General features: G+C 41.9%; 13 protein-coding genes and 1 pseudogene across 13 annotated transcripts; 2 read left to right on the forward strand and 12 right to left on the reverse strand.

Annotated features, from left to right (window-relative positions):
- Window positions 1-475: 475 nt before the first annotated feature.
- On the forward strand, window positions 476-1,507 carry LOC140536781 (trace amine-associated receptor 13c-like). The gene is made up of 2 exons (XM_072658787.1): window positions 476-562; window positions 674-1,507. The coding sequence occupies exons 1-2, from the start codon at window positions 485-487 to the stop codon at window positions 1,505-1,507; spliced, it is 912 nt and encodes a 303-aa protein (XP_072514888.1). The 5' UTR covers window positions 476-484.
- A 3,005-nt stretch (window positions 1,508-4,512) lies between these two features.
- Window positions 4,513-5,538, reverse strand: LOC140536879 (trace amine-associated receptor 13c-like). Its single transcript, XM_072658944.1, has one exon. It carries the CDS (start codon window positions 5,536-5,538, stop codon window positions 4,513-4,515), a length of 1,026 nt encoding a protein of 341 aa, XP_072515045.1.
- A 1,551-nt stretch (window positions 5,539-7,089) lies between these two features.
- Window positions 7,090-8,121, reverse strand: LOC140536871 (trace amine-associated receptor 13c-like). Its single transcript, XM_072658934.1, has one exon. The coding sequence runs from the start codon at window positions 8,110-8,112 to the stop codon at window positions 7,090-7,092; it is 1,023 nt and encodes a 340-aa protein (XP_072515035.1). The 5' UTR covers window positions 8,113-8,121.
- A 1,929-nt stretch (window positions 8,122-10,050) lies between these two features.
- LOC140536893 (trace amine-associated receptor 13c-like) lies at window positions 10,051-11,076 on the reverse strand. Its single transcript, XM_072658959.1, has 2 exons — window positions 10,996-11,076; window positions 10,051-10,884 (listed from the first exon to the last, which is right to left on the reverse strand). The coding sequence occupies exons 1-2, from the start codon at window positions 11,065-11,067 to the stop codon at window positions 10,051-10,053; spliced, it is 906 nt and encodes a 301-aa protein (XP_072515060.1). The 5' UTR covers window positions 11,068-11,076.
- Window positions 11,077-11,598: 522 nt separating this feature from the next.
- LOC140537229 (trace amine-associated receptor 13c-like) lies at window positions 11,599-12,621 on the reverse strand. Its single transcript, XM_072659557.1, has 2 exons — window positions 12,544-12,621; window positions 11,599-12,432 (listed from the first exon to the last, which is right to left on the reverse strand). The coding sequence occupies exons 1-2, from the start codon at window positions 12,619-12,621 to the stop codon at window positions 11,599-11,601; spliced, it is 912 nt and encodes a 303-aa protein (XP_072515658.1).
- A 4,794-nt stretch (window positions 12,622-17,415) lies between these two features.
- Window positions 17,416-21,089, reverse strand: LOC140537231 (trace amine-associated receptor 13c-like). Its single transcript, XM_072659558.1, has 3 exons — window positions 20,887-21,089; window positions 20,475-20,691; window positions 17,416-18,404 (listed from the first exon to the last, which is right to left on the reverse strand). Exons 2-3 carry the CDS (start codon window positions 20,644-20,646, stop codon window positions 17,416-17,418), a joined length of 1,161 nt encoding a protein of 386 aa, XP_072515659.1. The 5' UTR covers window positions 20,647-20,691; window positions 20,887-21,089.
- Window positions 21,090-23,821: 2,732 nt separating this feature from the next.
- On the reverse strand, window positions 23,822-24,844 carry LOC140537232 (trace amine-associated receptor 13c-like). Its single transcript, XM_072659559.1, has 2 exons — window positions 24,767-24,844; window positions 23,822-24,655 (listed from the first exon to the last, which is right to left on the reverse strand). The coding sequence occupies exons 1-2, from the start codon at window positions 24,842-24,844 to the stop codon at window positions 23,822-23,824; spliced, it is 912 nt and encodes a 303-aa protein (XP_072515660.1).
- A 3,794-nt stretch (window positions 24,845-28,638) lies between these two features.
- On the reverse strand, window positions 28,639-29,676 carry LOC140536891 (trace amine-associated receptor 13c-like; annotated as a pseudogene).
- Window positions 29,677-35,705: 6,029 nt separating this feature from the next.
- Window positions 35,706-36,731, reverse strand: LOC140536854 (trace amine-associated receptor 6-like). The gene has a single exon (XM_072658909.1). It carries the CDS (start codon window positions 36,720-36,722, stop codon window positions 35,706-35,708), a length of 1,017 nt encoding a protein of 338 aa, XP_072515010.1. The 5' UTR covers window positions 36,723-36,731.
- Window positions 36,732-43,888: 7,157 nt separating this feature from the next.
- Window positions 43,889-44,914, forward strand: LOC140536853 (trace amine-associated receptor 6-like). Its single transcript, XM_072658908.1, has one exon. The coding sequence runs from the start codon at window positions 43,898-43,900 to the stop codon at window positions 44,912-44,914; it is 1,017 nt and encodes a 338-aa protein (XP_072515009.1). The 5' UTR covers window positions 43,889-43,897.
- Window positions 44,915-50,441: 5,527 nt separating this feature from the next.
- LOC140537233 (trace amine-associated receptor 6-like) lies at window positions 50,442-51,467 on the reverse strand. The gene has a single exon (XM_072659560.1). It carries the CDS (start codon window positions 51,456-51,458, stop codon window positions 50,442-50,444), a length of 1,017 nt encoding a protein of 338 aa, XP_072515661.1. The 5' UTR covers window positions 51,459-51,467.
- Window positions 51,468-54,892: 3,425 nt separating this feature from the next.
- Window positions 54,893-55,918, reverse strand: LOC140536880 (trace amine-associated receptor 6-like). Its single transcript, XM_072658945.1, has one exon. The coding sequence runs from the start codon at window positions 55,907-55,909 to the stop codon at window positions 54,893-54,895; it is 1,017 nt and encodes a 338-aa protein (XP_072515046.1). The 5' UTR covers window positions 55,910-55,918.
- Window positions 55,919-61,207: 5,289 nt separating this feature from the next.
- LOC140537234 (trace amine-associated receptor 6-like) lies at window positions 61,208-62,251 on the reverse strand. The gene has a single exon (XM_072659562.1). The coding sequence runs from the start codon at window positions 62,240-62,242 to the stop codon at window positions 61,208-61,210; it is 1,035 nt and encodes a 344-aa protein (XP_072515663.1). The 5' UTR covers window positions 62,243-62,251.
- A 4,035-nt stretch (window positions 62,252-66,286) lies between these two features.
- On the reverse strand, window positions 66,287-67,312 carry LOC140536910 (trace amine-associated receptor 6-like). Its single transcript, XM_072658985.1, has one exon. The coding sequence runs from the start codon at window positions 67,301-67,303 to the stop codon at window positions 66,287-66,289; it is 1,017 nt and encodes a 338-aa protein (XP_072515086.1). The 5' UTR covers window positions 67,304-67,312.
- Window positions 67,313-69,670: the final 2,358 nt, after the last annotated feature.

Genomic DNA, 69,670 nt, shown 5'->3' on the forward strand with positions numbered 1-69,670 from the left:
ACTTCTGTAATCCTGATAGTTAAGACTTAAACTGATGCTCTTGAAAAATCTGAGGGCCTGCTAATATCATAACTGATTGCAAATTCTTCTGATGGAAACACTTTCTAGAAGACATTTTCAGACTAATAATAAAATCGAACCTAATGAGCACTGTATTTTAAATGAAAGATCACAAGCATAAGCAAAAAGCATATTTTTGTCAAATTGTTTTGCACATGTTTATAAGTAGTAGCAGACTTTGTGAAGGGCCCTTTTTTTAAGGGAAATCATTGCCAATGGCATTACATATACACTACAGTTTAAATGATTACAACTGTTTGCATTATGCAGTGTTTTCATTGGATCCAATGGAAAAATGATGTAAGGGTAAAACTAGCCACTCAAATATCAGTGGGAGGACCCATATTATGGTGTATATAAAGGAAAGCTTACCAATTCAGTATTACTGACCACCACCATTACGACAGATCTGTGTTTAATCTTAATGGATATCACAGAATTTCAGCAAAACCTCACAGCTCAATACTGTTTTCCTGACAACAACTCCTCTTGCAGAAAGGAGGTCAGAACAGGCCCTGGGAATGTATTGCTGTATATTTTACTTTCATGTGTATCTGTGTGCACTGTGTTTCTGAACCTGCTGGTGATCATCTCCATCTCTCACTTCAAGCAGCTCCACACTCCAACCAACCTGCTCATCCTCTCTCTGGCTGTGGCGGATCTTCTCATTGGACTGATTGCTATGCCTGTGAATATAATGCAGCTGAGAGACTCCTGTTGGTATCTTGGAGAAGTGGCATGCTGTGTTATTCCAGTGATCACTTTTCTTTCAATGGCAGCATCTCTCTATAGTCTGGTTTTCATTGCAGTTGATCGGTACATTGCTGTCAGTGACCCCCTGCTTTATTCCACTAGAATCACAGTTTCTAAAACTGCTTCACTGGTAATTCTAGGCTGGTCTTTCTGTCTGTTGTATTCCATTATATATTTGTATTGTAATAACCACTTTCTTCAATCTCAGATATCCACTAGGTGTAAAGGAGAGTGTGTAATGGTCATAAAAAAATCCTCACTAATTATTGACCTGATTATTTTTTTTCTAGCTCCTTGCTCTACTATACTGGTTTTTTATTCAATAATCTTTATTGTGGCAAGACGTCAAGCACGAGCTGTCAGAGCTATAAAGAATGGCATCTCAAAGAGACATGAAGCTAAAGCCTCAATCTCTTCTGAAACCAAAGCAGCCAAAACATTAGGTGTTGTGATTTTTGTTTATCTTGCTTGTTGGATACCAGTTTATTTAAGCTCTCTATTGGCTGAACGTGTGACAACTTTGTCAATATTGTGGATTTTGTTTGGTTGCCTATCATATCTGAACTCATCGTTGAACCCACTAATGTATGCCATTTTCTATCCATGGTTCAGAGCATCGGTTAAATACATTGTAACCTGTAGAATATTTGAATTCTCATCTTCAAGGTTTCTTTTGTTTTCCGAGCAACTTTAATTGCCAACTGTGTTTGTTTACCTAAGCTTAATAATGAATATAATTAGCACAAATGTCTAATCTGTTGTGCTGGTTGTCATGCATAGTTGTCTTAAAACCTTGTTTTCTGTGGTCCAAAGCCTGGAAAGGTAGGGTAATATACTTTAGAACTGACTGCACTGAACATCTAGAATGTGTCAGGCCTTCGTTAGCATGTTTGTGTTGTGTTTATGTTTGTACCCCTTAGTTGCTGCTCATTTGCCTCGTTTTGCCCGTTTTGGTACCCTTGGTTCTTGTTAATAAACATCTTGCTTTGACTCCATCTCTGCAAGTGTTCATCCCTCTGTGTCTGGCCTAGCACGCCACGACAGAAAGTAGGTTATTATAGCCATAATTTCCTTGTTGTTTGGGCAAACATTTGGTCACCACTGGTCAAATTACATAAAAGTCAACAAAAAAAAACAAACAAACAAACAATGGATTTACAATGTACCATAACCTTTGTCCATGCTATATTTCATTTGTTTCTTCAATTTGTTTTATTTAGTAAGGATAAGGATACAGGATACAGGATAAATACTTTGTCATTCACATTACATGTGGTACAAAATTGTGATCTCAAGGTCTCAGGTACACTCAAAGAGCAATTATTGAATAAATAAAATAACAGAATATACTACAGGTAGATGTAAATAGAAAATGTTGAGAAATTGAGAAAAAGGTAGCAACAATATGATCAGAAAAATAGTGAAAGAAGAAGTGAAAGAAGATTTGTGCAGAACATATAATTTGACAGTGTGTAATTCAGTATTTTCACACAAAATCTCTATATCTCTGTTGGAACTGGCAGTTGTTCTTTACATAACTCTGCTGAATAATCCAGCTCAAAATAAGCTGGTCTTTGATGGTCAAGGTGATTGAAAAGCTAGTTATCCAAATGATAACATACCCCATGCTGGTTAACCAGCTCTTAGCCAGCATAATGTATCTTGCATTCGGTTCTGGTGACACTTTTGGTCATGTGGTCATTATCATGCTCGGTCATACTGGTTGTTTAGCTTATTCAGGTGAGGTTAAGCATGCTTGTAGACCAGCTAAACCAACAAACTCAACAAAAACGTACCCTATGCTTGTCAAGATAGGCTTGACCAGCTTGACCATCTTGATCTGGCCACATTGTATTTTTCAGCAGGGAACATCATGATAAATGGACCAATAATTCTTTTAAATTTAAGAAGGTCATTCTCCTGTAAAGTTGACATTTTGGACATATGAGGATTTATGAGATGTTGACAACCCACAGTCCATGGAACAGACCAGACCCAGTTAACAGATCCCCATCATCTGCTGTACACCCAGCACACCAGGCTTGCTCTGGGGCCCTGTGGCATGTATTCTCTTCACAGGGCTCCTCAGCAACAGTAGCATGGTGTCATTCCCCATGACTTTAAGCAAGAGCAGAGGGAGGACAATTGCCTCAATTGCTTCCCTACATATGGCTCATCTGCTGCCCTCGTACTGTATGGTCAAACATTAATTACTATATCAGTTTACCCATGACCAGATCAACCATCCCCTAGGGCAGGGCCATCCAGTCTTATCCACAGTGGGCAAGAGTGGCTGCAGATTTCCGCTTGTTTAATCAATAAAAGTTTTTCAACAACTGATCACATGTGCTTCGGCTTGGTTGGAATGAAAACCTGCAGTCACACTGGTCTTTTGCAGGTAAGATTAGACACCCTTGCCCTAGGGAGCCATTTGCCGGCTCAAAGTACCCTAGAATATGGATGGATATCATAGACCACTGCCCAAGTTTAGCCAGTGAGTATATACGTGTCTTTGTGGATAGTATATCCTGCTTATACACTGCAGACCCACTAAACCTATGCCTGTATTTTCAGCCTACACGCACCCAGTTCTTGTCTTGTTCCAGTGTCTCATGGACAGAATACTCACTTAAATGCCAGGTTTTCAGAGACCTGGTGTCAACATCTCCTCCATCTAGAAAAGATACTGACAGCACAGCTGGGGCTGGACTCACAAAAAACCCTAAAATGTTACCTTGGTCTCACCAAAACACACAATCTGACCTCCTAGTCAACTTGTTCCTGCGACTACTCCAATCTTGGCGATGGCAACCACTGCAGTTCCCATGCCAGTGATGCCAGCCGCTTCTGTTCCAATCTCAGGGTTCATGGAAGGCTGGTGTGCAGTCTTGGTAATTTCCCTGAATATATACATACACACACAAACCTAGTCATTTTGAGATGACTTGAATTGTGTGTGCTTTAGCAGAAAACTAAATGGTTCTGGTTCTCCAGGGCAAGATTTGATATAACACAGTGTAAAGATATGTGGACAACCACATACCCCATCCATGCTGAATACAGAAAGCTTATAACCAGATTCTGAAACATGTGATTTATGTCCATTCAGTCAGAAAAGCAATAGTGGTGTTGGGCATTAGAGCTTGGTTCTCAGTCAGCATTCCTATTCATTCCTAGGCGGTTTATAAGCTCTTCCACACTGTCATGTGCAAAAATGCTTTCTCAAACCATTATAATCATGCTATTTATACAGTTCAAAAGTTTGGAAATCTGTAATTTATTATTTTTATTTATATTACTGTATATAGTGTACTGAATAAAGAAATGTCATGACATTTGTTAAAAGGTCTTAAGTTTCCTCATTGCATAAAACTGAGCTGACATCTCAGCCATCCATAACATCGATCATCAGTGGCTATTTGGTGATGGTGACCATTTATACACTGTTGTTATTATAGATATTATACTGTTGTCACAATTATAAGATATTTTAAATTTAGTACAACTTCAGTCTTTATGTATCTACAGGTTTTACAGTCATTTTACAGCCCCGTTCATCATTCTCTCTTCAGGTTTCCCATTGATTATTTCACCAAATGTGAACCTCACAACATATTATAATCATGTTATACATTTATCTGAAATAAAAATATCAAAAAAAAGTCTCCATCACAGTGGTCAGCCTAAAATTATAAACGTTCAGAACAATTTAAACCTAGAAGATGAGGATTCAAATACTCTACATGTTACAATACACTTACATGAGGCTCTAAACCATGAGTAGAAAACGGCATATATTAATGGGTTCACAGAGGAGTTCATGAGGACTAGCCACCCAAATACAGTCCATACCATTGACTCTGATGTCAAGTTTTCAACTGACAGAGAGCTTAAATAAAATGGGATCCAGCATGCAAGATAAACAAAAATTACAGTTCCTAGTTTTTTTGCAGCTTTAGTTTCAACATGACTTGAATCATTAGGTCCATAATTGTTTGAGATACCAATCTTCACAGCTCTGACAGCTTTAGCCTGACGTCTCGCCACTTTAAAAATGATTGAATACAAGACCAGTATAACAGAGCAAGGGGTTAGAAATGAGACTACTAGGTCAAGAACCACCCAGGAATACTTCATTGCCACTACACACTCCCCATTACAACTACTGGATATCTGAGATGGAAGGAGATTGTCATTAAAGTAACAAAACATGATAACATAAAACGCAGCAAAGGACCACCCAAGAATGATGAACAATATGGTTTTGCAAACTGTGACTCTGGTGGAATAAAGCAGAGGGTCGCAGACTGCAATGTACCGATCAACTGCAATGAAAACCAGGCTACAAAGTGATGCTGACATTGAGAGAAAATTGATCACAACAAGAATACAGCATGCCAAGTTTCCAAGATACCAACAGGAGTCTATTAATAGCATTATATCCATAGGCATAACAATCAGTCCCACGAGAAGATCCGCCACAGCCAAAGAGAGGATGAGCAGGTTGGTTGGAGTGTGGAGCTGCTTGAAGTGAGAGATGGAGATGATCACCAGCAGGTTCAGAAACACAGTGCACACAGATACACATGAGAGGACAATGAACAAAAGGATATTCCCGGGGCCTGATCGGACCTCCTTTCTGCAAGACGAGGTGTTGTCTGGAAAACAGTACAGAATTTCCATGTTTTGCTTAAACTCTGTGTTATTAATCTCCAGGAGATTCATTTTTGTCATATTAAACCGATACAGTCTGGTATTCAGCTTACATTCTTGTCTGCTTTTTTGTACTAAAGGATGGATCTTCCCACTGCTGGATGAGTGGCTAGTTTGTCCCTGACATCAGTAAATCATCTAATATTCAAATGAGTAACACACTCCCACTGTTGCATCATGAACTGTATTTTTCATTCTAATCTATTAACCAATATTAAGTAACCAATATCATTGCTGGTCTAATAGTTGCAGAGTAGTGACTTAATAGTAAGTTGCCACACTTTTAAGACATTGATGTGACTGATGTAACTGACTAGACATTCTCCTATATCCACCCTAAATACTCCCATAGATGTTCTTCTATTTAAAGGATTTCTTCATTAAGCTCTTGCTGAAAGAAATCTAATGATCATGTTCATGTATGAAGCCAACATCGGAAACCATTTAATCTGATAAGCATTGTGGGGGTCAGGCACTGTCCAGTTTTTTTTTTTTTTTTTATCAGACAAAAAGAGTACCATGTATCGTATGTCCAAATATTTTTGTGCTTTCCTGCTCAAGCACACCTGATTTAATTCACCTGTTAATTGCCAGGTTTTGTAGGTCTGTAAAAGCAGGAAAGTCAGCTAACTCTGCAAGACTCGAATGCCCAGCCCTACTCTTGCATCATCTTACACCGCAGTAATCTTCATTCTACTGTTGGTGAGGCCTGTAGAGGTGGGCCCCATTATTAAATCTGTCCATGGGACGCAATATTCCCTTGAATTTCCCCTGATTGACGGATTCAGGTACCCGTGTTGTTCCTCCAAGAGGATTGCTCTCTCATTATGGTGAAAGTTAAAATAACCTACAACAAAACAGAAATACTGTTGTGATGAACAGGGGAAGGTCTTTAATCCCTTGTCAGCAGCAGACATTTCTATACTGACCAATCGGGAACAGATCTGTCTCAGATTAGCTTAAACCACTTACAGGGATACATGGTTTCCCCAAAGCATGACATAATGCTTCTTCTACATTAACTCAGGGGGCAGCAAGCATGTCTAGTTAGCCCTAGTTTTATTTTAAATGTAATCTCACAGAACATTGTTTCACACCTGACAAACATTAAAGTTGGACAAAGGCCCTGCACTGACAATTGAAAGCTGAATTAGTCATGGCCTTTGACTCTTATTCAGGGGTAGGGTAACTAAGTGGATTTAAAAGAGCATTGACAGTCTTTAAACTATAGTATGAATAAAAATCGAAATTCGAAAATTACAACAGGACAGTGATGATTTATACATTGATTTGGCACTGGCTTGCCTGGTTTCTAGCCACTATGTAAGATACAGTATTATGTACTTCATAATACTGTCTACTGTCTACAATTTCCAGTCTAGAAAATGTGGTATTTACTGGTATCCTTTAAGACAACATTTCATTTACACCGAATTTATACAGTGATAGTTTAAATATCTGAAATAACATTTCGTACAACGTACAAAGTCTATTACATTCACTTTTCAGGACACTGTCCTAAACATGCTGATTAAGTTTGACATGGTTTTGGCTTCATTAAAATTAAAAATGCTCTGGGATCAAATTAAACCTTGAAGATGAGGATTCAAATATTCGACACGTTACAATAAACTTAGCTGATGCTCTGAACCATGAGTAGAAAATAGCATAGATCAATGGATTCACAGAGGAATTAGTAAGTTGTAGCCACCCAAATACAGTCCACACTGTTGAGGAAGATGTCAGACTTTCAACGGACAGAGAACTTATGTAATATGGTATCCAGAGAGCCATATAAACAAAAATTACTGTGCCTAGTTTTTTAGCAGCTTTTGTTTCAGAAGAACTTGAAGCTTTAGCTCTGTGTTTGTGTGAAGCTCCATTCCTCATGGCTTTAACAGCTTTAGCTTGACGTCTTGCCACTTTAAAAATGACTGAATACAAAATCAGTATAATACAGCAAGGAGTAATAAATGAAACCACCAGGTCGACAACCACCCAGAAATGCTTGAGGACCACTACACACTCTCCGTAACAACTACTGGATATCTGAGATGGAAACAGATGGTTATTTATGTACAAATATATGGTGACATAAAACAGACATAAAGACCAGCCTAGAATTATAACTAATGTTGTTTTGCAAACTGTGATTCTAGTGGAATAAACCAGAGGGTCACAGACTGCAATGTACCGTTCAACTGCAATCAAAATCAGGCTACAGAGGGATGATGCCATTGGGACAAAACTGATCAAAGGATAAACAGAACATGCCGTTTTTCCAAAATACCAACAGGAGTCCATCAATTGAATCATATTTACAGGCATAACAATCAGTCCCACGAGAAGATCCGCCACAGCCAGAGAGAGGATGAGCAGGTTGGTTGGAGTGTGGAGCTGCTTGAAGTGAGAGATGGAGATGATCACCAGCAGGTTCAGAAACACAGTGCATACAGATACACATGAGAGGAAAACAAACAGAAACTTATATGCTGGACCTGATCGGACCTCCTTTATGCAAGACGAGGTGTTGTCAGGGAAGCAGTATTGAACTGAGGTGTTCTGTCCATAGTTGGAGTCATCCATCTGAAATGGGTGCAGGTCTCCCAACTGGAAATAACCCATGAGAGCTGCCTGTTTGCCTCTCTTTATACCCATGCATGAATCCTCCCACTAACAAATGAGTGGCTAGTCACTCATTTGATATTCCAAATGTCATCATCAACAGTGTTGGCAAGCTAAGAATAGTTGAGGGTGCTTAGCATGTTTACTGTGAAAGGCTATGAGCCAGATTCAGAAGTTCAAGATCATCTCATGGTCATTTCAACCATATACAGGTACAGTGAAGAGAACATTTCTCCAGACCAGCTCCATAAGCTTTTATCATCACAGAGCAAGAACCAATAGGTAGGAAAGGGCAGCCAGCCACAAATGGACTTGCATCAGCAGCAAGCAGACAGCAGGGGGCAGCTCAGCACATAGGAAGATGTGCCCTTCTTAAGGCAGCTATTCTACTCTGCAATTATTGAGTGCATCCTCACATGATCCATAACTATCTAGTTTAGATCTTCTACCTCTCAAAAGTAAGCCAACTAACATATAATCAGCAGGGTCATGAAGTGTTCTGGCATGATTACATCTGACCTCTGTCACCCTGGACATCACATTTTCCAACCATTTCCCTCTGGTAGAAGATTCAGCACTGCCAAAGTCAGCATAACTGAGGCCCATCAGCTGCAGTAGACCCTTCACACCAAGTTGTCGGTGCAGTAACACACAGCGGCCGTTCTGGGTCCAATGGGAACACCAATGCACATGTTTTACCACTGTCAGACCCTGCTACAGTGGAGAAATCAACTACTAATCAAGCTCCTAGATGGAGTTCTGCAGACAATATGAGAGCTCAGACTGCTACGAGATCCAGAATTGCAGTCCACAGCGTTGCCTGATGGAACCGGAGGAAGTCTCATCACAAGTGGTGTGAGAGAAAGCGAATGCGCAGAAAGAGAGCCGGGATCCACGTGATGTATTCCATTGTTCATTTTCAGGCCCAACAATGGAAATTTGTCAGCTCTGACAAAATTGTGTCAAAGTCTGGTTGAATTCATGTAGTCTAAACCCGGCATTAAAAAGGTACTTATTATTCCAAGTATGTGTCTCAGGTGACGTCTATAGGGGCATTCAGTTACATGAAACCAATTGTTTACTGATGTCTTCCCCACAAATCTAAATTCAAACCCTAGCCAGTTGAACAGTGTTTGTGCAAATGACACCTCGCTCTGCTTATCCACTAATTCACAGGTTTTCCTTTAATTAGTCACTCTCTGAATGTAGCCTACCATATGAGTGACCTGTGAGGAATGGCAGAACTACTTCACAATGTCTCAAAAGCTAATAATAAATATCAGATTTAATAAGTAAGTAACATATGTATACAGTAATTGGATGACAGCATGTTTCACACAGAACTTAATGGCTTTACTTTGTTTAATTCATATATTTTATACATATTTTGAATTCCATTCAGAAAATATGGACAAAAGTGAAAAGTACAAAACACTAGAAGTGTATTTCTGTATGTATCTGAGTATTACAGCTACACTTTAAGTCTCAGGGCGTTTTAATAACAGTGAATACACATCACATTCACACTTAGCAAAATTGTCATTTTGAAAGAAGACACTCTTTTACTGCAGTAGTATTTGTTGTTTCCTTTAGCATGAATTATTAACAGCGTCAGTAGAGTGCCATTCATTTCAACAGTGTCAATTTTATGGATGAACAAAAGTGTTGTTTTTTGTTGTTGTTGTTGTTGTTAGTTTTCTAATGTGGGCAACATTGTAGAGAATTTACATCCTTTAACTACATATTTAAAAAAAGACTCCTAAATATCCATTCGTTTTCTTTCTGGAAGATCTAGCATTTTAAAAAATGTAGATGTCTACAAGGCTGTAAGGTACACCATAAAATGCAAATGAATGAATTGACTGTGTAGTGATCTCAGCTTTGTCATCCAGCCTTAGATTACAAATTTTCTCTGTACAAATTAAACCTTGAAGATGAGGTTTCTAAAATTGTGCAGGTTACAATGTACTTTGCTGATGCTCTGAACCACGAATAGAAAATGCCATATATTAAGGGGTTCACAGAGGAGTTTATGTAAACTAGCCAGGTAAACACAGTCCACACCACTGAAGAAGATGCCAAACTTTCAACTGACAGAGAACTTAAATAATATGGTATCCAGCAAGCGAGATAAACAAAAATTACAGTGCCCAATTTTTTGGCCGCTTTGGTTTCAGAAGAGCTTGAAACTTTGGATCTTTGTTTTTTTGAGGTGCTGTTCTTCACAGCTCTGACGGCTTTAGCTTGGTGTCTTGCCACATGGAAAATGACTGAATACAAAACCAGTATAACAGAGCAAGGAGCTATAAATGTAACCACTAAGTCAACAATCACCCAGTAAAACTTTATGACCAGTATGCACTCTCCATAACAGCTACTGGACATCTGAGATGGAAGGAAATGGTCGTTAAGGTATAAACATATGACTGTATAGAATACAGAAAAAGACCAGCCAATGATAATAAACACTGTGGTTTTAGAAACTGTGATTCTAGTGGAATAAAGCAGAGGGTCACAGACAGCAATGTACCGATCAACTGCAATCAACACCATGCTACAGAGAGATCCTAACATTGAGAGAGTAGCAGTCAGTGGAACAACAGTGCATGCTATTTCTCCAAGATACCAACAGGAGTCTATTAATTGCATGATATTGACAGGCATAACAATCAGTCCCATGAGAAGATCCGCCACAGCCAGAGAGAGGATGAGCAGGTTGGTTGGAGTGTGGAGCTGCTTGAAGTGAGAGATGGAGATGATCACCAGCAGGTTCAGAAACACAGTGCACACAGATACACATGAGAGGACAATGAACAAAAACAAATGTGCAGGGTCTGATCGGACCTCCTTTCTGCAGGATAAGTTGTTGTTAGGAAAGCAGTACTGAACTGTGAGGTCATGTCTGGATTCATCCATTTGATATAGATCCAGAGCAGATCCAATTATGATGTTCAGTAATCCTGAACTAGGAGATTTGACCTTTGGGCATGCCTTTTTATACCTACGTATAAATCCTCCCACTGACACAAGTGGCTGTTTTGTCTGTTTACCTCAGTAATTCATCTAATATTCAACACATCATCATTTCTTACAGTGATGTTTAACTAATGTATAGAGTCTAGAGCACATCATTAACCTGATGTGAATGTTTAAACACTGAAATAATGCTAAACAACTGCAGCAATATTGTTGCTGGCCAATATACATATATATATATATATATTGACTCAGTTTATTAGCACTGATGCACAAGTACTATTGGATCGCTTACATAGAATGTGACATTTGTGGTAAAGTTGTGGTAAATTTGATATACCTAAATGCAGCAAATATATATATTTCAATTATGGACAGAAATCTTAGTCACTTTACCCACCAGTAAAGAAATTAAATCATGCCTCTCACTGTTTATCGACTTCTCATTTCCATCAAAAATCTAGCCTTCAGTTAAGAATGTTCTCTACACAAATTAAACCTTGAAGATGAGCTTTCAAATATTCTACAAGTTACAATAAACTTAACTGATGTTCTGAACCATGGATAGAATATAGCGTAGATCAGTGGATTCACAGAGGAGTTGATGCACATTAGGAAGCCAAATACAGTCCATACCATTGAAGCAGTTGTCAGGTCCTTAACTGATAGAGAACTCAAATAAAAAGGAATCCAGAAAGCAAAATAAACAAAAATCACAATCCCTAATGTTTTTGCAGCTTTGGCTTCAGAAAAGCTTGACAATTTGCCGGTTTGTTTGTTTGAGGCACCATTTGCCATGGCTCTGACAGCTTTAGCTTGACGTCTTGCCACATGAAAAATTAGTGAATACAAAATCAGAATAATAGAACAAGGAAGTACCAAAAACATAACAGTGCCACTAATCACCCAGGGATATTTTACAAACACTGTACACTCTCCATAACATCTGGTGGATATCTGAGATGGAGTGAGATGGTCATTAGTGTACATAAAAATAATGATATAGAATATACATAAAGTCCAGCCTAGAATTATGCACACAGATGTTTTTAAAACAGTGACTCTACTACAATAATGCAGAGGGTCACTGATGGCCATGTACCGATCGACTGCAATGAAAACCAGATTACAAAGAGATGCTAACACTGAAAGGCCGATGATTATTTCAGAAACAGAACAGGCCATTTTTCCAAGATACCAACAGGAGTCGATCAGCTGCATTATTTTCACTGGCATAACAAACATTCCCACGAGAAGATCCGCCACAGCCAGAGAGAGGAGGAGCAGGTTGGTTGGAGTGTGGAGCTGCTTGAAGTGAGAGATGGAGATGATCACCAGCAGGTTCAGAAACACAGTGCACACAGATACACATGAGAGGACAATGAACAAAAATACATTCCCAGGACCAGTTCGGACCTCCTTTCTGCACGATGCATTATTGTCAGGAAAGCAGTACTGAACTGCGAAGTCTTGTGTAGAGTCTGTTTCATCCATCTGACATAGACATTGGTATGTAAGTTGGAACTGAAACTCTTGTGTCGCCCAGTAATGCTGGACTGGGGGATTTAGGATCATTCCATGTCTCTTTTATTCCTCAGCATGTATCCTCCCCCCTGACATTCACTGCCTAGTTTGTCCCCAGAGCTAAGCAGAATATTTTGAAACCATGATGGCTGATACACTTGCTGAACATTGCATATAAAGCTCAGTCAAACAGCTACCCAAAATGGCAACTTTGTGGAGGGGTAACTGGTGTAGTTACTTACAACTAAGTCAAGGTTGGTATTGCAGATAATAGAGGAAAAGCAATTCAACAACCTACGCAGAGAAACAAACATCTGCAAGAAAGAGTGAAGTGAAATGAGTAAAAGAAAAAAGGAAAACTGAATCAGATACATTTTTGAGATCCAAACTGTAAGAAGTGTGAGCTAAACCAAAGAAGCTTGTTCAACGAGCACAAGCATTTCTATAGGATGGTTTGTAATAACACTTTCGGCTCATCAAAGGGATTAATAGAGTGTTTTCCCCTTTAAGAATGAGGGTGGATATGTGTTTGTTTTTGTACTACCCTCCTTTGTTTGAGCTTAATGTTTTCAGCATATCCCTTGTTTGCCATCCCCACCTTCGGCCCCATTGTTTCTCCATTGTGTCACCTGTTTGCTCAATTTATCAGTGGTTCCTCAGTGTCTTTGATGGTTTCCCCACTAACTTCTTAGCCTGCTTTATGGGAACAGGACTCTCCAGATTGTGTCACCAGCCAGTCGTTCACTGAAGCTATGCATCAGACATTTAAAAGCCTGTTAGCGGCAGAGAGACTGCACCTTACCACCTTGAACTCTCTCAAGGCTCCCGTTTAGTAGCTAACTATGTCATCGACTTAGTCTGCAACACCTGTTGCAGAAATTGTCTGGAATAAGGAGGCCTTAATGGCCATCTTCAAGCAAGGGCTTAATGAGAGGCTTAAAGATGAACTGGCCATCCATGACCTTCTCTCCACTCTATCCATGTTCTATGACTAATGCATGCATCTTGACACACACAATCAACAAAAAGCCTGAGAAAGAGCAAGCAGTGGCTGCACCTCTGTTTCCAGCCATCCTGGCACTCTTTTCTACCTGTTCCGTATCATCAGGTGATATAGCCTGAACCTATGCAGTCGGGTTGTACCCACCTGCCACGGGCAGTGCATGCCGCTAGCTCCCATTCTATGGAAAACACAAGGGTCTCTTTAATGAAGCTCCCAATACTAGTTAATTTCATAGACACCTCACAAGGCATAGACTCGTGGTCGACAAGGGCTTGGGTAGTCTGGATGGCTATGAGCAAGGTGGCAAATCTACTATACTCTACGATAGTTAAAATCACTGTATATCCGTGTGCTAGGGTCTGTGGGATCTTCATGTCAATGTCCCACAATATAGCATGGACCTGAATGAAGGGAGGCAAAATAGGTGTGGGCATGATCTCTACGAAGTCCCCCTTCTGGTAGATGTGGGACAGAGCATCCGCTTTAGTGTTTCTGGAGCCAGGCCAATAGGTTGTCGAAAGTGGAAGCGACAAAAGAAAAGGGACCACTGGGCCAGGCAGGGTTCAGAAATTTGGCTTGATGGAGGTAACCAAGGTTCTTGTGGTCGCTAACCACTTGGAAAGGGAGGGCGGCACCCTCCAGCCAATGCCACCACTCACCCAGACTTAATGGCAAGGAGCTCTCTGTCCCCCATGCCGTAGTTACGTTCAGTGGGAGTTCATTTCTTGGAGTAAAAGGCCACTGGGTGAAGTCTGTCACCCTCCCCATGCCGCTGGGGGAGAACAGCCCCCACCCAAGCGCCTTTTAACAGGGAGGTGATGGGTCTGGTGAATGAGCTGAACAAGTCCCTGATAAAACATCTGTAAAAGTTTGCAAACCTCATAAAACTCTGAATGTCCTTTACAGAGGCTGGGGTGTGCCAGTCCAGAACCACCTGGATCTTGGCTTGGTCCATCCTCAATAATGATGCATCCCAGGAAACTGACTTGGCTCAGGTGGAAAGTGCTTTTCTTGGCGTATAACTGATGGACCCAGACCCAGTCTGGTCAGAACTTGATGGATGTGCTGTACATGAGTGGGCAGATTGGGAGAGTACACCAAGATGTCATACCAGAAGGCCACCACCGAGTGCCCTAAATAGTCTTGGAGGACATCATTGATGAATGCCTGGAAGACAGAGGGATCATCTGCCAAGTCATAAGGCATTACTTGGTACTGGTAATGCCCCCTTGGTGGTGAGAAAGTTCATCTTCCATTCATCTCCCTCTCTGATGCATATAAAATTGTATGCACTACGTAAGTCCAATTTGGTGAATACTCTGGCCCCTCTAAGCTGTTCTAGGGTGGAAGGGACAAGGGGTAGGGGATTGGGATATTTCTTGGTAATGGAGTTCAGGGTCCTATAATTTAAACACAGACATTACCCCCCTCCCTTCTTCTTTACAAAAAGGAACCCAGGGGCCACCAGGGACGTAAATCAAACTTCAGTGAAATCAAACTGTCCAGTTAGGAAGCAACACTCATTGACAATCAATTTCACATGCTGTTGTGCAAATGGAATAGACAACAGGTGAAAATTATTGGCAATTAGCAAGACACACTCAATAAAGGAGTGGTTCTGCAGGTGGGGACCACAGACCACTTCTCAGTACCTATGCTTTCTGGCTGATGTTTTGATCACTTTTGAATGAGTGTGCTTTCACACTCGTGGTAGCATGAGACGGACTCTACAACCCGCACAAGTGGCTCAGGTAGTGCAGCTCATCCAGAATGGCACATCAATGCAAGCTGTGGCAAGAAGGTTTGCAGTGTCTGTCAGCGTAGTGTCTAGAGGTTGGAGGCGCTACCAGGAGACAGGCCAGTACACCAGGAACCATGGAGGAGGCCGTAAGAGGGCAACAACCCAGCAGCAGGACTGCTACCTCCGCCTTTGTGCAAGGAGGAACAGGAGGAGCACTGACAGAGCCCTGCAAAATGACCTCCAGCAGGCCACAAATGTGCATGTGTCTGCACAAATGGTAAAAACCGACCCTATGAGGATGGTATGAGGGCCCGACGTCCACAGATGGGGGTTGTGCTCACAACCCAACACCATGCAGGATCCTTGGCATTTGCCAGAGAACACCAGGAAATTCGCCACTGGCGCCCTGTGCTCTTCACAAATGAAAGCAGGTTCACACTGAGCACATGTGACAGACGTGACAGTCTGGAGACGCCGTGGACAGCGATCTGCTGCCTGCAACATCCTTCAGCATGAATGGTTTGGCAGTGGGTCAGTAATGGTGTGGGGTGGCATTTCTTTGGAGGGCCGCACAGCCCTCCATGTGCTTGCCAGAGGTAGCCTGACCGCCATTAGGTAACGAGATGAGATCCTCAGACCCCTTGTGAGACCATATGCTGGTGTGGTTGGCCCTGGGTTCCTCCTAATGCAGGACAATGCTAGACCTCATGTGGCTGGAGTGTGTCAGCAGTTCCTGCAAGATGAAGGCACTGAAGCTATGAACTGTCCCACCTGTTCCCCAGACCTGAATCTGATTGAGCAGATCTGGGACATCATGTCTCGCTCCATCCACCAACGTCACGTTGCACCACAGACTGTCCAGGAGTTGGCGGATGCTTTAGTTCAGGTCTGGAAGGAGATCCCTCAGGAGACCATCCGCCACCTCATCAGGAGCATGCCCAGGCCTTGTAGGGAGGTCATACAGGCATGTGGAGGCCACACACAAGTTTTAATTTTTTTTTTTGTACTGGACACATGCTTGTTTTTTTTTTTATTATGCTAGTGGAAACTCATGAAATGCATGATATAGTTTTTATGTTGGTCCCTGGTGCATTTACCAAAAGCATTCCACTTTTACTTGACAGTGGGATGATTTGCCTTATTATGTATCTCTATTTCAAATTACTTCTTTTTTTCTTCAACCTTAAAATCTTCTTTTCAATTTTTCAGTTCAGTGACTATATCCCAAATGCTTCAAAAGACTTAGTGTGGTCATGGCCTGCAGAGCATGTAGTGTTTGTTACTGGTGATTAGCTAGCAATTTACAGAAGCCTAATTTCTTATAGTGTAAATAATGAAGGCCAGTTCTGTTTATTATACAATACACAAAATAAATTTTTACACATGTTAAACAATGTATTTAACTGCATAGTTACTCATGTAAACTGTGTATTTATGTATAGACTATTTATAGGAACTGCTAAACAAATGCTCATAATTAATCAATAATGAATAGTCAAATAATGGCATGACCAGTATAATACATGTCATGTTATAATGTGGAGCAGTAGGAAAAAAACATTTGATGATGCCAGTGTAAAATGATTTTATTAAATTTTAGATGATTTCTCTTGGTCAATTCATCATTAAATGTTATGAACAGCAATTTTCACATTACGTCACACATGTTTCTGCATCAAATACATGTTTGTTACATCAGAAATTCTTTGGTTAAAACTCTACAATACCACTAAGTGGCCACAGCAGTAGATTTTAAGCATTTTAACGTTAGGGCCCTTGATATATTAAAGGATCTGCTGTAGTTAAGGACAGTGTATATAAATGATATTCCAGGTAGCAGGTAGTTAAAATTATAGAGCCTGCTTCACAAAATGTGAACACTTCATTTACATCAAAATATGAAAGATTAGATTATAATATGATGAAAAGAATAGGTATACATCTAACATGACGAGCAATTACTAAGTGTAAGAAAGGGAAAGATAAAAGGCTTACTGATTCACAGACCTCTAGTCTTTAGTTATGAGTGTTCTTTATACAAATTAAACCTTGAAGATGAGGATTCAAATATTCTAAAAGTCACAATGTGCTTAACACATGTTCTGAACCATGGATAAAAGATGGCATATATCAGTGGATTCATAGAGGAGTTGATATATGTTAGCCAGCCAAATACTGTCCACACCATTGACATATTAGTCAAACTTCGAACTGTTAGAGAACTGATATAAAAAGGAATCCAGAAAACAAAATAAACAAAAATTACAATTCCCAGTGTTTTTGCAGCTTTGGTTTCAGAAGAGCTTGAAACTTTGCCTGCATTTTTGTTTAAAGCACCGTTCACCACTGCTCTGACAGCTTTAGCTTGACGTCTGGCCACATAAAAAATTAGTGAATACAAGATCAGAATAAGAGAACAAGGAAAAACTAAAAAAATGACTGTGCTACTCATCACCCAGGGAGGTTTTATAAAAACTATACACTCTCCATAACATCTGGTGGATATTTGAGATGGAATGAGGTGGTCATTAAAGTACATATACATAATAACATACAAGAAACAAAAAGACCAACCTAGAATTATGCACACAGCCGTTTTGAAAACAGTGATTCTACTAGAATAATGCAGAGGGTCACTGATGGCCATGTACCGATCAATTGCGATGAAATCCAGGCTACAAAGAGATGCTAACACTGAAAGGCCATTGATTATTGGAAAAACAATGCAGGCCATTTTGCCGAGATACCAACAGGAGTCTGTCAGCTGCATTATTTTCACTGGCATAACAAACATTCCCACAAGAAGATCCGCCACAGCCAGAGAGAGGATGAGCAGGTTGGTTGGAGTGTGGAGCTGCTTGAAGTGAGAGATGGAGATGATCACCAGCAGGTTCAGAAACACAGTGCACACAGATACACATGAGAGGACAATGAACAAAAATACATTCCCAGGTCCGGTTCGGACCTCCTTTCTGCAAGATGCACTGTTGCCAGGAAAGCAGAACTGAACTGTGAAGTTTTGCTTATAGTCTGTGTTGTCCATCTGAAATAGACACTAGTCTGTGGGTTGGACTGATTCTGTTGCTGCTCCAGTACTGCGGAACAGGGGGATTTTTTGCTCTCTTTATACCTAAACATGAGCCCTCCCTCCAACACATGAATGGCTAATTAGTTGGCAACTCATCAAATATTCAGGATTTGATTGATGAACTGATGAACAGTACAAAACAATACATAAAGTAATGCCTGCTGTATTCTGTAGGTTCTGTATGCTGCGAGTAAGTGTGGTTGGGGGGTGAGGGGGCTGTGAATGTGGGTTTATACCTAGCCCTGGTCTCTGTGTCAGGTCAGGTGTTGGTGTATTCTCTCCAGCCCATGTGGGTGTCCTCTGGCCACTCTAGTTTCCTTGTGACCCATATGATCTTTACAGCTCTCCTCATTATTCGCTGTAGTGACTTGTGGTCAGACAGTGATGCAGCTGTTCAGGATGCTCTCTACAGTCCCTCTGTAGAACATGGTGAAGATGGAAGTGAAAAGAACCAGTCCAGTCATGAGTCAGAGTGAACAGCAGTGGACCGAGTATGATGGTGCTGAACATATTGTTTTCTATCCTGATTGATTGAGGTCTCCAAGTCAGGAAATCCAGGACCCAGTTACAGGGGGGAGATGCCTGTTATGCCTGCCCCTGTTAGTCCTGTCTCTGTTGCTGTCTGTCCTTGTCACACCTGTCCCTTTGTCTCTTAAGCACATGGCTCTGTTTGTCAGTCCTAACCATGGTCAGTCCTGCCTGCCCATTTGTTAGTCTTTCCACCTGAGCCTCCTCTGTGGCCACGCCCCCCTTGTTAGTCTCAGGTGTTTTTTGTGTGTCCCTTGGTAGTCTGTGTATAAGTACCCCTTTGTTTTAGCCTTCCTTGGTCTGGTCTCGTACGTGATCGTGTTGGTTTGTGCATGTTAAAACGTATATGTTTTCATGTCAGTTTGTGGTTTGTTGGCTTGGCCTGTCTGTTTGGTTTGTTAGTTTTAGTGCTTGTGTTTGCTTTTCCTGTTTCTTCTGTTGCTGTTTGTTTCCATTGTTTGTCCCAGTGTCAGACCACAAAAATCGATGTAGCAGGTAATCCCTGGACCAGGTGTATGATTAGACGGACCCCCCTTCTGGGCCAGCCTGTTAGGTATGTGTGGGAGGTTATTGAGACCTCCTCTACCCGAGGCCATGATAGACGGTGAAGGTGAGGTCCCCAGGTTTCCCCCTCATTAGAAGAGTTGCCCTTAAGGAGTGAGTAAAGTTGTTTGGGTAGGAGAAGCAAGCCTAACAGGGGCGCTTAGCTACATTTACATTACATTTACATTACATTTACGGCATTTAGCAGACGCTCTTATCCAGAGCGACTTACAAAGTGCTTTGCTATTTACCCAAGAAAACCTCAGCTAGTTAGAATAGACTAATACAAAAGATACCTCCAAGCTTAGACATTACTAAACACAATACAATAAGGCGACCATAGAACTATTCGTCCAAGTACTCTCTGAAGAGGTGGGTCTTCAGTCTGCGTTTGAAGACAGCGAGCGACTCGGCCGTTCGGACATCCAGGGGCAGCTCGTTCCACCACTTTGGTGCCAGGACAGAAAAAAGCCTGGACGCTTGTCTTCCGCGGATTTTGAGGGATGGTGGGTCGAGCCGAGCCGTACTTGAAGCTCGAAGGGCTCTTGGTGCGGATCGGCTTTTGACCATTGCCATCAAGTACGGAGGGGCTGGTCCGTTCTTGGCTTTGTAGGCCAGCGTCAGGGTTTTAAATCTGATGCGGGCAGCTACAGGAAGCCAGTGGAGAGAACGCAGCAGTGGAGTGACATGGCTGAATTTAGGGACATTGAAGACGACCCGTGCCGCTGCATTCTGGATGAGTTGCAGGGGCCTGATGGCGCGCAGAGGGAGACCAGCCAGAAGAGAGTTGCAGTAGTCAAGTCTGGAAGTGACGAGAGACTGAACAAGCACCTGGGTGGCCTCTCTAGAGAGGAAGGGTCGAATTCTCCGGATGTTGTACAGAAGAAATCTGCAGGACCGAGTTACGTTTGCAACATGACTTGAGAACGATAACTGATCATCCATCACTACACCAAGGCTTCGGGCTTCAGTAGAGGGAGTGACCAGTGAGTTCTCGAAGGTGATGGCAAGATCGTTTCTTGGTCCAGCAGTTCCCGGGATGTACAGCAGCTCCGTCTTGCTGGGGTTGAGTTTGAGGTGGTGAGCCGCCATCCAAGACGAGACGTCGGCGAGGCATGCTGAGATACGGGTGGAGACCTGTGTGTCAGACGGTGGGAAAGAGAGCATGAGTTGAGTGTCGTCGGCGTAACAGTGGTAAGAGAATCCATGGGAGGATATCACTTTACCAAGAGAGTGAGTGTACAGTGAGAAAAGAAGAGGACCAAGAACTGAGCCTTGTGGAACGCCAGTGGAGAGACTACAAGGAGCGGACGTGTCGCCCTGCCACGTTACCTGGTATGAGCGTCCCTGCAGGTATGATGCGAACCATTGCCATGCAGAGCCGGTAATTCCAAGACCGGCAAGGATAGACAGGAGGATCTTGTGGTCCACTGTGTCAAAAGCTGCGGAGAGGTCAAGAAGGATCAGAACCGAGGACAGTCTGGCAGCTTTAGCTGCATGGAGCTTCTCTGTAACTGCAATGAGAGCAGTTTCAGTAGAGTGTGCAGCTTTGAAGCCAGACTGGTGGGGGTCCTGAAGATTGTTCAGAGTGAGAAAGAGAGACAGTTGGTTGTAGACAGAACGTTCGAGAATCTTTGAGAGGAAAGAGAGAAGAGAGATAGGTCTGTAGTTGCCGATGTCCAAGCTGTCTAGAGTTTAGCTGCCTCTGTTCCTGTCCCGGCTGTGGTATCTGTGCCTGTGACAAGGCAAGCAGTGCCAGCTGCCTCTGTTCCTGTCTCAACAGTGGCATCTGGGCTGCCTACAAGGCCAGAAGTGCCAACTGCCTCCGCTACTGCGATGGCGGTGCCCACCTCTATAGCTCCTGTCATGGCGGTGCCCATCGCTTCAGCTCCAGTGGCGTCTCCCAGGTCGTCCACTCCAGTGGCAGTGGCGCTCACCATCTCCACTCCAGTGCCAGCAGCACCCACCGTCTCTGCTCCGGTGCCAGTGGCGCCTGTCGTCTCCGCTCCATGTGCTGGCTCTCAGGTCTTTGGCAGATGGGTCGGTTGTGAGGGGGGAGTGGCAGCCGACAGGATCAGGGTCCCCACGGCTGACGTGGTGCAGATCCAAATACCAAGTCTCTGGTGACAGCAGCTGTCCAGAAGACCGGCTCAAGTCCATGGGTCCACAGCTCAGCGCTACAGCACCTGTGACCACACGGGAGGATGACCCTGTTCCCTTCAGTGCTGCAGCTCCTTTGGCCACTAGAGATAGTGGTCAAAGCTATAGTGGAGGCCTGGAGGACAACCTAGGGCCCTCCACTCCTGCATCCATCCACCAACCCTGCAACACCCCTAGCCAATATGATTTTTTTTTATCACCAGCTGCTCCGGCAGTATGGCTCTTTATCCTGGCGGACCCCTGGGTGGTGAGCAGGGTGGACCCATGCTGGTGGCTAGGAGAGGCACTGGACTGCGCAACTCTGCTTCCCTCACCTTGACTCCAGACACCAGGAAACTTTGCATCCAAAACCCTGGTGGCTAGAAGCTATGGGGGGGGTGGACTTTGATGGTGAGAAGGCATGACAGAGCCTTGAGCCTGCCCACGGTATTCTGAGTTTTCCTTTAATTTGTCACACTGCTCTACTTTTGCTGCAAAATGAACATTGTAGCTTACCCAGGTCAGATAATGAGATCATGATGACTAGTTCTAACAGTAGGGTGTTTTTTTTGTTCCTGCTTGCTATTTAATTTTCAAAACCATGTCTATTAATCTCTTAAACATCACAGAAGAGCTACCAGCTCACTACTTGTTCATTGCTATAAATAATTAATCCAGTGTGCATTGTTGTCCATGTGATTACTAAATAATTATCCTACAACAAATCCATATATTCTTAAGGTTGTATGCAACCAAATGAAAAATTTGACTGTGTGGCTCCACTGGTCTATATTCTTTGTAACTGGACAAAAATCTATTGCATGAGAGCAGAACCAAGAATCATAGCAGCTTTTGAACTCTAACAGTGATCATTTATTTTTATGAGTAAGTTATTTATCTCTTTTAAACTAAACTTCTTAATCTTCTTAATTCTGTCTATATTGAAAGCTACTTTTCTCTTTCCCAATATTTTGAGATGAGACATTGTGAATTTTTGTTAAATTCAGTGATTTTATCATACTTCAAAAGACATATTAGCAACCATACCGTGCATAGACTATTTCATGGAATTGTTAAAAAAATGCTAGTAATTAATATTAATGGTGTTATACTGTGCGGTACTGCCACTGCTGTGCCAACTTACTTCATGGCTGCCTTTCACCAAAGTGGACATCCTGCATAGTAGACCGCAGAAGTGAGTTTACTTATTTTATTTACTAGCTTCAAGGAAGTTAACATTACAATACAATTTACACATAAATGTCAGTAAACAGCTATTATTGTGGCCTATAATTTAGACCACAATTATGTATTTTATCACCCACATAATCATTGTATTCTCTAAAATGACAACTTCTACAAAAGAACATGGAAAGACAATGAAAGTCAATGGTAACATATTTGATTTTGTTTGGGAGCATTTCTATTGTCCATTCATCATGAACTTTTAACACAATGTAACAGAACAACTGCCAGATTTACATTAAGTCAAAATAAGGATACAAGGTTTTTGCATGACAATAATTATTTGCTCTACCTCAAATGATTATCAGCCCCCCCAACCTTAAAAAGTATTATGAAAATAAATGTAATAAATGTAAATGTGATATGCAGCATATTATTTACACAGTTCTAAAATTAAAATGAAGAAGAGATAAATACACAACATTTTTAATAGCTCTTATTTATTTCTGCACATAACTGAGCTTTTAAATTATTAAATAATTAAATTATTTTAAATTATATAAAAGGACATTCATTATGTTTGTTCATCTACTTTATCTTTGCAGTTCCACTGAACAGCCATAGCAATAGATTATAATAGGTGGCTGCTTTTAGATATGTAATCCTTTTATATGCAAGGTAAAATTTCACAAAAAAATATTTTGGTGTGGCATTCATCACTCATCAAACATGTGTGCATGCAGCTTTTTTAAGTAAGGACCCTGGTTTCTGAAAAGGACATATTATGTACTTAGGCTTCTCACTAGCAATCTCCAGAGTTATGGGACATTTCAGATTACATTTGATTTAAACAGTCTTGCTGATAATATGATAAAATAATAAAGATAAATCTAATATCATAAGCAATTACAAGAAAAAAAGGCTTGCTGATACACACCTTCAGTTATGAGTGTTCTTTATACAGTTTAAACGTTGAAGATGAGGATTCAAATATTCTAAAAGTTACAATGTATTTAACTGATACTCTAAACCATGGATAAAAGATGGCATATATTAGTGGGTTCATAGAAGAGTTGATGTACATTAGCCAGCCAAATACAGTCCACACCATTGACACATTGGTCAATTTTTGAACTGTTAAAGAACTGATATAAAAAGGAATCCAGAAAGCAAAATAAAAAGATATTACAATTCCCAGAGTTTTCGCTGCTTTGGTTTCGGAGGAGCTTGAAACCTTGCCTGCATTTTTGTTTAAGGCACCGTTCACCACTGCTCTGACAGCTTTAGCTTGACGTCTTGCCACATGAAAAATTACTGAATACAAGACCAGAATAACAGAACAAGGGAAAACAAAAAAAATTAGAATGCTGACGATGACCCAAGAATGTTTTATAAATACCACACACTCTCCATAACACCTGGTGGATATCTGAGATGGAATGAGGTGGTCATTAAAGTACATATACATAATAACATACAAGAAACAAAAAGACCAACCTAGAATTATGCACACAGCCGTTTTGAAAACAGTGATTCTACTAGAATAAAGCAGAGGGTCACTGATGGCCATGTACCGATCAATTGCAATAAAAACCAGGCTACAAAGAGATGATAACACTGAGAGGCCATTGATTATTGGAAAAACAATGCAGGCCATTTTTCCAAAATACCAACAGGAGTCTGTCAACTGCATTATTTTCACTGGCATAACAAACATTCCCACGAGAAGATCCGCCACAGCCAGAGAGAGGATGAGCAGGTTGGTTGGAGTGTGGAGCTGCTTGAAGTGAGAGATGGAGATGATCACCAGCAGGTTCAGAAACACAGTGCACACAGATACACATGAGAGGACAACGAACAAAAATACATTCCCAGGACCGGTTCGGACCTCCTTTCTGCAAGATGCATTGTTGCCAGGAAAGCAGAACTGAACTGTGAAGTTTTGCTTGAAGTCTGTGTTGTCCATCTGAAATAGGCACAGGTCTGTTGGTTGGAACTGCTTTCCGGCAATGCTGAACTGGCTGATTTGGCCCTTTTGCTCTCTTTATACCAAAGCATATATCCTCCCCCTCACATTTGAATGGCAAATCCGCTCCTCACATTGCCATCTCATGAGATATTCATAATTTCATCAGTAATTACAGTGTGGGCAAATGCAGATTAGGTGTGGACGGTGTGGGTATTATAATAGACCATAATTATATAATTAATAGACCACAGCAACTATTGTAGTTGTGTAGTGATACTAAACTATACATGAATAATACCTGTCTTATAGATATTATTATTTCACATATATTTCAGTATCATGCAGTCACAGTGGTGCTGCAGGTGGCATGTGTGCCACACTGCTCCAGGGGCCTGGGGGTGTGGGTTCAAACCTTGCACTGGTCTCTGACTCTGAGTTGGTTTGTTCTCCCCTTGTCTTTGTGAGTTTGCTCTGGTCTTTCTAGGTTTTTGTTTCCCCACCTGGTAGGTAAAATAGCATGTGTGTGGATGGGAGTGTGTCCACAATTCTCTGTAGTGAACAACTAGGAACAACAGATGCCATATTACAGAACTGCAGAATTATCTTTCTCGGTTAACAGTGAGGGGAAGGTAAGGAGTGGAATTCTTTACAGGAATGCAAGTAGCTAATTAGCTAGATGAAGAGATTTTAGCACTGCCAACACTGACAAAGTGAGCATGAGGATATCATTCTTCTAAATATCACACTTCTAATGCATTTTAATGTCTCTCCATGTGAAATCCTAAACGTTTTACTGATAAGAGTGGAGTTATGAAAGGACTACATGGGGCACTGGTGGCGTGGGGCAGTGGTGGCTCAGCGGTTAGGGTGCCGGGCTATCAGGGTTGCGGGTTCGATTGGCGGTCTCAGCAAGCTGACACTGTTGGGCCCTTGAGCAAGGCCCTTTACTCTCTTTGCTCCCCGGGCACTGGAGTTGGCTGCCCACTGCTCTGGGTGTGTGTTGGTGTGGCACAACAGATAACACCACTGCCAGTATGCTACCACACCACGTGGAATACTGGGGTTCGATTCCCGGTCTGGGTGACTATCCTGCGCTACACCAATAAGAGTCCTTGGGCAAGACTCCTAACACTACACTGACCCACCTCTGTGATACGAGGAACCTTGTAAGTCGCTCTGGATAAGAGCGTCAGCTAAATGCCATAAATGTAAATGTAAATGTAAATGTACTCACTGCCCCTAGTTCACAGATTGGTTAAAAGAGGACACATTTTACTGTACTTAGTTCACACCCATCCAGTGTTATTTGTAAATAATGTAAACATTTCAGATTATATCAAACCTGTAACCATTTAAACTGCTCTGAATCCAGTGTAATATTGTAAACTGATTGTAATATTGTAAACACGTATGTATAGTGTGTCTGTATTGTGTGTATATGTATAGTATAAGTTAACTAATAAGTTGTAACTAAGTGTCTTGCTATTTACGGCATTTAGCAGACGCTCTTATCCAGAGTGACTTACAAAGTGCTTTGCTATTTACCCAAGAAAACCTTAGCTAGTTAGAATAGACTAATAATACAAAAGATACCTCCAAGCTTAGACATTACTAAACACAATACAATAAGGCGACCATAGAACTATTCGTCCAAGTACTCTCTGAAGAGGTGGGTCTTCAGTCTGCGTTTGAAGACAGCGAGCGACTCGGCCGTTCGGACACCCAGGGGCAGCTCGTTCCACCACTTTGGTGCCAGGACAGAAAAAAGCCTGGACGCTCGTCTTCCGCGGATTTTGAGGGATGGTGGGTCGAGCCGAGCCGTACTTGAAGCTCGAAGGACTCTTGGTGCGGATCGGCTTTTGACCATTGCCATCAGATACGGAGGGGCTGGTCCGTTCTTGGCTTTGTAGGCCAGCGTCAGGGTTTTGAATCTGATGCGGGCAGCTACAGGAAGCCAGTGGAGAGAACGCAGCAGTGGAGTGACATGGCTATCCCTTTCTGCTGTGACACTGAGAATTTCCCCACTGCGGGACTAATAAAGGATTATCTTATCTTATCTTAATGTGTAAATATTCAGTATTACTATTACTACCATGAGGAACGATGCACGTGAGCTTTTCACTCACCTTTATACCTGTGTAATGTCATGTGATAATAAACTTGATTTGATTTATTTTGAGAGGACAGAGGGATGGAGTTACAAAAAGCAGATCTGGAGACTCAGAGCAAACAGGAAACAGAGAAACTTCAAATGGAGTGGTGTGAATGTCTGGCCAGAAAATACCAGCATGGGGTAATTAGTAGACTCCCTAAAGACATTAGTTTGGAAGCTATTTTCCCAATATTCGTAATCATTTATTAAAAGTGATGTGTTGATAATAAAGAATAATTAACTTTATTGATGGTTTTGCATAAATAAAAAATTATTCAACCCTTCGCACACTATTTGTAAGTGATCTTTAAGCATTTTTGAGCTCATGAAGTTATACATGAATTTTTTACAGCATCAAAGTCACAGAAAGGGTTGTCAACACAATATGCCACCATCTACTTACAGTAATACTAATGTTTTAGGTCAATTTTGCTGAATCACTGGTGTGAACTGCAGTGAAACAACTGGTGCACTTACACCACTCATGACATGTGCAACAATGACCCTACTTGGAGCAGCTACACTTTACAGATCCTGTAATTATAGCACCATCCACAGCTTACCGATTCACTAGCTCCACCTTTTATACATCAAAGCCATACTAATCTACTTCATGATGTATAATAGTGCCCTTAGTTTTAGGGATTTATTCACACTTATACACAGTGTACAACTAATGTGCATGTAACAAACATATTCATAACATAAGTGTGTTTATAACTGAAATGTGACCATATTTACCACCACATGTTTGGTTAATGTGTTTTAAGGTAATTATTGCTTGTTTATATTCCCTCATTAGCATGCCTTCTTCCTATTCATGAATCTTTGCAACTGATAAATTACAATTACATAACATGTAACTCATTTGTAGATAAAAGCTTTATGAATAATTTACTAACAACCATATTTACATGATATAAATACATATATAAAACATTTGTAAGAATATTTACAAATTATATGTTTCTATTTACAAGGACTTTACTAAATGCCTATTAGTAGTTTAATTACTGCTAAGAAACAGGTTCTAAAATAAAGTGTTTTATTAATGTAGACATTTTTTGACAGAAGTATTCTTAGTAGCATTCTATGTTGACATATTCTCTAAAGCAATCAGTACACAGTACATCCACACTCCACCCCCCAGAAACAATCATAGCATAAAGCAATATAAATGAAGTTTAATGATTCTGTGCTTAATTTCTGGTACAAGGTTGGGTTTGGGTCACAGTTCAGCATGAATTCTTCATAATAACATTCAAATTATTATTTTATTATCCCATGCATTTTTAAACTACCAAACTAACATATTTGTACAATAAAAAGGGTATATAATTTGTACAATTTTCATACTTTAAGAGAGGCAGCTCGCAATATTGGTTTATCAGTGTTTTGTTTTATTGTAAATATGGAAAACAAGCATTTGCAGGCACTCACAGCAACACAAAAATATTATTTTCAAATATTATTTCAGTTCAGAATCAGTACACCGCTACTGCACCAATACCAGTACTAACTAATAAAGACTTTGTGTTGTAGATAATAATTCTACACAGAGCTGTGCAGCACAGCATTAAAGATAGATTTAGTTTTAGTAAAAAAAAAGCTGCATGTGGTTAAAAATCGAGGCCCTAGGTTAAAAATGCTCACTATGCAAATTAAATCTTGAAGATGAGGATTCAAATATTGTACATGTAACTGTATACTTAACTGATGCTCTGAACCATGGATAAAAAATGGCATATATTAAGGGGTTCACAGAGGAGTTCATATATATTATCCAGGTAAACACAGTCCACACGACTGATGTAGTTGTCAAGCTTTCAACTGACAGAGAACTTACATAATATGGTATCCAACAAGCAAGGTAAATAAAAATGACTGTGCTTAGTGTTTTTGCTGCTTTCATTTCGGAAGTGATTGATAATTTAGGTATTGGCTTGTTTGAGACACATTTTTTTAAAGCTCTGACAGCTTTAGCCTGTTGTCGTGCAATATAAAAAATGACTGAATACAATATCAGTATAATAGAGCAAGGGGCTAGAAATGAAACCACTAGCTCAACAATTACCCAATAAAATTAAAGGACTACTACACACTCTCCATAACACTTAGCGGATATCTGAGATGGAAGAAGATGGTCATTTATGTAGTATGCCAAGAGGACATAGAATGCAGCAAACGACCAGCCAAGAATGATGACTAATGTGGTTTTACAAACTGTGATTCTAGTGGAATAAAGCAGAGGGTCACTGACAGCAATGTACCGATCAACTGCAACCAAAACCAGGCTACAGAGAGATGCTGTGGCAGAAATAGAATTAATCACAAGAAAAACAGAGCATGCTGTTTCTCCAAGATACCAACAGGAATCGATTAATTGCATTATATTGACAGGCATAACAAACATTCCCACGAGGAGATCCGCCACAGCCAGAGAGAGGATGAGCAGGTTGGTTGGAGTGTGGAGCTGCTTGAAGTGAGAGATGGAGATGATCACCAGCAGGTTCAGAAACACAGTGCACACAGATACACATGAGAGGACAATGAACAAGAGGATATTCCCGGGGCCTGATCGGACCTCCTTTCTGCACGATGAGTTGTTGTCTGGAAAACAGTACAGAATTTCCATGTTTTGCTTGAACTCTGTGTTATTAATCTCCAGGAGATTCATCTCTGTCCCAGGCAGGCAGTACTGAACTGTAAGGTTTTTCCTGTACTCCATCTAAAACAGAAGCAGGTCTTTTATGTCATTCAGTAATGTTACACTGACAGATTTAATGTTTTGCCATGCCTTTTTATACCTAAGCATAATTTCTCCCTTTGATATATGATTGGTTAGTTTATCTCTTGCATCAGTCACTTAATGATCTGGAGAGAGGTGTGGGGATGATGGAGTACATGAAAGATACCTATACAAACCTGGGGATTACATTTTCACAAGCAGTGACCTGAGCAGTGAATTTCTGTTTTCTGTAAACTTCTGACTTCATTGTGCTGCTATCACTACGAGTTACACCCACAGGAAAGATATGTGAGCACTGTCACGAAGCGGACATGTAAAACCAAACCATGACACTATAATGGTTTGTTTTGGTTAATTAGCAGATCCTTGATTTTTTCCCATTTTTAGCTTTTTTCCCAACTTCATTAGGACCCCTTTTCCATTATTTGGTCCTAATGAAGTTAATCTTGGTCTCACCAGTCCATACAAAATCATCATATGGTGTTCTGATTACTAATGCTGATGCTATCTCATGATATAACAAGAAAAATGAAACAACAATAATTTGCCCAGCTCAGTCCTGTGTTGAATGACATCAGACGGTCAATACATTTTTGGGAGAAGTGGTGCATTTTCTGAAATAATTGCAGGGGTGCAAATAGTTTTGGCCATGACTATACAGACAAATGGTCATGGACTATCTTTTTATTAAACAATTATATAGCTATACCTTTTATATTCTGGTGTTGAAGAAGCAGAACATGCTGTTTCTCCAAGATACCAACAGGAGTCTAGAAATTCTATTATTTTCACTGGCATAGCAAACATTCCCACGAGAAGATCCGCCACAGCCAGAGAGAGGATGAGCAGGTTGGTTGGAGTGTGGAGCTGCTTGAAGTGAGAGATGGAGATGATCACCAGCAGGTTCAGAAACACAGTGCACACAGATACGCATGAGAGGACAATGAACAAGAATATATTAGCAGGGTTTGTTTGGACCTCATTTCTACAAGACAAGTTGTTCCCAGGAAAGCAGTACTGAACTGTGAGGTTCTTCCTGTAGTTTACTGTGTCGTCCATCTGAAAGAGATGCAGGTCCAGCTACTCATGTCATATTTAGCATTGCATCATTGCTTATAGGTGTTATAATCTCAAAACAGGTGAGGCTAGAGGGTTCAATGTTCTTTATGCATAACAAATTGTTCTCAGCTTATGTTTAGAGAGGCCCTTCAAACTATGGTACCACTCCCTATGGTCCTATGGTACAGGACTAGGAGGTCCCTATGTAACACAACTTGCCTTCAAGCCTCTATCCACACCAAATAACATGTCATTTGGGTCCCAAATCCAAATTGAAATGTTTGGATTTATAAAATATTACAGGATTAAACACGAAAGTCAAGGATCAAGGTTTAAACCTCACAATTCAGTATGTCAGCACTGTCTACCATTCCTGCCTGCCCAAAAGTCACAACCATCATCCAATCTCTTGCTGAATGACTACTGTCCCATCACTCTCACACCCATTGTGATGAAGTGCTTTGAGAGGCTGATCTTGGCTGACATAAAGAGTCTTCCTGGCACTCTGGACCCTCATTCATTTGCCTTCTGTGCTAACATATCTATTAATGATAATGTCTCTCTGGCAATTCACATAGCACTCCACCTGGAATGAGCTAACACCCATGTTACAAAACCTTTTTTTTATTTCTGCTGTGTTTACCAACACCAGATCAATAATTGGCATCATCACCAATGATGATGAAGGACCATACAGGGAAGAAGTGAAGCTCCTTGCTGAGTGGTGCACTGACACAGTCTCTCCCTCAACATCAGCAAAATCAAGGTGCTGATTGTTGACTTCAGGAGGGGGGACAGAGTGCACAGACCCCAGACCATTTATGAGGCAGCAGTGGAGAGAGCAGCAATGTCTACACTTTGTCCAACAGTGGAGAAAAGTAATTTTCCCTAACAGTTAATTTTCAGTTTCTACAGGATCAATATGGAGAGCAACCTGACCAGGAGGATGCCCCACTAAAGTACCCTTTCCCTGAGAGGCCCAGGGATATAAAGCCAATCGGGAAGTCACCACCCAGATCGGATCCAGTGAGGTGGGATCGCTTGACTGTGTCCTATGGTCAGTCGTGGTGCATTCTATTGAGGAGGGGGTTGCCACTGGCGCAAGTAAGCATTGGGCTTGGTGTTAGATGGAACAGCAATACAAAGTCAAACAGAGTAAAGAACAATCCCCACTTGGTCTGGAATGGATTCAGATGTTTGGCCTGTTGGATGTAGGCTTCTTGTGGTCTGTCCAGACTAGCAAGGGGTGGTTTGCTCCCTCAAGCCAGTGCCATGTATCATGAGCTATGAGTCACCTGTTTGCTGTAGTTCCATTTGGCAGGGGTGATATGGTGGAAGAAGTAGGTGCAGGGGTGCAGATTCTGGCCACACCTACCTCAGGGGCATCGACCTCTCCAGTGGCCACTTCACGAGAACACCAATGCACATGTTTTACCACTGCCAGACCCTGCTATGGTGGAGAAAAACAACCAAAAATCAAGCTCCAAAATGGAGTTCTGCAGACAAGATACGAGAGCTCAGCCTGCTACAAGATCCAGGCCTGCAATCCATGGCATTGCCTGATGCCAGAGGAGGTCTAATTGCAAATGGTGTGAGAGAAAGCGAAAGAGAGACAGAAATCGCATGAGGCTAAAGGCTAGTCCTAGCTGCCTGGCAATAAAGGTAAAAAAAAGGTAAAGGTGCATGTATTTGTCACTGTACAGCATACAGCGAAATGTGTCCTCCGCATTTAACCCATCTGGTAGTGAACACACACTCACACACACACACGTTAGGGGCAGTGAGTACACACACACACCCAGAGCGGTGGGCAGCCAACTCCAGCGCCCGGGGAGCAAAGAGGGTAAAGGGCCTTGCTCAAGGGCCCAACAGCGGCAGCTTGCCGAGCCCGGGAATCGAACCCACAACCCTGTTATCGACAGCCCGGAGCTCTAACCGCTGAGCCACCACTGCTATGCCTTGCAAATATTTGCTCCCTCGAGACAGCACCATTTAGCTAGAGGAGCTTACCCTGTTAAGAGCAGATAGGAGCACAGCTCTGTCTGGGAAGACTTGAGGTGGAGGCATGTGTCTTTACATCAACACAGAATGGTGTAACAATGCTATGCCCTGCTCTCCGCTGGGGGTTCACGATTGTGAAATTTTATTTATAGCGACTTCTTTGCACGGTTTGAGGCACAAAATGACACGTTGGCAAGGAAGATCATGCTCAATCCAGACGAGCAGGTGTTGTACCTGACTGCAGTGGATGTGAGGAAAACTCAGAGTTAACTCAATGAAAGCTGCAGGACCAGACAACATCCCCTGCAGAGTGCTCAGGGAATGTGCAGACCAGCTGACAGGTGTTCTTACAGACATCTTCAACATCTCCCTGAGCAGCTCCACTGTCCCAACGTGCCTCAAGACCACCACCATCACCCTGGTGCGAAAGAAGTCCACTGTGTCCTGTCTCAATGACTACCATCCCGTGCACTTACTCCCATCATTATGATGTGCTTCGAGAGGCTAGTCATGAGGAACATCAAGACACAACTGCCACCTTCCTTGGACCCCCTGGAATTTGCATATCATCCCAACCGCTCCATGGATGATGCTATTACCACTACACTACATTTCTCTCTTTCCCGCCTGGAGAAGAAGGACACTTATGCCAGAATGCTGTTCACAGACTTCAGCTCAGCATTCAACACCATCGTCCCACAGAACCTCATCTAAACAGCAAAGGGGACGAGTCAGCAAAAGAGAGGACCTCACCTGAATGTAGACAATGCTGAGAAAATGATTGTTGACTTCAGGAGAGCACAACACAACCACTCTTCGCTAAACATCGAGACGTCCTCTGTGGAGATTGTTAAGAGCACCAAGTTCCTTGTTGTCCACTTAACGGAGTACCTCCCCTAGACTCTGAACACCAGCTCTACAGCCAAAAAAACCCAGCAGTGTCTCTATTTCCTCTGAAAGCTGAGAAAGGCCTGTCTCCCTCCACCCATCCTTACCACAGAAGCACCATAGAGAGCATTCTGAGCAGCTAAATCACTGGAACTGCACTGTCTCTGACTGCAAGACCCTCCAGTAAATAGTGAGGACATCTGAGAGGATCATAGGAGTCTCTCTCCCATCCTTCATGGATATTTACACCCCCTGTTGCTTCATTGTGTACGACCCCATGGGAAAGAAGATATCGCAGCATCCGGTCCAATGCAACAAGACTCTGCAACAGCTTTTTCCCACAAGCCATCAGATTTCTTAACTCCAGAGACTAAATGAATGGACTCCTCCACACACACACACGCACATTTTTGTCTGCACTCTCTGTCTCATTTGCCCTCTGTGTTTGTACTGTACTGTCTGCATTGTGTTGTACTGTCTGTATGCACTTGTGTTTCTGTCTGCACTGTGTTTTGCATCATGGTCCTGGAAGAACATTGTTTTGTCTCACTGTGTACTCTCTAAATAGCCTTATCTTAACGGACATACAATATGTTGCCAAAAGTATTTGTCGGCCTGCCTTTGCAAGCATATGAACTTGAGTGACATCTCATTCATAATCCATATAATGTCGGGACACCCTTTGCAGCTATAAAAGCTTCTCGTCTGGGAAGGCTTTCTACAAGGTTTAGGGGTGTGTTTATGGGAATTTTTGATCATTCCTCCAGAAGTGCATTTGTGATGTCAGACACTGATGTTGGACAAGAAAGCCTGGCTCACAGTCTCCACACTAATTCATTCCAAATGTGTTCAGGTTGTGGTCATGACTTTGCAGGCCAGTCTTCTACACCAAATTCGCTCACCCATGTTTTTATGGACTTTTGTTCACTGGTGCGCAGTCATGTTGGAACAGAAAGGGGCCAACCCCAAACTGTTCTCACAAAGCATTAATGGTGGTAGCTGTTTTAAATGAGCAGTAGCTATGAACCTAACAGTAGCTATACACCTGCCTTCCTTCTCTCTGCACCTCAGTAATTGGGATCTCAAACCATAAGTGGCCACATTACACAAGGCATCAAACCAAACTGCAGACACCACAATTTTAATTTACCTTGCAGAAAAGACTTTTCAATATTATAAATAGCCTCCACCATTTCAATCCTCAATTCCACAACCTGCTCTTAATCAATCAGTGCTGCACTTTAACACCTACCTAAACTGTTTTTTCTAGGAAAGAAGATATCATTTCTCCCTCAATCATTAACCTTTCTTGCAAAAGTGTTACTAACCTATTATCATTTATTGATTATCATTTAACCTTATCAGTGCTGCCAGGTATTTGTCACATCATCCATGTATGCCCTAAGAGGTAGGAGCCAGGTGCCATAAGGCAACCGCTCTCCATGCATGACCAATTTAAAACCCCTAAAAAATTGCCTCCATTGCTGTTGTAAATGCTAATGGAGAAATTGCACACCCTGCCATTGTACCCATTTCCAGTCATAGCCACATTTAAAGAAAAATCTACCACACAGAGTTTCAAGAGTTTTTTTTCTGCTTTTGTGTTTGAATATCCAGTCATTTCATTTATAATGGTTTATAATCCTGAAGGGCAGGAAAGAGTGAGGGTTATTCTACACATGTAAAGAGAGCAAAAACAATCCAGGCCATGGGTTTATCTTTTTTTAGCTTATACATGACCGTATACCAATTCCAGCTCTTAGAAGCTCTAATGTCTAAGTGCTAATGACTTCAAAATATAACATCATTAAGTTTATTTGTGTCCTTTTAAGGCTGAATTGCTAATTATTACATTACTCCTGTTGATTAAAATTATTTTTCAAAGATTTGTTTACTACAGTCTAAAACAACAAATAATGTAAACATTCTGTACCTTATATATTACACTGTCCTAAATGTGGTCAGTGACTGAAGTGGACTTAGCTTAGTCACATGAAATCAGCCTGAAATTAAAAATGTTCTGGGAGCAAATTAAACCTTGAAGATGAGAATTCAAATATTCTACAAGTTAAAATAAACTTTGCTGATGTTCTGAACCATGGATAGAATATAGCGTAGATCAGTGGATTCACAGAGGAGTTCATGTACATTAGCCAACCAAACACAGTCCAGACTATTGATGAAGTTGTGAAACTTTCCACTGATAGAGAACTTACATAAAATGGTATCCAGCAAGCAAGATAAACAAAGATCACAAGTCCCAGAGTTTTTGCTGCTTTGGTTTCAGAAGAGTTTGCAGACCCATGTCTCTTTGAAGCATCAGTTACAGCTCTGACAGCTTTAGCTTGATGTCTTGCAGCAATAAAAATGATTGAATACAAGATCAGTATAACAGAGCAAGGAGTTAGAAAAAAAAGTACCATGTCAACGATCACCCAGGAGTGTTTTACAGACACTACACACTCTCCATAACATCTGGAGATTATCTGAGATTGAAGAAGATGATCATTAAAGTAAAAATAGGTGATAACATACAACAGACATAAAGACCAGCCTAGACTTATGAACAGAGAGATTTTAGAAACTGTGATTCTAGTGGAATAAAGCAGAGGGTCACTGACAGCAATGTACCGATCAACTGCAATCAAAACCAGGCTACAGAGAGATACTGAAACTGAGAGACCATTGATCATTTCAGAAACAGAACATGCTGTTTCTCCAAGATACCAACAGGAGTCTATCAGCTGCATTATTTTCACTGGCATAACAAACATTCCCACGAGAAGATCCGCCACAGCCAGAGAGAGGATGAGCAGGTTGGTTGGAGTGTGGAGCTGCTTGAAGTGAGAGATGGAGATGATCACCAGCAGGTTCAGAAACACAGTGCAAACAGATACACATGAGAGGACAATGAACAAGAGGATATTCCCGGGGCCTGATTGGATCTCCTTTCTGCACGATGCACTGTTCCCAGGAAAGCAGTACTGAACTGTGAGGTTCTTCCTGTAGTTTACTGTGTCGTCCATCTGAAAGAAACGCAGGTCTGTCAGCTGGAACTGACTCTGTTGTGTCGTCCAGTGATGCTGACCTGACAGACTGGGCTGTGTTTCCACGTTTCTTTATACCCATTTATGAATCCTCCCACTTTCATATGAGTGGCTAGAGTGTCCCAAACACCAGTCACTCATCTGACACTCAGCATTACATCACTGCATTAGTGGTTGGGCCTAAGTTGGCCAATAGCTAATGTCATCATAACTGATTGGGCACAAAGAATCAAAGAAAATCAAGAGATTTGCTGCCTTACAAGGGATCCTATAAGCCTGAAATACTGAAATATATGACATTTGGTTCTTTTGGAATTGTATAATAGCTCAAACGGCAAACCCCATCACAAGTAGCAATTAGTGGCTTGGGCAAGTCATAGCACTGTCCTCTCATTTAGACAGCCCTCTGCAAAGTAATTGGCACAATACCCTGGTATTCCATTAAAACTCTGTCACCAAGAGTGTGAGAGGATCAACAAGTGTGGCACAGCTTTTCTGCCACCAATTTGGTAATAGAAAGTTTGGTGCAGAACCTTTGAGAACTCTCCTCCATGGTACAAAGAGTTCTGCTCCCATGAAATGGTAGTGGTTGTCCAGTCATCAGGGAAATCATGAAGGCCACCTTGAATCTTTGTTTAGAGTGTTTATGAGAGTGTGTAAGTTTAATACATATTCTTTATTGTAAGACATTTATGTGTACATTTATTTAATTATTCTTTTTAAATACTAGTAATATGTATGTGACAAAATACACATTACTGATGTTATGTCCAGAAATAAATACAGGGGAAGGTGGGAGAAATCCATCAAATGGGCCTAATTCATCAAATATTCTTAAGAATAAATGTCTTCTTAAAAACCCACTTATCCAGTTTTCATAAGATTCTAACATTCACCAATGTTTCCTTATTTAGGATGTGGTTAGTCTAGGAGGACAGTGGCATCCATTAGTATCAGAGCAGAGCTGTGAAGAATTCTGCTCTTTAAAACACATCCTGAATCTGACCTGGACTCTCTGTTAGGACTTCTTGTCATTATTCTCACTAAGCACTAATTAAGGTAACACTTCATTTGGAGTGGTCCTTTATGAAGGCTGAATAAGATCTTAACAGAGTATCAGTAACACATCACCAGCAGATCAGTGCAGTAGCAGCAGTGAAGCATCTGAACACACTGAGGTAAAGATCCTGAAGATGTTCTGTTGATGCTTTACTGACATTCATTATATTTACTGTTCATCTGTTACATCAAGTAGACTTTATATCCTACTCCCATTAAGCAGAACCTAACCCAGTCGTACCCAAAACCTATTCCTAACCTTAAACTCAAACCAAAACCTAATCCAGCCTTCCCCAAATCCTAACCCTGACCATGACCCTAAAACCTAACCCAGTCTTTCCCAAAGCCTTACCTTAACCCTGCTCCGACACCCAACCTCAGCCAACCTGAGCCAGTCCTCACCCTGGCCCTTTAATCCCAGCCTAATCCAGTTAAACTCCAGTTTCAGACTGGTGTCAGCAGCAGGTCTATAGCAGCTGTTGGAAGAAGATGAGATGGTCTGTATTAGACCTGTTAGATGATCAGTCATTTATCTGGTGAACATCTACAGATCTGGACTTGGACTCTCCAAATAAAGTGAAGAACAGCTGGATTCAGTAGAAGTCTTCAGTAAAAGCATCTTGATGATCTACTGAATGTGTTCAGATGCTGCTCCATCACTGAGATGTTGCTGAGATGTTACTGAGAGTCTGATGAGTATTTATTTCATCTAAAAAGGATCACTCTGAATCAAGTGTCACCTTAATTGATACATTCAAATGATGAGAGCACACAGCCAACAGGTTACATGAGGAAGTAACTCGGCCAGCTCTCAGTTCTGACAGTCTTCAGTCTTCACTTGTCTCCAGATAAATATGTTAAAACAATGAAACAGCTAATGAGACAAACAATGATTCCATGTTTTGATTATGACACTGTCTTGAATGTGGCCAAAGACTGTGGGTTGGTCTATTTTTAGCCCAGTCTGAAGTTAAAGACTTAAAGATGAGGATTGAAATATTCTTTAAAAAAGAGCACACAATAAAACTTGAGTGATTTTCTAAACCATGGACAGAATATAGCAAATGTCAGTGGATTTAGGGAGGACTTGATGTACATTAGCCAGTTAAATACAGCCCACATCACAGAGGCAGATGAAATTTTCCACTGATCTAGACTTTGTTTGAAATGATATTCAGCTAAAACGACAACTAAAAAAAAATTAATTTGGAGTAAAGTAGAATACCAAATCTGTTTATATATGAAAACAACTTGCTTTGTTTGTCCAGGTTTCATAAGAACATCACAATTTGAAAGGTCAAGCTCTGCTTAGTGGTCCATTGATATGGCCAAACCGGGAGGCAGTGGTGGTCTTGATACAGGGGTCACGGGCTATAAACAATAGAACAATACAGATAAATACAGATAAAGCCCTGAAAGTGAAAGCTCCTTCAGATTCCTTTATCTGTCCTCTTGTATTGTGTGACCACTACATCTGTGACCAGTCTTTTATGACTTTTATGAATGTTTAGGAAAAGTAGTAAAGAAAGTTGCAGTAAGGTCTAGTAATCATCAACACCATGACACAACCTCCCAGCAGAGCCAATTACTTGCATCACCATGTCCCTGTTTATTTGACACCTTTAATTGTGAGGTGTTAACTGAACAGCCTGTTTATCCAACACTGTCATTGCTAATGGGATCTTAGGAGACATGGGGGCTGGAAACAGGTAAATATTTTGATAATAGGCCATATCATGTTATAAATAATCTAACTAATGAAAGGCTTTAAGTGGTCTCAGATGAACAGGTCAGATACACATTACATCATGAAATGACCTTTAACTGACTGATGCAATTCTTACAGTTCTTAGGATGTGGTACAGAGCCACAGAACATCCTATGGTAAATAACAGTGTAAGCCACAAATAAAATTGCAAACAACTATATAAAGACTAATATTCAGTCCTACATTTTCTAAATGTACCAATTATACCTAATAACAAATGATGTGAAATGGAAAACAAACCTGAAGTGAACTGCTAAAAACTTGTCTACAGAGACAGCTGTTTACAGGTACTCTAATTCTTTTTCCTGGTTTTCAAACTGTGGCCCTGGGCTCATGATGGATTTTTACTTTCAACAGTAAAGAAGTTGTACAGTTACACCACTGCTGGTCCTGGAGGACCCCCTATGATACATATTTTAGTATTTTCCCAACACAGCTGATCATCCAGAGTTTAATGTGGTGTATTAGAGCACAAAACAACAAAGATGTGCAGAGCAGAGGACTATGCTTGGTCCATACATCATCTAGGCCAACGTCTGGCCAACCCATAGACCATTGACCAACAAATACTCTAAATGTCTCTTGTGTTTTATTGCCCTGAAAGCTACACCTTCATTCTACAGAACAGAATAGAAGCTGTATGTTTCTCCCTCCTGAAATGCTGGAGAGGGTAGACACTATAGCCTAGGCCACTACTCCATGAACCTGGTATAGAACTGGCAAAGAACTTTTACATGAAGTGAAGATATCTTTTCAACCTTCTTGTCAGGGTTGTCACATGCATACATCTCTATGACAAACATGGTTATTTTTCGGACCAAAAGCGGATCTTCAATGGCATCGTTCAAAGAACCATTAAAAAAACACCTTTATTTGTCAAGAGTGTATGTAAAGTGTAGATGTGTTTAGTTTGGGACTGAGGCCTTTTAATCTTTTTGCATTTCACATGCCATTAACCAGGGGTGGGGAACTGAGGGCTGAGGTCCAGCACAAGTTCCTTGCTCAAATGTGTTTCAGCAGGAAAATCACCAAACTGTGCAGAAAACCAGTCCTGCAAGACCAGCACTCCGCTTTCCCTGTAAACTGAAAGCATGATACAGAACTGGGGAATGAGTAAAAGCTGGACTTCCTTTATAACTTTACAAATGCATCCAGGCTATATGCATGTCTTTGAAGGCAGTTTTACAAAACCTTTGCATGACAGGATATGAAGGATTTGGAGATTTTAAAAGGGCCTGAAACTTCTAAGACAAAAAGGGCAAGGACTATGGCATATGAGCCCCCAATATTGTGCTTGTCACTCTCCAACATATGTCTAGTGACCCAGGGCCTCTCAGGGCCTCCTCCTGGTACTCAAAATGAGGGAGTGATGAATGACATCCTCCATGTGCTTAATGTAAATCAGGTTGTAGGCACTGTGTAAGTCCAATTTGGTAAATATGGTGGCTTGCTGCGGTGCCTCAAATGCTGCAGATTGGTCCATTACTGATCCTCTACTTTATTCCATGAGAATGACAGTTTGTAAACTGTTTTGTCTCTGTTTGAGTAACTTTTAAAGATTTTGTCATATTCTCACATGGCTGCCTTTACATGCAAGCAAGTGACAAAATTGTCAGTTGACTCACCTTTTTCTTATTTACAACAGCCAAAGGTATTGTTCACAGGTGCCATTTTTTTACAGAGTAAAAGACTTCTCAAAGGAGTGTAGGACAGCTTTTGCATCTTCACATTGCTTCGACATAAGGGCCAGGTTGTGCTTGAAAATATATTGGCAGTCGGTGCCCATCACAGTCCTCAAAGTTGCCGCTTTCACCGCCATGGACTTCCTCAAACTTGGCACAAAGTTTCTCATAATTTGTGTGCCCGTAAGTTTTATTGGCCAAAGTGGTGGAACATGGTTTGGTGGTTGCCAGGAGAAAGGTACTTGTTGGACTGCTTTATGCCAAGTGTAAAGTTTGGTGAAGGGGGGGATCATGGTGTGAGGTTGTTTTTTAGGAGTTGGATTTGGCCCCTTAGTTCCAGTGAAAGGAACTCTTAATGCTTCAGCATACCAAGAGATTTTGGTCAAATTCATGCTCCCAACTTTGCGAGCATGAATTCCTTCCTGTTCCAACATGACTGCATACCAGTGCACAGAGCAAGGTCCATAAAGACATGGATGAGTGAGTTTGGACCCGTGTCGCTGCATTCTGGACAAGTTGCAGGGGCCTGATGCTGCGCAGAGGCAGACCAGCCAGAATAGAGTTACAGTAGTCAAGTCTTGGAATGACAAGAGACCTGGTTGACCTCTCTGGAGAGGAAAGGAAACATATTGTGACTTTCTCCACTTCCTCTCAGCCATTCTTAGCTCTCTAGGGTTGTTGCGGAGAACATCTGTCAGCATCAGATATACAAGCACTGTACAACACAAATAAATGATCTTACATTGGTAGACTTACACCTTGGTGGGTGTAATGATGGGTGCCAATGTAGCCAAAAATGGAGCTGTTTTATTAGCTGGTTCCAGCATCTGACTAAAGAAGCCCAGGAAGAAAATTATTCTGGTCCAGGTATGCCCGACATCCCTCAATTTCATCTATGCTAGGACTTGCCTGGATTGGTGGCACTTGGAAAGTCTACTTGTCAGACAAGGGCCAAACACACAACATCAGATGGCCAGAGTCAGGGCCAAATACTGCATGGAATGTTGGCATAAAAGTGAGCAAAGTACAGTTGCCCAAGCCCAGCCTGTTTATAGCCATTATTAGGCGTACCTCAGCCAACTGTATCCCTCACTTAGTAACAGCAGTTACACACATGGACAAAATTGTTGGAACCCCTCAGTTAACCCATAATGGTCACAGAAATAATTTGAATTTGAAAAAACTAATAATAAATAAAAATTCTACATTGATTTTGAACCATGCTTCAACAGCATTATTTTAAACAACATTATTTTAAAAAAGTAAACTCATTAAACAGGCCTGGACAAAAATTATGGTACCCCTGAAAATAATGTGACCAAAGGGACATGTTAAATCAAGGCGTGTCCACTTATTAGCATCACAGGTGTCTACAATCTTGTAATCAATCAGTTGGCCTATATATATAGGGCTACAGGTAGTCACTGTGCTGTTTGTTGACATGGTGTGTACCACACTCAACATGGACCAGAGGAAGCGAAGGAAAGAGTTGTCTCAGGACATTAGAAAAAAAAATAATAGACAAGCATGTTAAAGGTAAAGGTTATAAAACCATCTTCAAGCAGCTTGATGTTCCTGTGAATAAAGTTGAATATATTATTCAGAAATTTAAGATCCATGGGACTGTAGCCAACCTCCCTGGATGTGGCCGCAGGAGGAAAATTAATGACAAATCAGATCAAGTCAGATAATACGAATGGTAACAAAAGAGCCCAGAAAAACTTCTAAAGAGATTAAAGGTGAACTTCAAGCTCAAGAAACATCAGTGCAAGATCACTTGTTATTTGAGCCAAAGTGAACTTCATGAGAGATGACCAAGGAGGACACCATTGTTGAAAACAAATCGTAAAAAGCCAGACTAAAACTTGCCAAATTAAATGTTGACAAGCCCCAAAGCTTTTGGGAGAATGTCCTATGGACAGATGAGACAAAAACTTAACTTTTTGCCAAGGCACATCAACTGTTCACAGACTGAAAAATGAAGCATTTCAAGAAAAGAACACTGTCCCTACTGTGAAACATGGAGGAGACTCTGTGATGTTCTGGGGCTGCTTTGCTGCATCTGCCACAGGGTGTCTTGAATCTGTGCAGGGTACAATGAAAACTGGAGCAGTTTGCTCATGGGGAGTGAGCCAAAATACCTGCTGAGAGGTGCAGAAGTCTCATTGACAGTGACAGGAATTGTTTGATTACAGTGATTGCCTCAAAAGGTTGTGCAATAAAATATTAAGTTAAGGGTGCCATCATTTCTGTCCAGACCTGTTTCATGAGTTTATTTTTTAAAAATAATTCTGTTAAAGCATGGTTGAAAAGCAATGTCTGATTTTGATTGGTTAATTTTCACAACATTTTTATTTATTATTACTTTTTTTTATTAAGTATTTCAGTCTATTCGGTTCATTAGTAAGGTGGGAAATCTTTTTCTTTGTGCAAAACTAAGGCCTGACCACTACTGTAAGCAAAGGTTTAATACTGAGTGTCGGATTACTGACTGGTGTTTGGAAAATTATAACCAATCATATAGAAGTGGGATGGTTCATAAATGGGTATAAAGAAACGTGGAAACACAGCCCAGACTGTCAGGTGAGCATCACTGGACGACACAACAGAGTCAGTTCCAGCTGACAGACCTGCGTCTCTTTCAGATGGACGACACAGTAAACTACAGGAAGAACCTCACAGTTCAGTACTGCTTTCCTGGGAACAGTGCATCTTGCAGAAAGGAGGTCCGATCAGGCCCCGGGAATATCCTCTTGTTCATTGTCCTCTCATGTGTATCTGTGTGCACTGTGTTTCTGAACCTGCTGGTGATCATCTCCATCTCTCACTTCAAGCAGCTCCACACTCCAACCAACCTACTCATCCTCTCTCTGGCTGTGGCGGATCTTCTTGTGGGAATGTTTGTTATGCCAGTGAGAATAATGCAGCTGATAGACTCCTGTTGGTATCTTGGAGAAACAGCATGTTCTGTTTCTGAAATAATCATCGGATATTCAATGGTAGCATCTCTCTGTAGCCTGATTTTGATTGCAGTTGATCGGTACATTGCTGTCAGTGACCCTCTGCTTTATTCCACTAGAATCACAGTTTCTAAAACTGTTCTGTTCATAAGTCTAGGCTGGTCTTTATGTCTGTTGTACATCATCATCTTTTTATACATTAATGATCATCTTCTTTCATCTCAGATTATCTTCAGGTGTTATGGAGAGTGTGTCGTGTCTGTAAAAGACTTCTGGGTGATCGCTGACCTGGTCCTTTGTTTTCTAGTTCCTTGCTCTGTTATACTGATCTTGTATTCAATCATTTTTATTGCTGCAAGACGTCAAGCTAAAGCTGTCAGAGCTGTAACTGATGCTTCAAAGAGACATGGGTCTGCAAACTCTTCTGAAACCAAAGCAGCAAAAACTCTGGGAATTGTGATCTTTGTTTATCTTGCTTGCTTTATTCCATATTATATAAGTTCTCTATCAGTGGAAAGTGTGACAACTTCATCAATAGTCTGGACTGTGTTTGTTTGCATAATATGCATGAACTCCTCTGTGAATCCACTGATCTACGCTATATTCTATCCATGGTTCAGAACATCAGTTAAGTTTATTTTAACTTGTAGAATATTTAAATTCTCATCTTCAAGGTTTAATTTACTCCCAGAGCGTTTTTAATTTTAGGCTGGTTTCAGCTGACAAAGCTGAGTCCACTTCAGTCACTGACCACATTTAGGACTGTGTCATATATAAGGTCCAGAATCTCTGTTTACATTATTTGTTGTTTTAGACTGTAGTAAACAAACCTTTAAAAATAATAATATTTTAAACGAATATGAATAATGAGGATGGAGGGGGGTTAGATTTCCGTAATGTTATGTAAAGAGAGACATGATTATTGAATCTGCTTTTTTATGTGAATTTTCATTTTGTGTGGCATTAAACATTCAGTCTTATAAATTTTCTTCCATAGAGAGAAAGACAGCCGTTCATATGCCTGTGTTCAACCATTGAAATATTATTATTCTACGACTGTATATTATGATAAATATGAATCATCAGCACCAAAGCATCTTAAACCATAAATCATATAAAAATAATACATATTCTGCTAAGATGACCCTCACTGTTCTCATATTTTAGCCAGATGATGGCCATCACAGGTGTCTTTTGGCTGATTTAACAGATCAGACAGTAAGCTCTCTCCTCCATTTACATTCTGCTGTACAATGATGTGACACCAGCAGCAGGCTGAAAAGAAGCACATGCTGTTGTGTTAAAGGTCATGATCAAATGCACTGGCTCAGCAAATGCAAAGGAAGTCCAGTCTGATTATGCAGTGAAGCTTTACTCATTCCCCACTTCTGCAGGACGCCTTCAGTTTACATAACTGGAAATCAGGAACCTGTGCTGGACCTCGGCCCTCAGTTCCCCACACCTGGTTTAGGCCATATGATCAATGAAAAGGCCTCAGGTCCAAACTTTACATACACTCTTAAAAATAAAATTGGTTCATATGGTTCTTTGAGCGATGCCATAGAAGAACCAGTTTTGGTCCCATAAAGAACCATGTTTGTCATAGAGGTGTAGGAGTGTGACGAGCCTTTTTAAGGTCTTACAAACCTTCACCTTCAACCTTCATGTAAAAGTTCTTTACCAGGTTCAAGTAGCAGTGGCCACACCACTGTCAATCACCGCATGGACTGAAAGCCCCACACAGTTTGATCCATTTAGCAGGATGAACAGTAGTAAGTAAATAAATAAAAACAGTGGGATGGTGGAAATGCAGTTCCAGCACTGGAATGAATCAAACACATGATAAAACAATGAATATGAATAATTATAATTCCTTTCATTCCTTTACTGAACTAAGTGATCCAACACGTACATGAAGCTCTGCGTTCAGTAACTGTTGTGATCTCCTTGTAACTGTTGATCAGTCCAGCACACTCCTCCCTACAGAAGAGCTTCACCTCAGTGATGGTGGTGGGCTTTCTTGGATAAACTCCAAGCTTCAGGTCCTGCCACAACATTTGTGTTGAGCTTTTGTTATACTGATGTTTTTGAAGGTCACTGTGTTTCTGTTACTGACTTTCTGTTAAGCTTCATTAAAGTCAAGTCAAATATATTAGCTCATCAACCTGATTTTGTCATAAATGTTTCACAGAAATCCAGAAAAATGATAAAACCAAGTGAGCAAGCCAAAGGCCACAGTAACAAGGAACTGAGACTCAAATGGAGGGCCCATCCTCTTTCGGCCAAAAGCTTTTCTAAATCAATAAAAAAAGAAATAGTCACATGATCACCACATAGGTGTGTTGTTACATGCTGCAGTATTAAGGAAACTTTCATTCTGAAGGGAGATCAGAATGACAGGTGAAAGTTGGACATCATCTATTAACATTGTGGGAGATGGAGAAGAAAGTCCAGGACAGTAGACTCAAACATCAACATTAAAATCATACCTTCTATGGTGCTCTAATTAAAGCATGAGAGGCTCCATCAGTGGTCTGTATAGAGTAGTTCAATGATAGCGTCTTTATATGATTGTTTGTATTTTTACTTGTGGATTACCCTGTTATTTACTGTAGAAAGTTCTGTAGCTCTGCATCATGTCCAAAGAGCTGTAAGAATTGCATCAGTCAGTTAGAGGTCATTTCATGATGTAATGTGTATCTGACCTGTTCACCTGAGACCACTTAAAGCCTTTCATTAGTTAGATTATTTATAACCTTGATATGGTTGATATGACCTGTTTCCAGGCCCAGGTCTCCTAAGATCCCATTAGCAATAACAGTGTTGGATAAACAGGCTGTTCAGTTGAAACCTCACAATTAAAGGTGTCAAATAAACAGGGACATGGTGATGCAAGTAATTGGCTCTGCTGGGAGGTGTCTCATGGTGTTGATGATTACTAGACCTCTCTGCAACTTTCTTTACCACTTTTCCTGAGACGTTAACTTTTATGACACTGAAGAGGTCATAAAAGACTGGTCAGTTATGTAGTGGTCAACACAATACAAGAGGACAGATAAAGGAATATGAAGGAGGTTTCACTTTCAGGGCTTTACCTGTATTTTGAGTGGAATCTGTATCAGCAAGTTCTTCAGCTGTTCGTTCATAGCCCGTGACCCCTGTATCAAGGCCACCACTGTCTCTCAGTTTGGCTGAATGAATGGGCCACTATGCAGAGCTTGACCTTTCACATGATGAGCTAATAAAACCTGGACAATCAAAGCAAGATAATGGAGAGTAAACTAGTTTCCTGAGCATGGCCAAAGTGTGCACATAAACAGATTCAGTATTCCACTTTATTTCAAATGAATCTTGTCTGCTGAATCCCATTTTACACAAAGTCTGGGTCAGTGGAAAGTGTCACATCTGCCTCTGTAGTGTGGGCTGTATTTGACTGGCTAATGCACAACAACTCCTCCATGAATCCACTGATATTTGCTCTATTATGTCCATGCTTCAGAAAATCACTTCAGTTTATTTGAATCCTCGTCTTTAAGCTGTAATTTCATTTCAGACCGTCTTTAACTTCAGACTGGATTCAGCTTAGAAAAGGCCAGTTCACGCTCATCTGCCACATTCAAGACAGTGTCACGGTCAAAATATAGAATCATGAAAGCATGACTGTCTCTAGTTTCCTCAGTTTAGACTAAAGCACACAGCTCAGTAGAAATGTATTGCTCTGTATGGAGTCAAATGTGACATGGATGGAGAATACAACTTAGTAATAAGACCACTGGAGGGAGACAAAGTCCCTGTAACTGGTCACTCTGAGGCCTTTTTGGAAGTGACTTTAAAAGTTCAGGCTGTTTCTTAAGCAGCTCAATAAAAGATCTGAGCTCATATATTTAAATGTAAATTAACTTGAATGACATTGGACAATTCTCAGATTCTCAGTAACATCTCAGCAACATCTCAGTGATGGAGCAGCATCTGAACACATTCAGTAGATCATCAAGATGCTTTTACTGATGACTTCTACTGAATCCAGCTGTTCTTCACTTTATTTGAAGATTCCAAGTCCAGATCTGTAGATATTCACCTGAGAAATGACTAATTATCTAACAGGTCAAATACAGACCATCTCAACCTCAACAAGCTGCTAGAGAAGTGTACATTCCAGGGTACATAATCAGTGAAAACAGTGTTTCCATGGACCAAGCTAAGGTACAGGTACTGTACTGAAAGGTACAAGGTACATACTGGCCTGGCCCACTCCTACCTCGGACAAGGATATCCAAAGATTCATGGGCTTCGCGAACTTCTATTGATGTTTTATCAGGGACTTTAGCACACTCACTGCACCCTTCACTTTGTTTTTGAGAGGAGTCCATCCAAGGATCCACAGAAGACTTTTCTAGATTAAGTGGCTGCCTCTGACAGCATCAGCAGCACGGGGAGAGCGACAAACTCCATCCAGTGGCTTTTTAGTCCAAGAAGCTGAGAGCCGCCAAAAATAATTACAGCGTTGGAGACAGAGAGCTCCTCGCCATTAAAATGGCTTTGGTTGAGTTGCAGCATTGGCTGGAGGGTTCTGCCAAGTGGTCACTGACCATAAAAACCTTAAGTAACTACGCCATGTCTGAATGTCTGAATCCCCAACAGGCCCGATGGTCCCTGTCACATCCTTTCAGACTGCTCAACCTTTAATCGATCATGTCTTCAGGTATTTTGACATTCCTGAGGAGGTAATTTTGGGGTTTTTTTGGGGGCCTTCTTCAAGCACCTGCTTGAGCATAAGCCCTACTTTCAGGTATTGCCCCCAGGCCATGCCCAGGAGCTGGGCAAGTTTCTCAGATTGGCTATCAACACGGGATATGAGGGCTGGGGATCCCCTCCGCAAGTTAAATACTACACATTCTGGTCCTAAAAAGATTTTTATCTGTTTGTTATCAGTTGCAGATTCCTTCACACTCCTGCATACATAATTAATTTAATGTATCTCTGTTGAAGCCCATGGTTCCTGGTCCATTGAACGAAGCGCCGTCTACCAATGCCCTGCCAAAGCCATTGGAGGTCAATGGGGCTTCAATACCTGCTGGATTGGGAGGGGTTCAGTGCAGAGGAGCATTCCTGGGTGCTGACTGACCATGTACTTGTACCATGTACAAGGGCCGGCCTCTTCCCAGCAGCCCTCGCTTGCACCCTGCTCATGCCCTCACCAGTGCCCCATGCAATGCGGATGCCCCAGCCAAGGGGTGCACCTCTGATTGTTGGCAGGCATCCCCTGCCCATAGAAGGAGCTGCATGCAGTGGTCGGCTCCCCTGATTCGTACCCTGATTTGTTCCACCTGTGACTGCAGCTTTAAAATTCACTCACTTATGCTGTGTCAATGCCGTGAATTGCGTTTATTGCATCAGCATATTCCATGGTCTGTTCAAGGGAAACCTGCTCGTTGCCTATGTTTCGTGCCCCTGCCTTGTTCACTGGTAATCTCTGTCTTTTGTTTCCTTTGCTAGTTCGAAGCTCGGCTTCGCGTTTTCACATTGTTATTATTCTCCTGTCCCCTCCTGAGCACTACTCAGTGGTTTTTGGTTTCCCCCGTTAATTTCTTTCTTGATTATTCCCCTTACATTGTATAAGATTTCCTCCCAGACCCTATTCTGTTGTTTCGTCCTGTCCAAGTTCATTTGCCATCATAGCTTTTGTTTTCGCATGTCCTCAGAGCATAATGCTTCCTGTTAATTCTGTTACATCAAAGACATCTGTCATAGCTAGCATCAGGTTAGCATCAGACTATCCCTCCTAGGAAGACAATTATGCTCTCTGGGAGTCCAGAGAGCATAATTGGTTTATCCGGGTTTATCTCATAAAGGAGTGTTAGGCACTTTCATCTTTGGGCATGTAAAGTTCTTCAGTACTAAAATATTTCAATAGTATATTGAAACAACTGTACACAAGCACGTGTAAGGCCACTTTACTATCCGAAGAAGAATATTTATAAGACTGGATGTTTAATGCCGCCCAAAAAAAAAAATTGCAGACAGATATTGTATTAAATTAAATTAAATATTGCAGATTTAATTGTCATGTCTCTGATTACAGTGCATTATGAAAGTGGGGTTAAAAATTACAAGGTCATTAAGGTCATTGGTATTTCTCCTAGTTCTGTACTGCTACTAATCTATTCTAAACCCCCATTACTCACGGTCATTTAAAATGTTGTTTTCTAGTAGTTCGTTTTATTACAGGCTAAAACAACAAATAATGTAAACAGAGACTTGAAGATGAGAATTCAAATATTCTACAAGTTACAATAAACTTAACTGATGTTCTGAACCATGAGTAGAAGAAAGCATATATCAGTGGATTTACAGAAGAGTTGATATACATTAGCCAACCAAACACAGTCCAGACAATTGATGAAGTTGTCATACTTTCCACTGATAGAGAACTTACATAAAATGGAATCCAGCAAACAAGGTAAACAAATATCACAATTCCCAGAGTTTTTGCTGCTTTGGTTTCAGAAGAGTTTGCAGACCCATGTCTCTTTGAAGCATCAGTTACAGCTCTGACAGCTTTAGCTTGACGTCTTGCAGCAATAAAAATGATTGAATACAAGATCAGTATAACAGAGCAAGGAGCTAGAAAACATATGATCAGATCAATGATCACCCAGGAGTGTTTTACAGACACTACACACTCTCCATAACATCTGAAAATTATCTGAGATTGAAGAAGATGATCATTAAAGTATAAATAAATTATGACATATAACAGACATAAAGACCAGCTTAGAATTATGAACAGAGAGGTTTTAGAAACTGTGATTCTAGTGGAATAAAGCAGAGGGTCACTAACAGCAATGTACCGATCAACTGCAATCAAAACAAGGCTAAAGAGAGATCCTAACATTGATTGGCCGATGATTATTTCAGAAACAGAACATGCTATTTTTCCAAGATACCAACAGGAGTCTATCAGCTGCATTATTCTCACTGGCATAACAAACATTCCCACGAAAAGATCCGCAACAGCCAAAGAGAGGATGAGCAGGTTGGTTGGAGTGTGGAGCTGCTTGAAGTGAGAGATGGAGATGATCACCAGCAGGTTCAGAAACACAGTGCACACAGATACACATGAGAGGACAATGAACAAGAGGATATTCATGGGGCCTGATCGGACCTCCTTTCTGCATGATGCACTGTTCCCAGGAAAGCAGAACTGAACTGTGAGGTTCTTCCTGTAGTTTACTGTGTCGTCCATCTGAAAGAGACGCAGGTCTGTCAGCTGGAACTGACTCTGTTGTGTTGTCCAGTGATGCTGACCTGACAGACTGGGCTGTGTGTCCACATTTATTTATACCCATGTATGAATCCTCCCACTTTCATATGAGTGGCTAGAGTGTCCCAAACACCAGTCACTCATCTGAAACTCAGCATTACATCACTACAGCAGTGGCCAGGCCTAAGGTCTAAGGCTGATGTCATAATTTGTGAGCAAACATGGTCAATAAACCACAAGCAGAAACCTGGGACTGGAAACAGCTAAATATTTTCATAATAGGCCATATCATGTTATAAATAATCAAATTAATGAAAGGCTTTAAATGGTCTCGGGTGAACAGGTCAGATACACATTACATCATGAAATGACCTATTGGTATCAGCACAGGGGCCTACAATGGGATCGACAATGTGTAGGGCTGCGATTTTCCAGTGAGGACAGAACACTCCATGCAACTGAAATTCTGGAAGAATCACTAGAAAGGGGTATGTGCTACCCCTTTTTGCTTAAAAAACGTGCCCTGCAGCATCTTGAAGGCTCAAGTCAAGAGGGATGGGGGTAGCGATCATTGACCATGATCTTATTTAATTTCCAATAGTCTATGCAGAGGCACATGCCCCCAAGTTTCTTCCTGGCAAACAAAGCCAGCACCAGCCTGGGATAAGAGGGAATGAATTAACCCAAGTGCCAAGGCCTCCCTGATGAAGTCCTCCATGGCATTCTGCTGATCCTGGGAAGGACAAGTGTCAGGGAGAAGCTTAATGGCAAGGTCATAGGGCCTTGACGCAAGTGATGTTGGGCTTTTTTTTTTTTACCACAGGTTTGAAGGGTGCCTTTTCCAGAAAGCATGTTTCAGCTCCTTCAAAGATGCTCAATAGGATTAAGGTCAGGGCTCATAGATGGCCACTTCAGAATAGTGCAATGTTGTTGTGTTTATAGCTGGGTGTTTTTGGTCATTATCCTGTTGCAAGACCCATGACCTGCGACTGGGACCAAGCTTTCTGACACTGGGCAGAACATTTCTCTCTAGAATCCCTTGGTAGTCCCTCCTGTACCCTGCACAGATTCAAGACTGTGGCAGATGCAGCAAAGCAGCCCCAGAACATAACAGAGCCTCCTCCATGTTTCACAGTAGGGACAGTGTTCTTTTCTTAATATGCTTCATTTTTTCATCTGTTACAATAGAGCTGATGTGCCTTGGCAAAAAGTTACATTTTTGTCTCATCTGTCAACAGGACATTCTCCCAGAAGCTTTGGGGATTATCAACATGTAGTTTAGCAAATTCCAGTCTGGCTATTTTATGATTTGTTTTCAACAATTTTGTCCTCCTTGGTCATCTTCCATGAAGTCCCAAGTTCCATAAATGGTGCAATCTGACACTGATGTTCCTTGAGCTTGAAGTTCACTTTTAATCTCTTTAGATATTTTTCTTTGCTCTTTTGTTACCATTCGTTATATCCATCTCTTTCATTTGTCATCAATTTTCCTCCTGCAGCCACATCCAGGGAGATTGGCTACAGTCCCATGGATCTTAAATTTCTGAATTACATATACATGTTCATATACACATTCTAAATAATATTAACATGCTTTTCTATAATTTTCTTTCTAATGTCCTGAGACAACTCTTTCCTTCGCTTCCTCTGGTCCATGTTGAGTGTGGTACACACCATGTCACCAAACAGCAAAGTGACTACCTGTAGCCCTATATATAGGCCCACTGACTGATTACAAGATTGCAGACACCTGTGATGCTAATAAGTTGACACACCTTGTCCCTTTGGTCACATTATTTTCAGGGGTACCATCATTTTTGCCCAGGCCTGTTTCATGAGTTTATTTTTTAAAATAATTCTATTGAAGCATGGTTCAAAATCAATGTTGGATTTTCATCTGTACATTTTCATGGAATTTTTATTTATTATTATTTTTGTCAGATTCAAGTTATTTCTGTGATCATTGTGGGTTTTTCTTTCATTAACCGAGGGGTACCAACAATTTTGTCCATGCGTGTACATCTGTCAGTGACCCCATTGTTCCTGACACACTGGGGACAGATGCCCAGACTGGCCACAGCACAGACACCTACCCTCTCACATGCAGGCTTTATGTTCCTGCCATGAGAGGCACATGTGACCTAGTTGCATGGGTTAAATGCCAGGGTCCATGAAATCCCCAGGTGCTGGGAGTTGTCATGGGGCAAAGGTAACACCCTACATTTATTTCTGTTCATCCCACAAAATGTTGCTGGCAATTCAAACATGTCCATATATCCTAAAGAATCCTAAAGATCTTTAACCAAAGCCAGATTCTTTCAGATGGAGTGAAAAGCTATGAAAGCTTCACTTCACTGTCTGATCAAACTGTGTGGGGCTTCCAGTGGTTGACTGTGGTGTAGCTATTGCTACATGAACCTGATACTGAACTGGAAAAAATAATTGTACATTAAGTGAAGGTTTGTTAGTCCTTGAAAAGATTGGTCACATCTCTATGACAATCATGCTTCTTTATCAGTCCAAAAGTGGACCTTCTATGATATTGATCAAATGAACTATTTGAAACACCTCTTTTTGTGAGTGTATATAAAGTGTTTTGGTCTGAGGCCTGTGAATATTTCATATAGGCCTAAACCAGGAGTGGGAAAGTGAAGGTCGAGGTCCAGCACAGGTTCCTGATTTTTTTTTCTCTCTCTCTCAAGTGTGTTTGAGCAGGGAAATCAGCAAGCTGTAAAGGAAGCCAGTCCTTGCATTTGCTGTGCATTTGATCATAACATTTTATACAACAGCATGTGCTTCTTTTCAACCTGCTGCCAATGTCATATCATTGTATAGCAGAATGAAAATGGAAGAGAGAGCTTACTGTCTGATCTGTTAAATCAGCCAACGGACACCTGTAATGGCCATCATCCAGCTGAATGAGAGTCATCATACCAAAACTTTTTATTCTTAATTCATGAAATTTTCAAATTATGAATCCTCAATACTAAATTACTTATCAACTATCATTCATAGTTATAGTATAATATTTCAGTAATGAAGCACAGATAAGACTGTTTTTCTTTCTAATGAAGAATATTCATAAGACTGGATGTTTAATGCCACACAAAATGAAATTACACATAAAAAAGCAGATTCAATAATCATGTCTCTGATTACAGAAGATTATGAAATTACTGTTTGAAGATACAAGGTCATTAAGGTCATGATTATCTCCTATTAAGGCCATACTGCTACTAATTTAAAACCCCTTCCATTCTCATTACTCATATTCATTTAAAATATTATTTTCTAAAGGTTTGTTTACAAATAATGTAAAGAAAAAAAATCTTATTCTAATCTTATATATGACACTGTCCTAAATGTGGTCAGTGATCGAAGTGGACTCAGCTTAGTCAGCTGAAACCAGCCTGAAATTAAAAACGCTCTGGAAACAAATTAAACCCAGAAGATGAGAATTCAAATATGCGACAACTTAGAACAAACTTAACTGATGCTCTGAACCATGGATAGAATATAGCGTAGATCAGTGGATTCACAGAGGAGTTCAGGCATATTACCCAAACAAACACAGTGTACACCATTGATGAAGATGTAAAACTTTCAGCTGACAGAGAACTTATATAATATGGAATCCAGCAAGCAAGATAAACAAAGATTACAATTCCCAGAGTTTTTGCTGCTTTGGTTTCAGAAGAGTTTGCAGACCCATGTCTCTTTGAAGCATCAGTTACAGCTCTGACAGCTTTAGCTTGACGTCTTGCAGCAATAAAAATGATTGAATACAAGATCAGTATAACAGAGCAAGGAGCTACAAAAAAAAGGACCAGGTCAACGATCACCCAGGAGTGTTTTACAGACACTACACACTCTCCATAACATCTGGAGATTATCTGAGATGAAAGAAGATGATCATTAAAGTAAAAATAGATGATGATGTACAACAGACATAAAGACCAGCCTAGACTTATGAACAGAGAGGTTTTAGAAACTGTGATTCTAGTGGAATAAAGCAGAGGGTCACTGACAGCAATGTACCGATCAACTGCAATCAAAATCAGACTACAGAGAGATGCTGTCATGGAATATCCGATGATTATTAAAGAAACAGAACATGCTGTTTCTCCAAGATACCAACAGGAGTCTATCAGCTGCATTATTCTCACTGGCATAACAAACATTCCCACGAGAAGATCCGCCACAGCCAGAGAGAGGATGAGCAGGTTGGTTGGAGTGTGGAGCTGCTTGAAGTGAGAGATGGAGATGATCACCAGCAGGTTCAGAAACACAGTGCACACAGATACACATGAGAGGACAATGAACAAGAGGATATTCCCGGGGCCTGATCGGACCTCCTTTCTGCACGATGCACTGTTCCCAGGAAAGCAGAACTGAACTGTGAGGTTCTTCCTGTAGTTTACTGTGTCGTCCATCTGAAAGAGACGCAGGTCTGTCAGCTGGAACTGACTCTGTTGTGTCGTCCAGTGATGCTGACCTGACAGACTGGGCTGTGTTGTCACATTTCTTTATACCCATGTATGAATCCTCCCACTTTCATATGAGTGGCTAGAGTGTCCCAAACACCAGTCACTCATCTGACACTCAGCATTGCATCACTGCAGCAGCGGTCAGGTCTAAGCTGGTCTATGGCTTATGTCATGATTACTGAGTAAACAGGGTGAATAATCCTGAAAAATAAGCTGAAATACTGAAATAACTGTCATTGGTTTCTTGTAAAAACTCAAAAGGTTGTATACGGTATAAGTGTCCATCTTAAAACTTCAGGCATCATCTGGTTAGAGCAGTCTATGTGAGGATTTTCTTGAACCAATCAAAGGAACCTTGGGCAAGAAACAGCACAGTCCTCTTGTAAAGTCATTGGCACAATAAGATAGGTGATGAGCCCATTGCCCATTCTTGGCAGAGGGCACAAGTTGGCCCATGTCAGTGTCCACGGTGGAAACACATTGTGACCGACAGGAATCTGCCACTGCATCAGACCCTAGCCTCCTGGGTTTGTGGCCAGAAAAGTAGTCACTGCCCTGTTGCATGGGTTCTGGCAGCTCCTGCGTTGGTATTGGGCAGAAGAAAGCCTCAGGGTGAACAGGAGGCAGGGGCATAGGAACTGCAGTATCTGCAGGTGCAATAGCTGCATAAACAATTTAAAGACATCTTAGTCTTATATTTTATTCTGGGTTTTTTTTGTATTTCACCAATATGGGTGTATCTAAATACATTTAAAAAAAATTAAGAAGCTGGGTGGGAATCAAGTCAAATCACGTTTATTGCTGTTTATTGGTAAGTGAAATGGTAGTAGAAACATTGGGCAGTGGGCAGTGGGGCAGTGGTGGCTCAGCGGTTAGAGCGCTGGGATATCAATAACAGGGTTGTGGTTCGATTCCCGGGCTCGGAAAGCTGCCACTGTTGCCACCCTTGAGCAAGGCCCTTTACCCTCTCTGCTCCACTGCTCTGTGTGTGTGTGTACTCACTGTGTTCACTACCAGATGGGTTAAATGCAGAGGACACTGTACAGTGACAAATACCTGCACCTTAACCTTAACATAGCTGGATATGGATAAAGTGTGTGTTCAGTGAACTAGTACGCTGCTAGTAATTGCTTGGAGGTAGAAGCCGTCTCGGGACTTGCAGGTTCTAATCTTCATGCTTCTGTACCTCCTGCCACTGGGCAGCTGTGAGAACAGGCAGTGGCTTGGGTGAGTGGAGACCCTAATAATCCTCCTGGACTATTTGGCAGCGGCTGGTGAATATGTTCAGATTTGGAAGATCAGGCTGTGCGCACCACATTCTGCAGAAAGTTCAACTTATGAGTGGTGCAGAGCTCATACCAGGTGGTTATGAAGCCCATTAGGGAGCTTTAAATAATAAAAATAGGAGTGTAAGCTCTCTCCTGTTTCCTAAAGCCCACTATCAGCTCTTTGGTCTTGCTGACATTTAGAGAGAGTTATTTTTCTGGCACCAGTGTGACAGGAAGCTTACCCCTTCTCCAGTATTGAGGGTCATTGAGGAGGATATGATGCTGCCCATCCTTGATGCTGTCCTCATGTAGACTGCAAATGAACACAGCCTCTAGGAGCACAGGGAACACAGCATCTGGGATGAATGCCTCCATTCATCCAGGGCCAACGTCATCCTCAAGGAGCTCCCTGTCTCCAATGAGATAGTTGCGTTCCGCCAGGGTAAGCTTGTGCGACTAAAATGCACAGGGATGGAGTTTTTAGCTGGCCCCTGGCATTGGGACAGTACCGTACCTACGCCTACATCTGAGGCATCTACCTCAATGAAAAATGGCTCATTGGGGGTGAGGTCAACCTCACTTTAATTTCTTAAAAGGCCTTTTGTGCCTCCATTGACCAATGAAAACCGCCTGGGATCTTTCGAGTCAGAGCAGTGAGAGGAGCTGCCATGGTACTGAAATTACGCACAAATTGGCAAAAGAAGTTAGCAAACCCCAGAATGACTGGACTTGTCTGAGAGAAGAAGGACATGGCCAGTCCTAAACAGCCCAAATCTTGGTTGGATCCATGTGAAGGGTGCCTTTAGAGATAATGACACAGTCTCTGTGTGGAAGACAGACTTCTTCAACTTGATGAAAAGACGGTTATCCAGTAGCAGTTGGAGGACTCATCTGACATGTCCCACGTGTTCCTCCAGAGACTGCCTGTATATTAATATGTCGTCGAGGTAAACATATACAAAGCGTTCCAAGGCTTTCCGTAACAGGTCATTGATAAGATGCTGAAAAAACGCTGGGGCATTTATAAGGCCAAAAGGCATGACGCGATACTCATAATGCCCTGTAGGACTGATGAAAGAAGTTCACCACTTATCCCCCTGTCGTTTGCGGACCAGGTTGTAGGCACTGTGTAGGTCCAGTTTGGTAAAAAAATAATGCCTGCTGCAATGCCTCAAAAGCAGTTGACATGAGGGGGAGGGGATAGTGGTCTTTCACCGTGGTTGTATTTAGGCCTTGGTAATCAATGCAGGGGCAGAGTCCGCCATCTTTCTTCCCCACAAAGAAGAATCCAGCCCCAGCCGGAGATGAGGATGGATGTATGAAACTGAATTCCTTAATGTAGGAGTCCATGGCAGCTCATTCTGGAGGAGAAAGAGCAAACAGGCACTCCCTTGGGGGAGTAGTCCCCAGTAGGAGATTTATGGGAGAGTCGTTAGGCCTGTGGGGGTGCAGGATTTGTGATTCCTCCTTACGGAACACAGCATGGAGATCCCAGTACACCTCAGGAACCCTGTCCAGATGAGGAATGAGGGTCTCACTTTCTTGTGTCCCAGACAGGACCCCTGACAATGTGGCCCACAAGCATAGATCGAGTGGGTTACCTAATCTATTTGGGGGTTGTGGAGCTGCAACCAGGGGTAACCCAGCACCAACTGCGGATGAGTTGCCCAAGTCAGTTACAATTCCATCTGCTCAGTGTGCGCCCCAATTGGTTGGATGCGATGGGTCACGGGACCAGATGGACAGGTAGTGGGCATTCCAGGGGGTCCATGGGAAGGCCAAGACTAGCATCCAGTGAGCTGTCCACAAAATTGCCCGCAGCCCCGGAATCCACAAAGGCTGTCAGCAATTTATGTTGAAAGGTCCAAGCTAGAGTAACCGGGAGGTGTAGTCCCGAGATGGGGAATACCACATGGTCTAAGGCAGAGTCTCCCGCTTTGGTTAGACCCTCCCATTTCCCGACTTACAAAAGACTGTCTGACACCTGTCCCTTGAGACGGGATGGGGTGGTAGATGGTCAGGTAATCGGGCGCCTCCCAGTTGCATGGGGGGGTCCCAAGTGCGATTGACAGGCTTTTGATGCCCAAAATCTGAAGCACAAGGGTTATGTGCCCGTTCTCTGGCCCTCTGACGTATGTGGTTTTCCAGGCAAATTTACATGTCATAGAGGTCAGTGAGCGTAGAGGGTAGATCACGAGTGGTCAGCTCGTCCTTCATCCGGCCATTTAGACCTTGCAGAAAAACTGCCCTCTTCTCCTCAAGCACTCTCAGCTGCCAGAGTGCGAAAGTCCATGGCATATTCTGCCACAGAGCGTGCACCCTGGGTGAGTTCCAGCAGCCGTGGGCCAGCGTCTCTGCCCTCTATCAGCTGGGAAAACGACTGACAATGCCTTAGTGAACGCTTGAGCAATGAGACAGGAGTTCTGCTTCTACAGGGCCGTGGCCCATGCTAGAGCTTGAATTGCAGCAGGAACCCTCTGCATTTGTTTGATGTGAAATATCAGTGAATATTGAGTGAGATGATGTGGACGGCTTTAAAGTAGTAGCTAGTTATGTTTCACTTTTGACAGTAATGCAAAAGATTCTGTTAAATCAGACCTTAAAAATTAACCATGATTTTAATGTTGATGTTTGAGTCTACTTTGTTACCCATCACCCAAGATGATGTCCAGCTTTCACCTGTCATTCTGAACTCCCTCTGCTTCCTTAATACAACTGCATATAAAATACCTATGTGGTGATCATGTGACTTTTTCATTTGAAAAGTTTTTGGCCAGAGGAGGATGGGCCCTCAATTGGAGTCTCATTTCCTCTCAAAGTTTCTTCCTCCAGCTTAGACAAAGCTTTTCCTTGCTACTGTGGCCTTCGGCTTGCTCACTTCGGGTTCCATGTTTTAACATTTTGCTTCTTTTTGTCCTGGAACTGCGTTTCCACCATCACACTGTTTTTATTCATTTACTTATTTTATTTACCGCTAAATGGTGCTGGAAACTTAAACATGTCAAAATAACCTCAATAGTCCTGAAGACCTTTGACTGCATGGCCTTTAATTTAGATTCTGTCAGATTAGCTATTAAATCTATTAAAGCACTTCTCTGTCTGATCAAACCCATGTGTGGGGCTTTCATTCCACATGGTTGACTGTGGTGTGGCCAATGCTACATGAACCCAGTAAAGAACTGGTAAAGAACTTCAATAAGAAGTGAAGTTTTTTAGACCTTGAAAAGGTTTAATCACACTCACTATTACATCACTAACAAATATGGTTCTTTATGGGACAAAAAGTGGTTGCTATGTGGTTGCTATGAAGGATTTAGAGACTTTTCAAAAGGGCCCTGAATTTCTAAGACAAAAAAGGTGCAAAGCCACAGCATATGGGCCTGGTGACATTTGCTGAGCCTGTGCATTTGCTCATGAACTTTAACACAACAGCATGTGCTTCTTTTCAGCCTGCTGCTGGTGTCACATCATTGTACAGCAGAATGTAAATGGAGGAAAGAGCTTACTGTCTGATCTGTTAACAGACACCTGTGATGGGCATCATCTGCCTGAATGATGGGGAGAGTGAGAGTCATCTTACCAAAACGTATCCTTACTACTGAACTACTTATCATAGTATTTTTCATATTTCAGTTATTGAACACAGGCAATTGTATGACTCTCTAATGAAGAATATTCATAAGACTGCATGTTTAATGCCACAAAATGAAATTTCACATAAAATATTACACAGAACATTATGGAAGTACTGCTTGTAAATACAAGGTCATTAAGGTCATAATGATCTCCTATTAAGGCCGTACTGCTACTAATCTAACTCCCCTTCCATCCTCATTACTCATATTCATATAAATTATTATTTTATACAGGTTGTTGTACTAGAGTCTAAAACAACAACTAATGTAAACAGAGATTCTGGACCTTATATATGACACTGTCCTAAATGTGGTCAGTGACTGAAGTGGACTCAGCTTTGTCAGCTGAAACCAGCCTGAAATGAAAAACACTCTGGGAGCAAATTAAACCTTGAAGATGAGAATTTAAATATTCTACAAGTTACAATAAACTTAACTGATGTTCTGAACCATGGATAGAATATAGCGTAGATCAGTGGATTCACAGAGGAGTTCAGGCATATTATCCAAACAAACACAATCACGACTATTGATGAAGTTGTCACACTTTCAATCAACAGAGAACTTATATAATATGGAATCCAGCAAGCAAGATAAACAAAGATCACAATTCCCAGAGTTTTTGCTGCTTTGGTTTCAGAAGAGTTTGCAGACCCATGTCTCTTTGAAGCATCAGTTACAGCTCTGACAGCTTTAGCTTGACGTCTTGCAGCAATAAAAATGATTGAATACAAGATCAGTATAACAGAGCAAGGAGCTACAAAAAAAAGGACCAGGTCAACGATCACCCAGGAGTGTTTTACAGACACTACACACTCTCCATAACATCTGGAGATTATCTGAGATTGAAGAAGATGATTAAAGTATAAATAGATGATCATGTACAACAGACCTAAAGACCAGCCTAGACTTATGAACAGAGAGGTTTTAGAAACTGTGATTCTAGTGGAATAAAGCAGAGGGTCACTGACAGCAATGTACCGATCAACTGCAATCAAAACCAGGCTATAGAGAGATATTGTGACTGAGAGGCCATTGATTACTAAAGAAGCAGAACATGCTGTTTCTCCAAGATACCAACAGGAGTCGATCAGCTGCATTATTCTCACTGGCATAACAAACATTCCCACGAGAAGATCTGCCACAGCCAGAGAGAGGATGAGCAGGTTGGTTGGAGTGTGGAGCTGCTTGAAGTGAGAGATGGAGATGATCACCAGCAGGTTCAGAAACACAGTGCACACAGATACACATGAGAGGACAATGAACAAGAGGATATTCCCGGAGCCCGATCGGACCTCCTTTCTGCACGATGCACTGTTCCCAGGAAAGCAGAACTGAACTGTGAGGTTTATGCTGTAGTTTACTGTGTCGTCCATCTGAAAGAGACGCAGGTCTGTCAGCTGGAACTGACTCTGTTGTGTCGTCCAGTGATGCTGACCTGACAGACTGGGCTGTGTTTCCATGTTTCTTTATACCCATGTATGAATCCTCCCACTTTCATATGAGTGGCTAGAGTGTGCCAAACACCAGTCACTCATCTGACACTCAGCATTACATCACTGTAGTAGCGGTCAGGCTTTTGTTTGTCTAAAGCTAATGTCATTACCGATTTAGCAAGCAAAATGAATCAACACAAGCAGCAATCATCTGCATTTGATTCCCCAGTGTAACGCTCAGGTGTAATCAAGTGGGCCTCATGTCCAACCGTGGCTACTTCAGGAGAAGAGAGTGGGACCGTGTGGGATCTCAGGGCGGGACTGTGTGGAACCGTAACCAGCCGGCTCAACTGCCCCATGATCGCCAATAGCAATTGCAAAGCCTTCTTAATCGGCCAACTCCATGCATGTAACAGATGGTGAACGTCTTAAATCAATACAAGATTGGTGCTTGGTGAGCCTGTGGCGGGGCTCAAACTCCCAACCCTGGTAATGGGAGCCCAGCACGTTTCCACTGCACCACCACAGCTGCGAGAGGAGGCAGTGTATAACTGTTTAAAAGCTATGTAGAAAAAATGGTAGGAGGAAACACCAGGAGTGGTGTGTACTCATAAAAGGACAATCTAAACCTTTTCCAACTCAATATTTTCTTTTTCTAGTTTTCCTTTTTGCCACTGATTACAACAAACTCATTCTTTATTTCTAACTACAGCTTTTCTTCACTGTTGGTAGCATGAACTCTTTTCTTTTTTAGCTCTTGTATGATTTTCTGACTGTTCACAACTTAGTCCCACTGTTACTGTTCGCCCCTCTACAAAAGTGCAACAGGAACTGTGTTTGGCTGGGTGTATTTATACCGTGCCACACAGGTGGGTCTGGTCAGTGTTGATTACCACTTGGGATTCTGGGGTTTGAAGTTCTTTGCTCCAGCTCAACCAGCTTTCCTACTGTGCTGGCCAGGCCCCCTGCTGGTGGCTGGCGGTACATGCTGGCTGGACCTGCTGGCTCAATGGCTTGGTCTGGAATTTCTGCAAACATCCATGTCTCTACAAGGGAGATCTGAAATGGAAGATCTGAGCTTGGAAGTAAAGGCAGATGTAAATGCAGGTGTATATTATAGCTAAAACTAAACCAAACAAACAGAAGACAAAGAGATACAAACAAGGGAATAAACCAAACACTGGCACAACACAAAACAAAACTGGCACAGTTTCTTGTTAGCACATGGAGAGACAAAACAGAGGCAGGCATGACGGAGGGCCAGAAAAGTACATGGCTAACAGACAGGAAACTGAACTGGTGGTTGGTGTGGTGCAACAGATAACACCACTACCTGCCACTGAGTTACAACACTATGTGGGAGACCAGGGTTCAATTCCCGGTCTGGGTGACTATGCTGCGCTACACCAATAAGAGTCCTTGGACAAGACTCCTAACACACACTCTCCATAACATCTGGAGATTATCTCAAGGTTATATGAATAACCTTGTATGTCACTCTGGATAAGAGCGTCTGCTAAATGCCATAAATGTAAATGTAAGAGAGGAAACAGGAGACTGGACATTGAACATAGACAAAGACTGGACAGGAGGCTGGACATTGGGCAAAAATGGAGACTGGACATGACACTGTACACAGGACTGGACCAGACACTGGACACAAGGCTAGACACAGGACTGGATCAGGTAATGAACACAAGACTGGACCGGATACTGGACAAAAGACTAGACTACACCAGGTACTGGACACAGGGCTGGACCAGGGACTGGACATTGTGCACAAACAAAGACTGGACAGGTGACACAACTGGCAACTGGACAAGACCAGACAGAGGAACAAGAACCAAGACCATAACAAGTACAGGAACAAACACAGTGACGTGCACAGGGACGGAAACAAAACTAGAAACAGAGACAGGGACAAGAACAGGAATGAACACAGAAACAAACACAGAGTTAAGCCCAGGAATAGCAAAAGGCGGAGGCGGCGGGCGCTGCTGGCACTGGAGCTGAAGAGGTGGCAGGGACTGCTGGCACAAAAGCAGTGGGCGCCGCCGCCACACTAGCAGGATTAGGTCACTATACCTAAATCCACCATTAGGTAAGTCAACTGACACCAGCACAGCCATAGACACCAGCACAGCCATACAACATCTAGGCCTGGGTCTGACTACCACCCAATAATATAAATGCCTCCATATACACCATATCTATATTCTACAGGGCAGAATAGAAGCTGAATGATTATGCTTTCTGAAATAATGGAGAAGGTTAATACTATAGCTTAGGAATACGATCCTGTAGACTCCTGAAGCCTGTAGAGTTGAAATGTTTCCCTTCCTTTAGGTGCGGAGACCAGTACAGGATCTACAGTGGTGAATATTGAGTGAGATGATGTGGACGGCTTTAAAGTAGTAGCTAGGTCAATGTTTTACTTTTTACAGCAACACAAAAGATTATTTTAAATCAGACCTTTTAAACGGAGCATGATTTTAATGTTGATGTTTGAGTCTACTTTCTTACCCATTACCCATGATGTTGAAAGATGATGTCCAGCTTTCACCTGTCATTCTGAACTCCCTCTGCTTCCTTAATACAACAGCATATAAAATACCTATGTGGTGATCATGTGACTTTTTCATTTGAAAACTTTTTGGGCCCTCAATTGGAGTCTCATTTCCTCTCAAAGTTTCTTCCTCCAGCTTAGACGAAGCTTTTCCTTGCTACTGTGGCCTTCGGCTTGCTCACTTGGGGTTCCATGTTTTAACATTTTGCTTTTTGTCCTACTTCTGGAAATTCAAGAAAGCCCACCACCATCACTGAGGTGAAGCTCTTCTGTAGGGAGGAGTGTGTGGGATTGATCAACAGGAGATCACAACAGTTACTTGAAAGCAGAACTTCAGTAAAGGAGTGAAAGGAATTATTATTATTTATATTCATTGATTTATCATGTGTTTGATTCACTCCAGTGCTGGAACTGCGTTTCCACCATCACACTGTTTTTATTTATTTACTTACTTTATTTACCGCTAAATGGTGCTGGAAACTTAAACATGTCAAAATAACCTCAATAGTCCTGAAGACCTTTGACTGCGTGGTCTTTAACTTAGATTCTTTCAGATGGAGGGAAAAGCTATTAAAGCTATTAAAGCACTTCTCTGTCTGATCAAACCCATGTGTGGGGCTTTCATTCCACATGGTGATTGACTGTGGTGTGGCCAATGCTACATGAACCCAGTAAAGAACTGGTAAAGAACTTCAATAAGAAGTGAAGTTTATTAGACCTTGAAAAGGTTTAATCACACTCACTATTACATCACTATAACAAATATGGTTCTTTATGGGACAAAGAGTGGTTGCTATGTGGTTGCTATGAAGGATTTAGAGACTTTTCAAAAGGGCCCTGAACTTCTAAGACAAAAAAGGTGCAAAGCCACAGCATATGGGCCTGGTGACATTTGCTGAGCCTGTGCATTTGCTCATGAACTTTAACACAACAGCATGTGCTTCTTTTCAGCCTGCTGCTGGTGTCACATCATTGTACAGCAGAATGTAAATGGAGGGGAGAGCTTACTGTCTGATCTGTTAACAGACACCTGTGATGGGCATCATCTGCCTGAATGATGGGGACAGTGAGAGTCATCTTAACAAAACGTATCCTTACTACTGAACTACTTGTCATAATCTATAGTCATTTTTCGACAGGATGTTTAATGCCATACAAAATGAAATTACACATAAAAAAAGGATTCAACAAGCATGTATCTGATTACAGAACATTAAGGTCATTACTGTTACTAATATAACTCCACTTCCATCCTCATTACTCATTCATATAAAATATTATTTTCTACCAGTTTGTTTATTACAGTCTAAAACAACAAATAATGTAAACAGAGATTCTGGACCTTATATATGACACTGTCCTGAATGTGGTCAGTGACAGAAGTGGACTCAGCTTAGTCAGCTGAAACCAGCCTGAAATTAAAAACACTCTGGGAGTAAATTAAACCTTGAAGATGAGAATTTAAATATTCTACATGTTACAATAAACTTAACTGATGTTCTGAACCATGGATAGAATATAGCGTAGATCAGTGGATTCACAGAGGAGTTCAGGCATATTACCCAAACAAACACAGTGTACACCATTAACGAAGTTGTCACACTTTCCACTGATAGAGAACTTATATAAAATGGAATCCAGCAAGCAAGATAAACAAAGATCACAATTCCCAGAGTTTTTGCTGCTTTGGTTTCAGAAGAGTTTGCAGACCCATGTCTCTTTGAAGCATCAGTTACAGCTCTGACAGCTTTAGCTTGACGTCTTGCAGCAATAAAAATGATTGAATACAAGATCAGTATAACAGAGCAAGGAGTTAGAAAACAAAGGACCAGGTCAACGATCACCCAGGAGTGTTTTACAGACACTACACACTCTCCATAACATCTGGAGATCATCTGAGATGGAAGAAGATGATCATTCAAGTAGAAATAGATGATGACATACAACAGACATAAAGACCAGCCTAGACTTATGAACAGAGAGGTTTTAGAAACTGTGATTCTAGTGGAATGAAGCAGAGGGTCACTGACAGCAATGTACCGATCAACTGCAATCAAAATCATGCTACAGAGAGATGCTGTCATGGAATATCCATTGATTACTAAAGAAGCAGAACATGCTGTTTCTCCAAGATACCAACAGGAGTCTATCAGCTGCATTATTTTCACTGGCATAACAAACATTCCCACGAGAAGATCCGCCACAGACAGAGAGAGGATGAGCAGGTTGGTTGGAGTGTGGAGCTGCTTGAAGTGAGAGATGGAGATGATCACCAGCAGGTTCAGAAACACAGTGCACACAGATACACATGAGAGGACAATGAACAAGAGGATATTCCCGGGGCCTGATCGGACCTCCTTTCTGCATGATGCACTGTTCCCAGGAAAGCAGAACTGAACTGTGAGGTTTATGCTGTAGTTTACTGTGTCGTCCATCTGAAAGAGACGCAGGTCTGTCAGCTGGAACTGACTCTGTTGTGTCGTCCAGTGATGCTGACCTGACAGATTGGGCTGTATTTCCACGTTTCTTTATACCCATGTATGAATCCTCCCACTTTCATATGAGTGGCTAGAGTGTCCCAAACACCAGTCACTCATCTGACACTCAGCATTACATCATTGCAGTATGCTTTAGTTTGTCTAAAGCTAATGTCATTACCGATTTAGCAAGCAGAGTAAATCTAAACAAGCAGAAATCTATTTAACAATTGAACCTAAAATACTGAAATACTGAAATAAAAGTTGTTTGGTTCTTTTAAAACCATGACTGGACTGGAAGGTTGCACACTGCAAAACTGCAAACATCATCTCATTAGAGCAGTCTATGTGGAGGCTGTACTGAACCATCCAGGAGAGTCCCTTGGGTAAGAAACAGCACTGTCCTCCTGCTATCAGAGCCCTTTCAAAAAGTGATTTCACAGTTTCACGGGCCTGCCTTGGTAGTGGGAAGACCAGAACAAAGCCTCAGGGTGGACTGGAGGCAGGAGCATAGGAATTGTTGTACAGGCACAGGTCTGACTGATGCAGGCAGGTGTTAAGCTGAATGCACACATAGAGAATCACTTCTCCACTGTGTTGTCTGAGGAGTTCTGCTTCCAGGAAGTGGTGCCCTATGCCAGTATCAATTCAGGCAACAGGTAGATTCTGCAGATTTTTTGGAGCCACATGGGAACCTTGAGTAATAGAGGGCATAGCAGCAGGATGTGCTTCCTTGGGATTGTCAGCACCTGGTTGTGTGGCCTTATTTTGGGCCTGTGATTTTGCAACGCTGTCTTGATTTAAATGTCACACAATTAAGCAGCTTGGTGAACATGGAAGACTATGTACTGCTTTTGTATTGGATTGTATGCGATTTGAACTGGGCATGTTATGAGGGCCAGACCACAGGGAATGTCAGTAATGGGTGGAACAGGCTCTATTCACGCTAGGTCAGTGACGTGTTTCCTGTGGATGTTATGCCAGCTTCCTGCTTGTGAGAGAACATGTTGCTGTGGTTTGTAAACATGTGGCTTGTTTGACTTAACCCAGGGCTTTGCAGACTGAAAGCCACTTGGCTCGGCCCAGTGCATGCTGGATAGTTTTTTTGCCTGACTTGCATCTATGTTATTGCTGCGTCATAATGAGAGGCGGCTGCAGGTACTCTGGCTTCACAAGCTGAGAGACAGCGGTGACCCCCTGAGTGGGGCTCACGAAGGGCGACCTACTGCTGCTGTGGATGGAGCCACACCGTGCTGGTCGCCCTGTTCCGCAATAGGTGGAACCCCCACGTGCAGCAGGAGTTGGCGTGCCAAGGCGAGTCTGTTGGGCTGGATGAGCTCATAGCACTCGCCATCCGGCTCGACCAGCTCTTAGGTGGTGGGGGGCCAATAGCTGGTGTAGAAGGGCCAGTCTATCCTGTAGCTCCTAGCCATGCCACATTCTCTAGCCATGCCACATTCCCTAGCCATGCCACATTCCCTAGTTAGGCCACGTTCCCGAGCCATGTCACCCAGCCTGCAGCCACCTCCTTGATGGGACCTCCGGACAGCGAACCGATGGAGGTGGGTGTGTGTCACCTCATGCCAACATCCACGCCCAAGGTTCATGCCCCATGGTCTACGCCCATGGCCCCTACTCTGGCGGCTGCGCCCAGCACCTCTGCTCCTGTTTTGGCTGCGCCCAGCACCTCTGCACCTGTCTCAGCGGCTATGCAATCAGATGCCTGCAGTGACATCTGCACCTCCTACCAGGCAAGCAGTGCCAGCTGCCCCTGTTTCAAGGTCTGGTCAGACAGTGATGCCTACAACTGGCAAAGCGAGTGGTGCCAGCTGCTACTGGTCTAGCGAAGATGGTGCCTGCTGCCCCCCTTCCTGCGATGACGACGCCCACCGCGCTGGTCCCTGCAATGACGAGGCCGTCCGCGCCGGTTCCTGCGATGATGACGACCTCCGCTTCGGCCCCTGCGTTGGCAATGACCACCGCGTCCGTACCTGTAATGGCGATGCCCACCGCGTCCGTACCCATGACGGCGACGCCCACTGCGTCTGTTCCTGCAGCGGTTCCAGAGCCTGCGGCCCCTCAGATTGAGGCTACCTAGGGTACCGATCATCACCGGTACCCGGGTAGGCTGCAGTGGACTCACGAAACTCTAGTAAACGATTAGTAAAGTTAAGTTGTTTTGGTCCTTGTTTGGTTTCTGGTTTTCGTAGTCATGTTCATGTTCACGGGTTCACCTCAGTCATGTTTGTATTTTCTTGTTTCTAGTTCAGCCTGTGGTGCCCGGGCCCCAGGACATGGCCGGACACGCCGCCAGAGCCTGCGGAG

The sequence above is a fragment of the Salminus brasiliensis genome, chromosome 16, assembly GCF_030463535.1.
Source record: "Salminus brasiliensis chromosome 16, fSalBra1.hap2, whole genome shotgun sequence".
Taxonomy (NCBI): domain Eukaryota; kingdom Metazoa; phylum Chordata; class Actinopteri; order Characiformes; family Bryconidae; genus Salminus; species Salminus brasiliensis.

Excerpts from the sequence above, each read along its gene's own strand:
- LOC140536871 (XM_072658934.1), bottom strand. The coding sequence starts at position 8,112 with ATGGATGACTCCAACTATGGACAGAACACCTCAGTTCAATACTGCTTC.
- LOC140536893 (XM_072658959.1), bottom strand. The coding sequence starts at position 11,067 with ATGGATGAATCCAGACATGACCTCACAGTTCAGTACTGCTTTCCTAAC. Across the intron at positions 10,885-10,995 it reads ACTTATCCTGCAGAAAGGAG|CTCCACACTCCAACCAACCT; the intron begins GTCCGATCAGAC and ends CACTTCAAGCAG.
- LOC140536910 (XM_072658985.1), bottom strand. The coding sequence starts at position 67,303 with ATGGACGACACAGTAAACTACAGCATAAACCTCACAGTTCAGTTCTGC.
- LOC140537232 (XM_072659559.1), bottom strand. The coding sequence starts at position 24,844 with ATGGACAACACAGACTTCAAGCAAAACTTCACAGTTCAGTTCTGCTTT. Across the intron at positions 24,656-24,766 it reads ATGCATCTTGCAGAAAGGAG|CTCCACACTCCAACCAACCT; the intron begins GTCCGAACCGGT and ends CACTTCAAGCAG.
- LOC140537233 (XM_072659560.1), bottom strand. The coding sequence starts at position 51,458 with ATGGACGACACAGTAAACTACAGGAAGAACCTCACAGTTCAGTTCTGC.
- LOC140536879 (XM_072658944.1), bottom strand. The coding sequence starts at position 5,538 with ATGAATCTCCTGGAGATTAATAACACAGAGTTTAAGCAAAACATGGAA.
- LOC140536880 (XM_072658945.1), bottom strand. The coding sequence starts at position 55,909 with ATGGACGACACAGTAAACTACAGGAAGAACCTCACAGTTCAGTTCTGC.
- LOC140536781 (XM_072658787.1), top strand. The coding sequence starts at position 485 with ATGGATATCACAGAATTTCAGCAAAACCTCACAGCTCAATACTGTTTT. Across the intron at positions 563-673 it reads ACTCCTCTTGCAGAAAGGAG|CTCCACACTCCAACCAACCT; the intron begins GTCAGAACAGGC and ends CACTTCAAGCAG.
- LOC140537234 (XM_072659562.1), bottom strand. The coding sequence starts at position 62,242 with ATGGACGACACAGTAAACTACAGCATAAACCTCACAGTTCAGTTCTGC.
- LOC140537231 (XM_072659558.1), bottom strand. The coding sequence starts at position 20,646 with ATGGCGGCTCACCACCTCAAACTCAACCCCAGCAAGACGGAGCTGCTG. Across the intron at positions 18,405-20,474 it reads TGATCAGTTATCGTTCTCAA|TTCAGTTCTGCTTTCCTGGC; the intron begins GTCATGTTGCAA and ends AAAACTTCACAG.
- LOC140536853 (XM_072658908.1), top strand. The coding sequence starts at position 43,898 with ATGGACGACACAGTAAACTACAGGAAGAACCTCACAGTTCAGTACTGC.
- LOC140537229 (XM_072659557.1), bottom strand. The coding sequence starts at position 12,621 with ATGGATGAAACAGACTCTACACAAGACTTCGCAGTTCAGTACTGCTTT. Across the intron at positions 12,433-12,543 it reads ATGCATCGTGCAGAAAGGAG|CTCCACACTCCAACCAACCT; the intron begins GTCCGAACTGGT and ends CACTTCAAGCAG.
- LOC140536854 (XM_072658909.1), bottom strand. The coding sequence starts at position 36,722 with ATGGACGACACAGTAAACTACAGGAAGAACCTCACAGTTCAGTACTGC.